The sequence below is a fragment of the Leucopleurus acutus genome (genome assembly GCF_964270905.1).
Source record: "Leucopleurus acutus genome assembly, chromosome: 1".
Classification (NCBI taxonomy): domain Eukaryota; kingdom Metazoa; phylum Chordata; class Mammalia; order Artiodactyla; family Delphinidae; genus Leucopleurus; species Leucopleurus acutus.
This window is the reverse complement of record NC_139142.1, coordinates 43,190,884-43,262,972: the sequence shown is the minus strand read 5'-3', so window position 1 is coordinate 43,262,972 and position 72,089 is coordinate 43,190,884. Positions and strand designations below refer to the sequence as shown.

The 72,089-nt window shown below is 37.1% G+C and overlaps 2 protein-coding genes across 2 annotated transcripts; one reads left to right on the top strand and one right to left on the bottom strand.

Moving 5' to 3' along the window:
* The first annotated feature begins 44,606 nt into the window (after window positions 1–44,606).
* Window positions 44,607–66,260, top strand: NAA30 (N-alpha-acetyltransferase 30, NatC catalytic subunit). The gene is made up of 5 exons (XM_082838995.1): window positions 44,607–44,713; window positions 44,979–45,753; window positions 50,535–50,658; window positions 52,429–52,484; window positions 62,486–66,260. Exons 2-5 carry the CDS (start codon window positions 44,980–44,982, stop codon window positions 62,621–62,623), a joined length of 1,092 nt encoding a protein of 363 aa, XP_082695121.1. The 5' UTR covers window positions 44,607–44,713; window position 44,979; the 3' UTR covers window positions 62,624–66,260.
* On the bottom strand, window positions 56,756–58,104 carry LOC309971508 (phosphoglycerate mutase 1-like; the record flags this gene model as incomplete). The annotated part of the gene is made up of 1 exon (XM_082854573.1): window positions 56,756–58,104. One exon carries the CDS (start codon window positions 58,102–58,104, stop codon window positions 57,340–57,342), a length of 765 nt encoding a protein of 254 aa, XP_082710699.1. The 3' UTR covers window positions 56,756–57,339.
* Window positions 66,261–72,089: the final 5,829 nt, after the last annotated feature.

The following is a 72,089-nucleotide window of genomic DNA, read 5'->3' as shown; positions in this document are numbered from 1 at the left end:
CCCAGAGGATAAAACAAGGGAAAGCAGAGACAGTGAGACAGGAGTTAATCAAAGGAGCAACATTTGAAAAACAACTTAGGTTAAAAAAAACTGGTAGAAGAGGTTTTGGATATTTGGTTAGTTTTTCTTCAGTGGAAAGAAATTTTTAATTATGTGCAAATGCGTGAGGTTTAAAAAAATTCATTATTTAAAAATTGAGAATAAAATAATATAGCAAATGTGAAAACACTTTGATAAACAAAAAGAACTAGACAACTGCAAAGTGTTATTTTGCATTCTGTGACATTTTCCATGATATTTTGTATTCATGAAAATGCTTGTCTTGCTATGACTAATAATTGTCAATAACAATGTGATGCTGTAGGTAATTGACAATAATGTTTGAACATATGTTTGTCATTGATGTTAAAGTCAATATAAATTTAATTGTTCTATTACAATTATTGAATAAGATGTTTTTCTTTGTATATGCTTAATTATGCACTTATTTTCAGTTTTCCCTCATAAGGAGTATTAATTTCAGTCTTTTTTTTTTTTTTTTTTTTTTTTGCGGTACACAGGCCTCTCACTGCTGTGGCCTCTCCCGCTGCGGAGCACAGGCTCCAGACACACAGGCCCAGCGGCCATGGCTCACGGGCCCAGCCGCTCCACGGCATGTGGGATCTTCCCGGACCGGGGCACGAACCCGTGTTCCCTGCATCGGCAGGCGGACTCTCAACCACTGCGCCACCAGGGAAGCCCTCAATCAGTCATTTTTAAAAATTGCTTTTACTTGCTCCATAAGAATGAAACTCAATGACCATAATTTTGGTAATTTTTATAGTATTATAGGGATGTTATCTAGCCTAATTATATCCCTTCCTTATCTTAGGAAAGTGAATATGGGGTAATTGTTCACTATAAATAATCTATGCCTATGAACGGTACTCTAGCTGAAGCAAAGGAACTAGTTGGTGGAGGTGGTCATCTGGAAATTCAGAATTTAAAAAATTCAGCCAACCAATTAAATAAACCCCACCTCTTAGGTTTACTTAATAGAGACACAGGTATTGTTCTGCTTTCAAAGTTAGCCTCAATATCATAATATATTTTTACCTCTATGGGACTCTATGATTTCTTCACCTTAACATTGTATCAAGAAATTAAAAGTATAAGAAGGATCTTATGTATTAATATATCTTTTCTTACTTTGACTCCCAACTAAGCTCCCATCTTATAATTTTTTTTTAATTTATGAAAATGTAGAGACTGTACTACCAAAATATACAATTTCAACACATTTACACATGTTTTTACTTCCAGGTGAGAAATGAAACTGTATTGCTGAGAAAATTATTAGAAATTTGAACTATATCTCAGTTGTGATTGCCTTAAAATCAATACCGTTTTATTTGAACAAACAGCAGCAAAATTCATTAAGATAGTACCCTAGCAATTCAGGATGCATTATAGCTCAATTGTGAATTTGTTAGATCATTTGGACAAATTGTTTCAACAATTTCCACTTCTGCCTCGTGTAAGTATAATAAGCATAATCATCCTTGTTGGATGCTATGACTTTGAAGAAAATGTTTTTAGAAAAATTTTGAGATCCTTAAGTATCTAATACAAGAGAGGAAAGATATGATTTACAAAAGTAGTATTTGTCAACAGGCAAGCTTTTATCTCATGTATTTGAAACCACACCCTTATCCCTATAAGGGTAGCATTCACATACAACTTCAGAGGAACACAGTACTTTATGAAATAAAATCCAGAATAGGCTTTTAAAAATAATAAAGAGATTGGGGAATAAAGCAGATGAACCAATTTAATTGCCTGAATCCTGAGAACTCTTTTATTCATTCCACCTAGTGTCTAAAACATGCCAATGCCATGGATTTCTTTGTTGACCTCGTTTTGAATTTCCCAAGTGAAAAACATACCCGAGAAGCAAAATTCAATTTAGAACTAACTACTGCGAGAGCCATGGATATGACTGGTCATGTTAAAACAACGGCAGGCTTCTGCCCATGTGTGTGGGCCACCCTGCCACCCCTCACTGCACCCAGTTGTCCCAGGGATGATGTTTCCATGGCTATCATCTACCACCTCTCTGCACCTGCAGCCTTATTAGACAAAAACTGCTGTTTCTGAGTAAAAGAGTGCTTGCAAAGCCACATAATTATCTTCCGTGGCTTCAATTTCTAAGAATTTGATCCCTAGGTAAAAACAGCCATTTACCTGTCTTCATAGGTCTTTTTTTTTTTCAGTTTTATTTCTAATGATTGTTTACATTATTGGATATGCTACCCTCTCCTCCACAATGTACACCCTCTTTCCAATAGCTTTTGTCTAATTCTGCCATAAACCTCTGCTAACACGATCACCTGTTTGTAACTAGCCATTCCTTTTTTCTGAATGTTCTTTAAGACAGACAACCCCCCAAGAATACACACAGCTGGCTAAAAGTACACCATCAGGTGATCATACCACAGGCAGAAACTGCTAAGAAATACCAGAGGTTAAAAGGAAATTCTGCTTTTCAGACCCAGTGAGGTAAGAACTGTCTTAGAGTAGCACAGAATTAGCAGATGTTAAGCCTCAGGTCATTGCTAGAAGATGTATTCCAAATCATTGACCTTGGGGAGCTCATCAAATTTACCAGAATAACTTGGTCTTTCAGTTCTGCCTGGTGTGTCCCAAAGAAAAGAAATTAACTACAGATTAGGTTTGGAACTAAAAGAGATTTGTAGATTCACAATGCTTGCCTGTGTCTAGTAGCTTTAAGAGGTAAGTTTCCTTTTGTTTCAAAGATTATTATTCAGCAATTTTAAATACTTCTTTTATCAAAATCAGATCTTCTTTTAAAAAGTGCAACATGAAGTTTGTTGATTAACAGAGTACTTTTTAAAAATTAAAGTATTTCTTTTTTATATTTTAAGTATAAAAAACTAATGATTTTTAATTTGTGCCTTCAGCTATTCGTGTTGTGTTAATTTAAACTGTACAGACTTAAACTGTATAACTGCCATGCTCCTAACAGGCAATTTTATATCACAGAGAATGACATTTCCAGTTTGCAATAAGTAGATTCCCTTCTCAGGTCCAGAGTCACATACTGCTTATAAAGATGTGTAAAAAGGATTTTTTAGTTGTGTTGGGCTGTGTGCATTGACATTAATAAAATGAGAAGGTGGGAAATAAATTTTCCTGATTTATGCAATATCCTCTTAATATTTCTGGAGGATAAAACTAGTTATATGGGGGCTGGGGGATAATAAGACAGATTCCCGAAATTGCAATTATCAATCAAAATATCAATTATAAAATATCAGTTATGACACTACCCCTGCAACCACTTCCAGAAAACAAACAATATCTCTGTCTTCAAGCCACCTCAGTGTCTTAAGAGGCCTCGCATGCTAGCTGTTCCACTTTCCATTTAAGGCGCCGTGATGATGGGCACTTCCTCACTGAGTGTCAAATTCACTGACACTCAGAACATCAAGTCAGGAAATTTGTTGACAAGTGACTCAATGTCACAAAGTTAGGAATACTGTAGCCTATGGGGACCTTTTTAACTTTCCAAACCCAAACATTCTCCAACATATTCATTTTTCATTGAAGATAGGTGGAGTTCCACATTCACATCCTTTAAACCTCTCGGCTCCATGAATCTCATAGTATTTAAGTGGCAAGCAACTCAACTCATATTGTACCACAATCTAGATAGTTCAAGGGGCTCTTCTAGTGTGGTTATTCTTTCCTCCTTCAAGTTTCTTGAAGAGGAAGGGGAGGAGCTCATATTTACTGATGTGCTTGTGGGACTCTACTAGGTACTTGCAAATTCGTTCTGTTTTTGAGTGCTTATTATATACGATACACTGTATGAAGCTCTAGGGATACAGTGGTGAACTAAATGAAATAAGCCAGACACCAAAGGCCACATATTGATTCCATTTATATTCCATTTAGTTCTTACAACAGCCCCGTAAGGTAGATATTGTTAGTTCACATATTACAAATAAAATTGAACTATCTAAATATTTAAACTCATACAAATATTAAAAATTAAGTCATTTTACTGTGTGTTTAAAAGGAAATCCAGTAAGTATATCTTTTTCTATGTTGAAAGAAAAGGAAATCTGGATTTTTTCCCCCCTATTGAAATCTAACAGTTTCTTTTATTCTTAAATATTGATGATGTGTGGGTCTGGCTCTTGACAAGCTCACAAAATGAAATCATAACAATAAAAAGACAAGTAACCCAAGTAAAAAGTGGGCAAAGGATCTGGATAGACATCTCTGCAAAGAAGATATACAAAGGGCCAAGAAGCACATGAAAAGATTCTCAACATCATTAGTCATCAGGAATATGAAAATCAGCACCACAAAGAGATATTACTTTGCACCAACTAGGAGAGCTTTAATCAAAAAGACAGACAATTAACAAGTGTTGGCAAGAAAGCGGAGAACTTGGAATCCCCATACATTGCTAGTATGAATGTAAAATGGTGCAGCTGCTGTGGAAAACAGTTTAGCAGTTTCTCAAAAAGTTAAACATAAAATTACCATACCACTTCTAGGTATAGTCTCAAAAGAACTGAAAACAGATACTCAAAAAATGCTCGTATTTTATTCATAGCAGCGCTATTCACATAGCCAAGAGGTGGAAACAATCCAAATGTCCATCAGTTGATGAATAGATAAACAAAATATGGTATATCCACCCATACAATGAAATTTAGCTACAAAAGTGATGCAGTGCTGATATTCCTACAACATGGATAAACCTTGAAAACATTAAGCTAAGTAAAATAAGCCAAATACCAAAGGCCATATATTATATGATTCCATTTATATGAAATGTCCAAAATAGGCAAATCTATAGAGACAGAAAGCAGATTAGTGGTTGCCAGGGGCTGGGGGAGAGGGAGAGCGACTGCCAATGGTATGGGATTTCTTTTGAGGGGGATGAAAATGTTTTAGAATTAGATAGTGGTAATGGTTGAATGGTATATGAATTATATGTTATTATATTTTTTAAATTAAAGTGAGCTGGACCATTGTCTAATATAAATCTTAAGAATACAGTTCCTGTTCCTCTTTACCCCAGAACATATCTAACACAACTGGCCTCAGTGCATTAAGTGTGACAGCACACATAGCCTCACATTTCCTCAGCTTGTTTTAGAAATTATTTCAGTGAAGTTTTGAGTTTGGAGTTTTGAAGAAAGGCAGCAAAATGCAGGAATTTGACTGTGTATCAACCTTGTGGTTTGAGCTTTAGATTCTTTGGAAACAGCAACTCATGATTTACATCTCAGGTCTAGGTACGTTATATTTTGTACTCCAATTCCTACAGAAATAAATGGGATTAGCTTTTTGAAAAAGGATTTCCTTTGGAGATGTGTAAAAATATTAAGGATAATTTTATTCAAGTCAGATGAGAAATGCCTTGCAATTTCAGTTTTAGTTAAAAAAAAAATTGTGTGTATGTATTTGTGTGTGTGTGCAATAGAGAGAATTCAAATATCTTCAAGTTCCATTGGGCTTACAGTGAGATTTAAGCAAAAATTAGATGAATGTCCCCAATTCTTAGCATATTTGGCATTTTACAGAATCTGGTCCTGTGTGAAAAGAATTTTAAAGGGGGTGATATTTTCACATTTCTTCATTACTAGACATCAAGTAATCTTTGACTTCGGACTTCCCTGGCGGTCCAGTGGTTGAGACTACAAGTTCCCAATACAGGGGAAATTAAGATCCTGCATACTGCCTGGAGCAGCCATAAATAAATAAGTAAATAAAATCTTTGATTTATAAAAGGATTTCTGGTCCCTGGGAGTGAGGAATTGGGTTGGAATGGGTTAATTAATTAGACATTAAAGGCTAGGAATTGCTTGGTTACGATCTGATAAACTTACCAGTTCTTTAAACTAGCAACACTTTGGTTTTTTTGTTTTGTTCTGTTTTGTTTTATTGTTAGATGTGGTTTATTTGTGACTTTTTTCTATTTTTTTAAATATCTTTAACGGAGTATAATTGCTTTAAAATGGTGTGTTAGTTTCTGCTTTAAAACAAAGTGAATCAGCTATACATATACATATATCCCCATATCTCCTCCCTCTTGCGTCTTCCTCCCACCCTCCCTATCCCACCCCTCTAGGTGGTCACAAAGCACCAAGTTGATTTCCCTGTGCTATGTGGCTGCTTCCCACTAGCTATCTATTTTACCTTTGGTAGTGTATATATGTCCATGCCACTCTCTTATTTTGTCCCAGCTTACCCTTGCCCCTCCCCGTGTCCTCAAGTCCATTCTCTACATCTGCATCTTTATTCCTCTCCAGCCCCTAGGTTCTTCATAACCATTTTTTTTAATTTAGAGTCCATATATCTGTGTTAGCATACAGTATTTGTTTTTCTCTTTCTGACTTACTTCACTCTGTATGAGACTCTAGGTCCATCCACCTCACTACAAATAACTCAGTTTCGTTTCTTTTTATGGCTGAGTAATATTCCATTGTATATATGTGCCACATCTTCTTTATCCACTCATCTGTTGATGGACACTTAGGTTGCTCCCATGTCCTGGCTATTGTAAATAGAGCTGCAATGAACATTGTGGTACATGACTCTTTTTGAATTATGGCTTTCTCAGGGTATATGCCCAGTAGCGGGATTGCTGGGTCATATGGTAGTTCTATTTTTAGTTTCTTAAGGAACCTCCATACTGTTCTCCATAGTGGCTGTATCAATTTATGTTCCCACAAAGAGTGCAAGAGGGTTCCCTTTACTCAACACCCTCTCCAGCATTTATTGTTTGTAGATTTTTTGATGATGGCCATTCTGACTGGTGTGAGGTGATACCTCATTGTAGTTTTGATTTGCATTTCTCCAATGATTAGTGATGTTGAGCATCCTTTCATGTGTTGGTTGGCATCTGTATATCTTCTTTGGAGAAATGTCTATTTAGGTCTTCTGCCCATTTTTGGATTGGGTTGTTTGTTTTTTGGATATTGAGCTGCATGAGCTGCTTATAAATTTTGGAGATGAATCCTTTGTCAGTTGCTTCATTTGCAAATATTTTCTCCCATTCTGAGGGTTGTCCTTTTGTCTTGTTTATAGTTTCCTTTGCTGTGCAAAAGCTTTGAAGTTTCATTAGGTCCCATTTGTTTATTTTTGTTTTTATTTCCATTTCTCTAGGAAGTGGGTCAAAAAGGATCTTGCTGGGCTTCCCTGGTGGCGCAGTGGTTGAGAGTCTGCCTGCTGATGCAGGGGACATGGGTTCATGCCCCAGTACGGGAAGATCCCACATGCCATGGAGCAGCTTAGGAAGTGTTCTAATTTCATACTTTTACATGTAGCTGTCCGGTTTTCCCTGCACCACTTATTGAAGAGGCTGTCTTTTCTCCCCTGTATATTCTTGCCTCCTTTATCAAGGTGACCATATGTGTGTGGGTTTATCTCTGGGCTTTCTATCCTGTTCCATTGATATATATTTCTGTTTTACTGCCAGTACCATACTGTCTTTATTACTGTAGCTTTGTAGTATAGTCTGAAGTCTGGGCACCTGATTACTCCAGCTCCATTTTTCTTTCTCAATATTGCTTTGAAAAACAAACAAACAAACAAAAATTTAAAAAACGATTGCTTTGGCTATTCGGGGTCTTTTGTGTTTCCATACAAATTGTGAAATTTTTTGTTCTAGGTCCGTGAAAAATGCCATTGGTAGTTTGATAGAGATTGCATTGAATCTGTAGATTGCTTTGGGTAGTATAGTCATTTTCACATTGTTGATTCTTCCAATCCAAGAACATGGTATATCTCTCCAGTTGTTGGTATCATCTTTAATTTCTTTCATCAGTGTCTTAGAGTTTTCACATACAGGTCTTTTGTCTCCCTAGGTAGGTTTATTCCTAGGTATTTTATTCTTTTTGTTGCAATGGTAAATGGGAGTGTTTCCTTAATTTCTCTTTCAGATTTTTCATCATTAGTGTATAGGAATGCCAGAGATTTCTGTGCATTAATTTTGTATCCTGCAACTTTACCAAATTCATTGATTAGCTCTAGCAATTTTCTGGTAGCATCTTTAGGATTCTCTATGTATAGTATCATGTCATCTGCAAACAGTGACAGCTTTACTTCTTCTCTTCCAGTTTGGATTCCTTTTATTCCTTTTTCTTCTCTGATTGCTGTGGCTAAAACTTCCATAATTATGTTGACTAATAGTGGTGAGAGTGGACAACCTTGTCTTGTTCCTGATCTTAGAGGAAATGGTTTCAGTTTTTCACCATTGAGAACAACGTTGGCTGTGGGTTTGTCATATATGGACTTTATTATGTTGAGGTAAGTTCCCTCTATGCCTACTTTCTGGAGGGTTTTTATCATAAATGGGTGTTGAATTTTGTCAAAAGCTTTTCTGCATCTACTGAGATGATCATATGGTTTTCCTCCTTCAGTTTGTTAATATGGTATATCACATTGATTGGTTTGCATATATTGAAGAATCCTTGCACTCCTGGGATAAACCCCACTTGATCATGGTGTATGATACTTTTAATGTGCCGTTGGATTTTGTTTGCCAGTATTTCGTTGAGGATTTTTGCATCTATGTTCATCAGTGATATTGGCCTGTAGTTTTCTTTCTTTACGACATCTTGTCTGGTTTTGATATCAGGGTGGTTGTGGCCTCGTAGAATGAGTTTGGGAGTGTTCCTCCCTCTGCTATATTTTAAAGAATTTGAGAAGGATAGGTGTTAGCTCTTCTCTAAATGTTTGGTAGAATTCACCTGTGAAGCCATCTGGTCCTGGGCTTTTGTTTGTTGGAAGATTTTTAATCACAGTCTCAAGTTCAGTGCTTGTGATTGGTCTCTTTATATCTTCTATTTCTTCCTGGTTCTGTCTCAGAAGGTTGTGCTTTTCTAAGAATTTGTCCATTTCTTCCAGGTTGTCCAATATATTGGCATATAGTTGCTTGTAGTAATCTCTCATGATTCTTTGTATTTCTGCAGTGTCAGTTGTTACTTCTTTTTCATTTCTAATTCTATTGATTTGAGTCTTCTCCCTTTTTTTCGTGATGAGTCTGACTAATGGCTTATCAATTTTGTTTATCTTCTCGAGGAACCAGCTTTTAGTTTTACTGATCTTTGCTATTGTTTCCTTCATTTCTATTGTTTCTTTTTCATTTACTTCTGATCTCATCTTTATGATATCTTTCCTTCAGCTAACTTTGGGATTTTTTTTCTTCTTTCTCTAATTGCTTTAGGTGTAAGGTTAGGTTGTTTATTTGAGATGTTTCTTGTTTCTTGAGGTAGGATTGTATTGCTATACACTTCCCTCTTAGCACTGCTTTTGCTGCATCCCATAGGTTTTGGGTCATCATGTTTTCATTGTCATATGTTTCTAGGTATTTTTTGATTTCATTTTTGATTTCTTCAGTGATCTCTTGGTTATTTAGTAGTGTATTGTTTAGCCTCCATGTGTTTGTATTTTTTACAGATTTTTTCCTGTAATTGATATCTTCTCTCACAGCATTATGGTCAGAAAGGATACTTGAGGGCTTCCCTGGTGGCACAGTGGTTGAGAGTCTGCCTGCCGATGCAGGGGACATGGGTTCGTGCCCCAGTCTGGGAAGATCCCACGTGCTGTGGAGCAGCTGGGTCTGTGAGCCGCTGAGCCTGCGCGTCCGGAGCCTGTGCTCCGCAGTGGGAGAGGCCACAACAGTGAGAGGCCTGTGTACCGCAAAAAAAAAAAAAGAAAGGATACTTGATATGATTTCAATTTTCTTAAATTTACCAAGGCTTGATTTGTGACCCAAAATATGATCTATCCTGGAGAATGTTCCATGACCACTTGAGAAGAAAGTGCATTCTGTTGTTTTTGGATGGAATGTCCTATAAATATCAATTAAGTCCATCTTGTTTAATGTATGATTTAAAACTTGTGTTTCCTTATTTATTTTCATTTTGGATGATCTGTCCATTGGTGAAAGTGGGGTCTTAAAATCCCCTACTATGATTGTGTTACTGTAGATTTCCCCTTTTATTGCTGTTAGCATTTGCCTTATGTATTGAGGTGCCCCTATATTGGGTGCATAAATATTTACAATTGTTATATCTTTTTCTTGGATTGATCCCTTGATCATAATGTAGTGTCCTTCTTTGTCTCTTGTAATAGTCTTTATTTTAAAGTCTATTTTGTCTGATATGAGAATTGCTACTCCAGCTTTCTTTTGATTTCCATTTGCGTGGAATGTCTTTTTCCATTTCCTCACTTTCAGTCTGTATGTGTCCCTAGGTCTGAAGTGGGTCTCTTGTAGACAGCATATATATGGGTCTTGTTTCTGTATCCATTCAGCCAGTGTATGTCTTTTGGTTGGAGCATTTAAACCATTTACATTTAAGGTAGTTATTGGTATGTATGCTCCTATTACCATTTTCTTAATTGTTTTGGTTTTGTAGGTATTTTCCTTCTCTTGTGTTTTCTGCCTAGAGAAGTTCCTTTTGCATTTGTTGTAAAGCTGGTTTGGTGGTGCTGAATTCTCTTAGCTTTTGCTTGTCTGTAAAGCTTTTACTTCCTCTGTCAAATCTGAATGAGATCCTTGCTGGGTAGAGTAATCTTGGTTGTAGGTTTTTCCTGTTCATCACTTTACATATGTCCTGCCACTCCCTTCTGGCTTCAGAGTTTCTGCTGAAAGATCAGCTGTTAACCTTATCAGGATTCCCTTGCATGTCATTTGTTGTTTTTCCCTTGCTGCTTTTAACATTTTTTCTTTGTATTTAATTTTTGATAGTTTGATTAATATGTGTCTTGGCGTGTTTCTCCTTGGATTTATCCTGTATGGGACTCTCTGCGCTCCCTGGACTTGATTGACTATTTACTTTCCCATATTAGGGAAGTTTTCAACTATAATCTCTTCAAATATTTTCTGAGGCCCTTTCTTTTTCTCTTCTTCTTCTAGGACCCCTATAATTTGAATGGTGGTGCATTTAATGTTGTCCCAGAGGTCTCTGATACTGTCCTCAACTCTTTTCATTCCTCTTTCTTTTTTTTTTTTTTAATTTTATTTATTTATTTATTTATGGCTGTGTTGGGTCTTTGTTTCTGTGCGAGGGCTTTCTCTAGTTGCGGCAAGTGGGGGCCACTCTTCATCACGGTGCACGGGCCTCTCACTATCACGGCCTCTCTTGCTGCGGAACACAGGCTCCAGACGCGCAGGCTCAGTAACTGTGGCTCACGGGCCTAGTTGCTCCGCGGCATGTGGGATCTTCCCAGAGCAGGGCTCAATCCCATGTCCCCTGCATTGGCAGGCAGATTCTCAACCACTGCGCCACCAGGAAAGCCCTCATTCCTCTTTCTTTATTCTGCTCTGCAGTAGTTATTTCCACTATTTTACCTTCCAGGTCACTTATTCGTTCTTCTGCCTCAGTTATTCTGCCATTAATTCCTTCTAGAGAATTTTTAATTTCATTTACTGTGTGGTTCATCATTGTTTGTTTGCTCTTTAGTTCTTCTAGGTCCTTGTTAAGCGTTTCTTGTGCTTTCTTCATTCTATTTCCAAGATTTTGGATCATCTTTACTATCATTACTCTGAATTCTTTTTCAGGTAGACTGCCTGTCTCTTCTTCATTTGTTTGGTCTGGTGGGTTTTTGCCTTGCTCCTTCATCTGCTGTGTGTTTCTCTGCCTTCTTATTTTGCTTAACTTACTGTGTTTGGGGTCTCCTTTTCGCAGGCTGCATGTTCATAGTTCCTGTTGTTTTTGGTGTCTGCCCCCGGTGGCTAAGGTTGGTCAGTGGCTTATGTAGGCTTCCTGGTGGAGGGGACTGGTGCTTGTGTTCTGTTGGATGAGGGTGGATCTTGTCTTTCTGGTGGGCAGGACCACGTCAGGTGGTGTGTTTTGGGGTGTCTGTGACCTTATGATTTTAGGCAGCCTCTGTGCTAATGGGTGGGGTTGTGTTCCTGTCTTGCTAGTTGTTTGGCATGGGGTGTCCAGCACTGTAGATTGCTGGTCGTTGAGTGGAGCTGGGTCTTAGCATTGTGATGGAGATCTCTGGGAGAGCTTTTGCAGTGTGATATTACATGGGGCTGGGAGTTCTCTGGTGGACCAATGTCCTTAACCCGGCTCTCCCACCTCTGAGTCACAGGCCTGACACCCAGGCAGAGCACCAAGACCCTGTGAGCCACACGGCTCAGAAGAAAAGGGAGAAAATAAATAAATAAAATAAAATAGAGTTATTAAAATAAAAAATTATTAACATTTTAAAAATTATAAAGTAATAAAAAAAAGAAAAGGAAAGAAGAAAGAAGAGAGCACCCAAACCAAAAAACAAATCCACCAATGATAACAAGAGCTGAAAACTATACAAAACAAATAAACAAAAAAACGGACAGACAGAACCCTAGGACAAATGGTAAAAGCAAAGCTATACAGACAAAATCACGCAAAGAAGCATACATATAGACACTCACAAAAAGAGAAAAAGATATATCTATATATTAAAAAAATAAAGGAAGACAGCAACCAAATTAATAAACAAATCTACCTATGATAATAAACTCTAAATACTAAACTAAGATAAACATAAAACCAGAAACAGATTAAATGCAGAAAGCAAACCCGAAGTCTGCAGTTGCTCCCAAAGTCCACCTCTTCAATTTGGGATCATTCGTTTTCTTATTCAGGTATTCCACAGATGCAGGGTACATCAAGTTGATTGTGGAGATTTAACCCCCTGCTCCTGAGGCTGCTGGGAGAGATTTCCCTTTCTCTTCTTTGTTCGCACAGCTCCTGGGGTTCAGCTTTGGATTTGGCCCCGCCTCTGCGCGTAGGTCCCCTGAGTGCGTCTGTTCTTTGCTCAGACAGGACGGGGTTAAAGAAGCAGGGGGCTCTGGCTCACTCAGGCCGGGGGGAGGGAGGAGTACGGAATGCGGGGCGAGCCTGCGGCGGCAGAGGCTGCCGTGACGTTTGCACCAGGCTGAGGCGCACCGTGTGTTCTCCCGGGGAAGTTGTCCCTGGATCACGGGACCCTGGCAGCGGCGGGCTGCACAGGCTCCCGGGAGGGGAGGTGTGGATAGTGACCTGTACTCGCACACAGGCTTCTTGGTGGCGGCAGTAGCAGCCTTAGCGTTTCATGCCCGTCTCTGTGGTCCGTGCTGATAGCCTTCGCTCGCTCCCATCTCTGAAGCTTGTTTAGGCGGTGCTCTGAATCCCCTCTCCTCGCGCACCACAAAACTATGGTCTCTTGCCTCTTAGGCAGTTCCAGACTTTTTCCCAGACTCCCTCCCGACTAGCCGTTGCACAGTAGCCCCCTTCAGGCTGCATTCATGCAGCCAACCCCAGTCCTCTCCCTGGGATCTGACCTCCGTAGCCGGAGCCTCAGCTCCCAGCCCCCACCCGCCCCAGTGGGTGAGCAGACAAGCCTCTCAGGCTGGTGAGTGCTGGTCAGCACCCATCCTCTGTGCAGGAACCTCTCCACTTTGCCCTCTGCACCCCTATTGCTGCGCTCTCCTCTGTGACGCACTTCCAGCTTTCTACTCTGGCTTGGACCAGTTGAAGTGAACTCCAGAAATTTTATGGGCAACTTTTGTCTTTTATTAATCTAGCTCAACCTAAAACAGGCCATGTAGGAATCAGACTTGAAAGAAGAGACTTGTAAGAATCTCCTATTAAGAAATTTGAAGCCAAGTATAGGTCTCCCAGGAGATATTTATGCTTTGGAAAATAAACTATCAAAATAATTATTTGTCATTCTGAACTCAAAGTGAGATGCTCCATTCTTAGCTTCCCATACACCCAAAACAAAGGGCAAGAAAGAAAAAGAATGCTTGAATTGTTACTAAATTATAGTCTTTTCTTTGTAAACTTGTGGTCCTCTTGAAGCTCAATGGCTATACACTTAGAAAAATGTTCAATACAGAAAGAACCCCAGACTCAGCAGTCAGCTGTATAACCCCTGGTCCCTTCCCACCTATACTTAAAAAAAAAAAAAAAATTATTTTAGTGCATCTATTCACAATTTTCAAAGACATTTCCATTGGCTATGAACTTGGGTAAATAAGATTCACATTTTTAGGAATCTTTAAAAGGACAATATTTATCACTAGTTTGGTTCAATGCAACATTGATTGTTAACATTTTTGGATATTTACTCAACTGAGAAGATAAAATATACAAGAGTTGAATTTGGAATAGTATAACTTTAATAGGATGTGTGATAGACTTTAAAATAAGGTAATATGGAGTAATTTAGTAGATCTATATATGAATGAAGAAAGTTTAGGATGCTGAATTCTAAAACTATAGAGCCTCCTGGAGATAAAAGTATAAGAACAGGGCCAGTTTGAGTATAGTTATGCTCAGCGGCAAAAGAATGAAATAGATCTATGATTCTATTACTCCAAGACACTGTGATAATACAGGAAATAGATTATAAGAATTCTTAATACTCAAGGAAAAATGAACCATTCAAAGGGAGTAGGACAATTTTGGGCAATTGATAATCCTCCTATATTTTTCAAAGCCACTGGGGAGACCAAATAGAATAGTGATGCAAACGACTACTCCAAACACAATGCCTTAATGTATTGGGGATTTGCTTTTTGTTTTGCCAGGTTTCAAACTTATTCATGTCCTGAATCCTTAACCCTAGGGAAAAGCTGAGAATATCCTGGTAGCTCTGGGGATGATACTCATCATGATACTCATGGTCTGAGTTAGCAAATCCAAGACGCATGTGTGGTAACACCCTCCCTCGTGACCAGCATCTCTACCTGATCATGACCCTATGTCACACATTTGTCCTCAGAACCCTTTTCAGCACAGTACTATAGGCAGCCACTAATTTTCAATTGGATCTGCCTCAAGAGAACAAACTCATTCACCATAGTACAGTCGTCAAGGGTGCCCAGTGGGAGCTGGGGTGGGGCTGGTGACTCATTAAGAAGGAGGTCAGCAGGGGCAAGGGAAGGAGGAGCCCTAGAGGGCTAAAGAATGGTAAATTTAATAAGAACAAAAAGTTTACCAAATCTAATTGCTTTCTCTCATTCATAGATAGACACATTGATGCCATATGTGGCTTCTGCAAGACTATAAATGAGGTTATAAAAAATGCACTCTGGACTTGAAGTCAGGAGCAGGGATGTTATTCCTGCTTTATCTCAACTAACCACTCTGCTTTGAGTTTTTAGATGTATTTATTATATATTTAAATCTGTGTGTATTCCTGCTAACAAAAGCAATTTATTCTTATTTTGAACATTCCACTATTAATAAAATATATAATGAAGAAAATAAGTAAAGATCCATCCTAATACCTCTGCTAGGGAAATAACCACTGTTAGTGATTTTGTATCCATTCCTCCATTGTCTTCATGCCTATTTAGTTCATCTTTTCAACAACTGTATAGTATTCTATGTCTGAATGCATCATGTTATATTTAACCAACCCCCTTACTGATGGACTTTGAGTTGGGGACACTGTTATTGCACTGTAAACAGTGTTTGCAGTGTCCTAGTACATATGTTTCTGTGTACTTATGCAAATATTTCTGTAAGGAAAACCCCTAGAAGTAAAATGGCAAGAATAGAGAGTATGAACATTTAAAATTTTAATAAAAATTGTTAAATTGATCTCCAAATATGTTGTAGCAATTTATACTCTTACCAACAATGTATTAGACTGCATGTTTCTCACTTGTTTTTAAAGGAACACAAAAATGATGAGAGAAAATTATTTAAAACTAGACACATAATTTCTTAAGCCATAGTACTTAATAGAAAAAAAATGTGTGTCCAAAGGGAGCAATATCACAGCTGTCGGTTGTCAGGGCAAGCGGATATCACAAATGTGCCTTATTGGACATTTAATTGACTTCTGAGATTCCTCGCCATTATGAGAATGGAAAAATAGGACAATACTTATCTAGTTTCACATTAAAGGAGTGAGATAAAAGGAAAAAGTGAAAACATTTTTAGTGGAGATTTTTGGGTTCATCTTCAGTTCCAATATTTTGTCTCAAGAGCAAGATAGCACATTATTGAGAATAATGTAATATAAAAAATTAGGTTCCTAAAAGTGACATCCTATTTTCTTAATCAAATACCTGTGTTTAGAAAAACCCAAAATAAATTTGGGTGTGAAAAAAATACATGCTTTTTAAAAATCACTTCTTGTTTAGTTTAAACACTTAACAACACACTGCCTACCTTTATATGATATTTGTATTACTTAATACAAAAGGAACTGTGAGGGAGTGTAGCTTAATGGATAATACATTAGTTAATACATTAATTAATAGTGAATACTAGTAACTACTAGCATCTTTGAGTACTAACCAGGCACTACGTTAAGTGCTTTACAAGCATTATCTCATTTAATCCTTATTACCCTATGAGTTAAGTACTGTTATTATCCCCCAGATCCAATTCATAATTCTTTTTCCCCGATAAAACACTTTAAGCATAGTCACAAATATAGATGATTTAGATCGTGATTTGTAATGTTGGAAAGTGCCTTAAATCTCAACTTCCTCCTATGGCTCACTTTACCCTCGGAAGGGAATACTGATTGATTATACCTTCAGTTTTCCTACCTTGGGTATTGTGAGGATTAAACATTAGCACACAAATAGGACATGTAATCTGTTCTGGATTTACTTGACAATGAAAGGGATAATTTTAAGCATAGTGATGGATCATCTCAGCTGGGGTGAGCTGAGTAGGCTGGAACCATGTCCGTACAGTGGCCCTGCTTCACTTCTTTGTTAAGGCCCAGGTGGGCAAAACATGGCTCTGCTCTTTTGAAGTTTTCTCAGCACAGAAGGTCTCAACAAGCTCTAAACAAGCAACAAGAACGGATCCTTGGCACTCATGTATAAGCCATGAGGACAATTTACGTCATTGATGAATTATTGTTGGACAATTGAGGGTTGCATTATAATATAAGAGCAAAAAAGAAGAAAGCCCCAATGTACAGTAAAACCAAACTACATTTGGCAGGGAAGGGATCCAAATAGAAAAAGAAGCTTGCAAATCTTAGTAGGTACATGCTGGGCAGAGCATGGGCAATAACTTTTGACGTTTGCAGAAGAAAAATGGCATCATTGAGACAAGGAAAAAGAAGAGAGAAATTGATTGAATGTACAAAGGGGGATTAACATTCATTCCACTTCAGTACAAAAGTATATTGTGTTTGTACTGAAATATTAATTCTGAACAATACTTTATCTGAACCCTAGTCTATTTGCAACAAATGTGGTGACCTTGGGGCATATTGAAGAAGTCTCAGAAAATGAGCAGTTAGAAGGAAGATGATAATGAAGAAGCCTTGATGCCATTTGATCAAAAGTAATGAAAGCGATGGAGAGATGGTGAGTCATCTATGCAACAAATCTGAAAGGAAAGAACATCAGGTATTACTGGCATAATCTTTGGTATTTAATGCATTCTCAAATTGGACTTCATCTACATCTGCCCTTCTTCCTTCATTTGAACATTAGTAGTTAATTAAACTCAGTTCCTGAACAAAATGTTAGGAGTGTCCAGTCATGCTTTTATCTGAGAAGATTCCCCAAGAAAGGAATATCTTAAAATGAATTTCTGGGCTTTAGGTTTCAAACTACCCTCCCTTTCTGGGCCCTTAATTGCTTTCTGTCAAACTGGGAAGTTAATCTGGAATGTTTTCAGTGTGTTCAAGTTCTTGCAAGTTTTATACCTAAAGCAGATTCACAGCTGTACAGAGAACAACAACCTTTGAAGTTACCATGTTTTGCTAGTATCTCAAATGTTTTGCTTTGATCTGTAGGCACCATTTTTCCTAGGAAAATTTCTTGTGATTGTTATATTTCCTGTCACCAAGTATTTTTATTCTATAATGTCCATATTTCTTATGAACCAAGGGTGACAAATATGGGCAAATATTTTGCCAGTTGTGTTGCCTTTGGTAATATAAATGTAAGAGAACAATATCACTGAAGCTATGTGATTTAAGTTCTCATTATAATGGATTTTGATTAAATAGTAATTTTATATTTCCCTTTTATTTCTACCTTCTGTTATTTGAATAAGAAAGGTGGAGTCATTTGCAAACATTGTGTAAAATGAGAAAGAGGCAGAAAAAAATCAACTTCTTCATAAGTTTTATTCTTTTATTTGTTACAGGACTGGATTTTGGGAAGTTTTTTATTAAAATATTTAATAACTAATATAAGTTTAAAATTTAATGAAATAGCTAATAATATTGCATATGAAACTATATTTACAAAATGTGATGGGGAAAGAGAAGAAAAGTCAAAGGGAAAAAAGAAAAAAGAAGAAAATTTAACAAGGAAGATGAAAGTAAAAGTGAAAAGGACCAAAATCAAGGAAGAACATGAAAGAAAAAGAGGGAAGTAGATAAAGAAATAGAGGGAGGCAAAAAGGAAACAGGGGGTAAACATGAAGAGATTATTCTCTGCAAATCTTCCTATAGTAGTTGCTATTACTTTAAAATATCTATACTTCACTAAATAAATGTCTTTATTTCCTGAGTACACACAATACTAAAAAAGAGTGGTTCTGAATGCTTTTCTTTCCTGTTATTGTATTTTTTTTTTTTTTTTTTTTTTTTTTGCGGTACGCAGGCCTCTTACTATTGCGGCCTCTCCCGTTGCGGAGCACAGGCTCCGGACGCGCAGGCTCAGGGGCCATGCCTCACGGGCCCAGCCGCTCCGTGACATGTGGGATCTTCCTGTACCGGGGCACGAGCCTGTGTCCCCTGCATCGGCAGGCGGACTCTCAACCACTGCGCCACCAGGGAAGCTCCCTGTTATTGTATTTTAAGGGAAAGAGGCTTTTTTAAGTGATCTTTATTTCTCCATATTCTTGAATACAAGAATAATGCAGTGTGATGATTATTTCGGGTTTAAAAAAAGTACTGCTTGGGTAGATTTTCCTACACTGATATTTGCTGTTAAGGTGTTCATATATTTGTTTATTCTAAAAGACAATTGAATAGCTTAGGGGATACTTCAGCTCCCACCACTGAAAGGTGCTAAAAGTGTTGAATAAGTGAATAGACCGTCTACAAAAGCCTTTCTGTATTAAAGTCAAATTACTCTGAAAAACGGGTATCTAACTCTTCCAGAGGGCAATGAATACATTTGAGGTTAGAATTTATAACACTGTGTTAAGAGAATGTATAATAATCGAGTCACTAATCTTGATACAAACATTTTTAGCGTAGTTTTTGTGTTTTGAATTCAGCTTTACTACCAGGATCACCTGGTAATAGCAATTATAAATGCTATGCTATCAGTTAGAACTCAGCCTAATGCATTTGCTTCGTCTATCTGGGCAATAGCTTTTTGGTCTACTGCACACCTTGAGCATACACATCAGCTACAATGTGTACAGATAGATGCACAGTGTCTGACACAGAATGTAGAATATCTTTAAAACAAGTATTAGCACTGGGATTTGGATCTGAATTTAAGTTTCCTTTTCAAGGTTTCCTCCTTGTAAGATGGTGGCCTTCTGAATACTGGCCAGCTACTTGCAACACTGGGCACTCAGGCTAACCTGTGTCAGGCTTATAAAGTTTTGTTCTTCTTGTTTGCTACCTGTGTGTTGGCACATCGTGTTATGTTGGAACAACAGAAGTAACTAGTGATCAAGCCAACTGGCTACATGACTTTGAAAGTCAATTGCTGAGAAAGGTGAAACCAAGTATAGCCTTCTCTGTAGAGAAGAGCCAAGACGATTCTAAATGTATTTGAGGATCTCAAGAGAAACAACTGCAGATAGGAGCCCTACTTAGTCTTAGAAAATGGCTGATACTTTATACATACTCAGTGCCTTTTCTCCATGGAGCAGAAAACAGGACATTTTGAAATGTGCAATGGCCCTGCTTCTGAATACAAAGGCACGTTTCATCTGTTTCTGGTGACTTTTATTTTCTTTTGTTGTTGGATCCCCTACATAATTGCAAGCATATCGCAGGCAAGCACAATGGTAAACAGTGGGTGGACGCTTCCTCCTCAGATGCAGACAATATCTGCCTGGCTGGCACAGCTTAATTCAGCCATTAACCCACTTTTATATGCTCTTTTGAGCTAATGGTGCAGAAAAACTCTTAAGAACTTAAAGGAGAAGACGTTTTTCAAATTTCATTTTCTAGTCCAAGATGTTGATGAGTCAGTCTGAAAATACTAAGAAAAAAGCAGAAAGAAAAGCCTTCTAGAGAGTCATAAACAACTCTGGGGCCTCTTTCAGAGTAAGCAACATGTGTAATCTTTGTCAAAGTGAAATACTGTCACTCTTAAAGCAACCCAGTCAGATGAAGAAATATATTTCAAGCAATTTTTCTGATGGGGCTAGGGGATCCCTCTGGATTGCGGGTATTTTCAAACCACAAGCAAGCAGCCCTTCTGTAGGGTCTGAGGGTGAGTGCAGATGCCCTAACCTACTGTCTTTACAGGTTCATTGTTTGCTGTCTGACCTCTCTGGGGCAGCTGCAATCATTTCCTCTCCGGTCTTCCTGCCTTCACTAGTTCCCCCATCCCATTCATTCTTTGAACAGATACAGCACAGTCTCCTTAAGGCACCCATGGTTGAACTGGGCACTCTCTGATTGCAAACTTCAGTGGTTGTCCATTCCCTGGAGAACGAATGCACACAAGATCCTCTCCCACTGTTTTCTTTCTTTCTTTTTTTTTTTTTTTTTTGCAATACGCGGGCCTCTCACTGCTGTGATCTCTCCCGCTGCGGAGCACAGGCTCCAGACACACAGGCTCAGCGGCCATGGCTCACGAGCCCAGCCACTCCATGGCACGTGGGATCTTCCCGGACCGGGGCACGAACCCGTGTCCCCTGCATTGGCAGGCGGACTCTCAACCACTGAGCCACCAGGGAAGCCCTCCCACTGTTTTCTTACTTGCAACATGCTCTCAAAAAACTGGACAAAGTACTTGATGTTTTCTGGACATGCCCTGCATTTCCTACTGACAAGTCTTTACCCATTTTATTCTCTTCTCCTAGGATATCCACTCTCTACCAACAGCCCCTTATTTTCCCCTGTTGAGGAGAATGCCTGTGAATGTGACTTCATTTGGAAGTAGGGTCTTTGCAGATGATCAAGTTAAATTAAGATGAGGTCATTAGGGAGGTCCTAGTCCAAAATGACTGCTGTCGTTGTAAAAAGGAAATATGGACACAGACACAGAAAGGTACAGGGGGAAGACAATGTGAAGATGGCAAGGTGACAACAGAGGCAGAGATTGGATTGTTGGAGCCATGAGCCAAGGGATGCCAAGGATTGCTGGCCACCACCAGAAGCTAGGAAGAGGCAAGGAAGGATTCTACCACAGGTTTCAGAGGCAGCATGGGCCTGCCAAGACCTTAATTTTGGGTGTCTAGCCTCCAGAACGGTGAGACAATACACTTCCGCTGTTTTATTTTTTAATTTTTTGGCCATGCGGCTTTTGCAGGATCTTAGTTCCCTGACCAGGGATTGAACCCACGCCCTTGACAGTGTCCTAACCACTGGACAGCCAGGGAAGTCCCAAATTATTGCTGTTTTAAAGCACCCAATTTGCGGTACATTATTACAGCAGCTGTAGGAAACCAATACATTTGTCCTTCAAAGCACAGTTCATATGACACCTACTCCATTAAACCTTCCTTGAATTCAATCTGTCAAAGTAATTTCTTGTGCTCTCTTACAGCCTCATAATATTATTTTTAGAGCATATCTTTTTGTTTACATTTTCTGTATTAAATTGTGAGTTCCCTGAGATAACCCTTTATCCATTTATCCACTTAACCTTTTTGTCTCCCCCAGGGTCTACACCTCTGCATTTAGAAAGTTTCCCTTAGATGTTTATTGAACTAAGTGGAACGGAATCTATGTTTTTAAAGATACAAATGACAAACAACTTATAAGAAACTAATTTTAGATAATGTTTTATTATCATCTGTTAACTCATTAACTATTTCTGGAAGAAAAAGCTTAGAAAAAATACAATGGAAAAATGAGGAATGGACAGCAACAGGCAATTCTCAGAATAAAATATAAAAAATTTGGAAAGATATCACAGTACTCATAATTCAAGCAATACCAATTAAAACAAGTTATCATTTCCCACCAATCAGATAAATAAAAGATCCAAGTTCGATAATATATCATGTTGGCATGGATTTAACAAAACTAGCATTCTCATACATGATTAGTGAGGATGTAAATTAGTACAACTTTTTTGAGAGTAATTTGAACAAATTATGGTTCATCCATAAAACAGAATATTATGCAGTCCAGAGTAAGAATGGAGTAGAACTACATGTGCTAATAGGAAATGATCTCTAATACATATTATCATGAGAAAGTAAATAAAAATATACCATGCTATACATAGGATGCTTCTATTTCTCTATAAGAATGTATAAATACATACATATACTTATATATCATCTGAAGATTTTTGTAATGGTATATAAGAAACCACTAATTGTATTTGTCTTTGGGAAAAAGACTGGAAGTCTCAGATAAGAGGAAGATTACTTTTTACTCTATACTCTTTTTGTACTATTGTACTATTGTAAATTTTACTGGAAGCATGTATAATTATTTTCAATTTTAAACATTTTCTTAGACTCTAGTATTAAATATGTACATAAAATACTATTTGGTGATATCAGACTCATTTTGCCTATTATAGTAAATAAATGATTCATCTAACATGATTAACTCTAATTTTATACCTGTTAAAATATGTAATTTGGAAATTCACTTAAGTACCTGTTTTAGAATAAGACATTAAACATGTGTCACCATTTTATTACAAAAGCAAAACATGATTATGAAAGAAAAATAGAAAATAAAGACAAAAGTAAACATTATTATTTCTACCAACCAGAGATTATCAGGTAACAATTCAATGAGTATCTTTCCAGAATTTATTCTATGCTAAAATATGTATACACAGAAGGGACTTATACATAATTATAATTTTTCATTGATAATATATCATTAACATAATTTCTACATTTATAAATAGAATTAGACTACTAGAGCTGAAGAAACCTTAAAACTAATTTAGAACAGTATAAACAAAAATGGAACCTACATACAGCACTGCACACATTTCACCCTCCTTCTTTGCATGCCCATGACAGATTGTTGAGTCATCATGGCATGTTCCTATAGAGTTGAGACAGCCTCAAAGTCATCCTCACAAAGTGCTACACAAAACCACAACCAAAAGATTAAAGTTGTGCAAGGTGGATCTGTTTATTTTTGACTAATCTAAACCAATAATGAGGAGTCAAGAGATTTCTTGACCGAAGCTACATAATTAGCAGTAGATCCAAGGTTAGGAACTTGCTAAAATATTATATTATTGCAAGTTTTTAAATACTAGTTTATGGAATATACTTCAAAATATTAAGTGTTTTTTTTTTCTGAGTTCTTGTGGGATTTTTTTTTTATTTAGACAGAAAGTCACAAAAATTATTATCATCCCCATCAATTCACTCAGTCCCATGTAATTAATTTTTTTTCATCCTGATCTTTTTTAAGTGCTTTTATGAATTCATCAGTTTTCCATTAGAGTTCTGAAAATGCTTATTCATTCAGTTCAGCAGTATAGTCAGTTACCAGAAACCTGTACTTGTCAGAGTCTTTTCCAAGAATTCCTTGAAGATGAAACCCTTTTATAGGAACATTTTTGCAAAAGCAGCAGAGTACACTCAGAACTGTCTGTAAATGACAAAAGACTTAAAAATGACCATGGTTAAAGATTTGACGAAAGTTCATAATAATGCAATTGACAAGGAAATTTAGTTATTTCTGAGATACACATTTTAAAGTAATAACTAGATTTATGACTTATAACATTATACCAGAACATATAAGATTTTTAGAAATTTCATGTAATGTCTGAAACATTTATATTAACATATTTCCATACAAATAACCCAAAGAAAGTTTAGTATTAGTTCTTCTTTTTTGTTTGTTTGTTTGTTTTTATACTGCAGGTCCTTATTAGTCATCAATTTTATACACATCAGTCAGTCCCAATCGCCCAATTCAGCACACCACCATCCCCACCCCACCGCGGTTTTCCCCCCTTGGTGTCCATACATTTGTTCTCTACATCTGTGTCTCCACTTCTGCCCTGCAAACTGGTGCATCTGTACCATTTTTCTACGTTCCACATACATGCGTTAATATATGATATTTGTTTTTCTCTTTCTGACTTACCTCACTCTGTATGACAGCCTCTAGATCCATCCATGTCTCAACAAATGACTCAACTTCGTTCCTTTTTATGGCTGAGTAATATTCCATTGTATATATGTACCACAACTTATTTATCCATTCATCTGTCGATGGACATTTAGGTTGCTTCCATGACCTGGCTATTGTAAATAGTGCTGCAATGAACATTGGGGTGCATGTGTCTTTTTGAATTGTGGTTTTCTCTGGGTATATGCCCAGTAGTGGGATTGCTGGATCATATGGTAATTCTATTTTTAGTTTTCTAAGGAACTTCCATATTATTCTCCTTAGTGGCTGTATCAATTCACATTCCCAACAACAGTGAAAGAGGATTTCCTTTTCTCCACACCCTCTCCAGCATTTGTTGTTTGTAGATTTTCTGATGATGCCCATTCTAACTGGTGTGAGGTGATACCTCATTGTAGTTTTGATTTGTATTTCTCTAATAATTAGTGAAGTTGAGCAGCTTTTCATGTGCTTCTTGGCCATCTGTATGTCTTCTTTGGAGAAATGTCTATTTAGGTCTTCTGCCCATTTTTGAATTGGGTTGTTTGTTTCTTTAGTGTTGAGCTGCATGAGCTGTTTATATATTTTGGAGATTAATCCTTTGTCCATTGATTAGTTTGCAAATATTTTCGCCCATTCTGAGAGTTGCCTTTTCATCTTGTTTATGGTCTCCTTTGCTGTGCAAAAGTTTTGAAGTTTCATTAGGCCCCATTTGTTTATTTTTGTTTTTATTTCCATTACTCTAGCAGGTGGATCAAAAAAGATCTTGCTGTGATTTATGTCAAAGAGTGTTCTTCCTATGTTTTCCTCTAAGAGTTTTATAGTGTCCGGTCTTACATTTAGGTCTCGAATCCATTTTGAGTTTATTTTTGTGTATGGTGTTAGGGAGTGTTCTAATTTCATTCTTTTACATGTAGCTGTCCAGTTTTCCCAGCACCACTTATTGAAGAGGCTGTCCTTTCTCCACTGTACATTCCTGCCTCCTTTATCAAAGATAAGGTGACCATATGTGCGTGGGTTTATCTCTGGGCTTTCTATCTTGTTCCATTGATCTACGTTTCTGTTTTTGTGCAAGTACCATATTGTCTTGATTACTGTAGCTTTGTAGTATAGTCTGAAGTCAGGGAGTCTGATTCCTCCAGCTCCGTTTTGTTCCCTCAAGACTGCTTTGGCTATTCGAGTTCTTTTGTGTTTCCATACAAATTTTAAGATGATTTGTTCTAGCTCTGTAAAAAATGCCATTGGTAATTTGATAGGGATTGCATTGAATCTGTAGATTACTTTGGGTAGTATAGTCATTTTCACAATATTGATTCTTCCAATCCAAGAACATGGTATATCTCTCCAGCTGTTGGTATCATCTTTAATTTCTTTCATCAGTGTCTTAGAGTTTTCTGCATACAGGTCTTTTGTCTCCCTAGGTAGGTTTATTCCTAGGTATTTTATTCTTTTTGTTGCAATGGTAAATGGGAGTGTTTCCTTAAATTCTCTTTCAGATTTTTCATTAGTGTATAGGAATGCAAGAGATTTCAGTGCTTTCATTTTGTATCCTGCAACTTTAGCAAATTCATTGATTAGCTCTAATAGTTTTCTGGTGGCATTTTTAGGATTCTCTATGTATAGCAAACAGTGACAGTTTTACTTCTTCTTTTCCAATTTGTATTCCTTTTATTTCTTTTTCTTCTCTCATTACTGTGGCTAGGACTTCCAAAACTATGTTGAATAATAATGGTGAGAGTGGACATCCTTGTCTCATTCCTGATCTTAGAGGAAATGCTTTCAGTTTTTCACCATTGAGAATGATGTTTGCTGTGGGTTTGTCATATATGGCCTTTATTATATTGAGTTAGGTTCCCTCTATGCCCACCTTCTGGAGAGTTTTTTAAAATCATAAATGGGTGTTGAATATTGTCAAAAGCTTTTTCTGCATCTATTGAGATGATCATATGGTTTTTTTTTTTTTTCCCCTGCGGTACACAGGCCTCTCACTGTTGTGGCCTCTTCCATTGCGGAGCACAGTCTCCAGACGCGCAGGCTCAGTGGCCATGGCTCACAGGCCCAGCCGCTCCGCGGCATGTGGGATCTTCCCAGACTGGGGCACGAACCTGTGTCCCCTGCATCAGCAGGCAGACTCTCAACCACTGTGCCACCAGGGGAGCCCAATCATATGGTTTTTATTTTTCAATTTCTTAATATGGTGTATCACATTGATTGATTTGCATATATTGAAGAATCCTTGCATCTCTGGGATAAATCCCACTTGATCATGGTGTATGATCCTTTTAATGTGTTGTTGGATTCTGTTTGCTAGTATTTTGTTGAGGATTTTTGCTTCTATATTCATCAGTGATATTGGTCTGTAATTTTCTTTTTTTATACTATCTTTGTCTGGTTTTGGTATCAGGGTGATGGTGGCCTCATAGAATGAGTTTGGGAGTGTTCCTTCCTCCGCAATTTTTTGGAAGGGTTTGAGAAGGATGAGTGTTAACTCTCCTCTAAATGTTTGATAGAATTCACCTGTGAAGCCATCTGGTCCTGGAATTTTGTTTGTTGGAAGATTTTTAATCACAGTTTCAATTTCATTACTTGTGATTGGTCTGTTCTTCTTTTCTGTTTCTTCCTGGTTCAGTCTTGGAAGGTTATACCTTTCTAAGAATTTGTCCATTTCTTCCAGGTTGTCCTTTTTATTGGCATAGAGTTGCTTGTAGTAGTCTCTTAGGATCCTCTGTATTTCTGTGTCTGTTGTGACTTCTCCTTTTTCATTTCTAAATTTATTGATTTGAGTCCTCTCCCTCTTTTTCTTGATGAGTTTGGCTAATAGTTTATCAATTTTGTTTACCTTCTCAAAGAACCAGCTTTCAGTTTTATTGATCTTTGCTATTGTTTTCTTTGTTTCTATTTCATTTATTTCTGCTCTGATCTTTATGATTTCTTTCCTTCTGCTAACTTTGGGTTTTGTTTGTTCTTTCTCCAGTTCCTTTAGGTGTAAGGTTAGATTTTTTTACTTGAGATTTTTCTTTTTTCTTGAGGTAGGCTTGTATAACTATAAACTTCCCTCTTAGAACTGCTTTTGCTGCATCTCATAGGTTTTGGATTGTCATGTTTTCATTGTCATTTGTCTCTAGGTATTTTTTGATTTCCTCTTTGATTTCTTCAGTGATCTCTTGCTTATTTAGTAACGTATTATTTAGCTTCCATGTGTTTGTGTTTTTTACGTTTTTTCCCCTGTAATTCATTTCTAATCTCATGGCATTGTGGTCAGAAAAGATACTTGATATGATTTCAATTTTCATAAATTTACTGAGGCTTGATTTGTGACCCATGATGTGATCTATCCTGGAGAATGTTCCATGCGCACTTGAGAAGAAAGTGTAATCTGCTGTTTTTGAATGGAATGTCCTATAAATATCAGTTAAATCTATCTGGTCCATTGTGTCATTTAAAGATTCTGTTTCCTTATTTATTTACATTTTGGATGATCTGTCCATTGGTGAAATTGAGGTGTTAAAGTCCCCTACTATGATTGTGTTACTGTTGCTTTCCCGTTTTATGGCTGTTAGTATTTGCTTTATGTATTGAGGTGCTCCTATGTGGGGTGCATGTGTATTTATAATTGTTATATCTTCTTCTTGGATTGATCCCTCGATCATTATGTAGTGTCCTTCCTTGTCTCTTGTAACAGTCTTTATTTTAAAGTCTATTTTATCTGATATGAGTATAGCTACTCCAGCTTTCTTTTGATTTCCATTTGCATGGAATATCTTTTTCCAACCCCTCACTTTCAGTCTGTATGTGTCCCTAGGTCTGAAGTCGGTCTCTTGTAGACAGCATATATATGGGTCTTGTTTTTGTATCCATTCTGCAAGCCTGTGTCATTTGGTTGGAGCACTTAATCCATTCACGTTTAAGGTAATTATCGATATGCATGTTCCTATGACCATTTTCTTAATTGTTTTGGGTTTGTTTTTGTAGGTCCTTTTCTTCTCTTGTGTTTCCCACTTAGCATTTGTTGTAGAGCTTGTCTGGTGGTGCTGAGTTGTCTTAGTTTTTGCTTGTCTGTAAAGCTTTTGATTTCTCCATCGAATCTTAATGAGATCCTTGTGGGGTAGAATAATCTTGGTTATTGGTTCTTCCCTTTCATCACTTTAAATATATCATGTCACTCCCTTCTGGCTTGTAGAGTTTCCGCTGAGAAATTGGCTCTTAACCTTATGGGAGTTCCCTTGTATGTTATTTGTTGTTTTTCCCTTGCTGCTTTCAATAATTTTTCTTTGTCTTTAATTTTTGCCAATTTGATTACTATGTGTCTCGACATGTTTCTCCTTGAGTTTATCCTGTATGGTACTCGCTACGCTTCCTGGACTTGGGTGGCTATTTCCTTTCCCATGTGAGGGAAGTTTTCGACTATAATCTCTTCAAATATTTTCTCTGGTCCTTTCTCTCTCTCTTCTCCTTCTGGGACCCCTATAATGCAAATGTTGTTGCGTTTAATGTTGTCCCAGAGGTCTCTTAGGCTGTCTTCATTTCTTTTCATTCTTTTTCTTTATTCTGTTCTGCAGCAGTGAATTCCACCATTCTGTCTTCCAGGTCACTTATCCGTTTTTCTGCCTCAGTTATTCTGCTATTGATTCTTTCTAGTGTAGTTTTTATTTTAGTTATTGTATTGTTCATTTGTTCATCTCTGTTTGTTTGTTCTTTAATTCTTCTTGGTCTTTTTTAAACATTTCTTGCATCTTCTTGATCTTTGCATCCATTCTTTTTCCGAGGTCCTGGATCATCTTCACTATCATTATTCTGAATTCTTTTTCTGGAAGGTTGCCTATCTCCACTTCATTTAGTTGTTTTTCTGGGGTTTTATCTTGTTCCTTCATCTGGTATATAGCCCTCTGCCTTTTCATCTTGTCTATCTTTCTGTGAATGTGGGTTTTTTTCCATAGGTGCAGGATTGTAGTTCTTCTTGCTTCTGCTCTCTGCCCTCTGGTGGATGAGGCTATCTAAGAGGCTTGATGGGAGGGACTGGTGGTGGGTAGAGCTCAAAATATTAAGTTTTAAACACTGAAATTTGAAGGATAAATGAAGTTTGGGGCAAAAGTATGAAATAATTAAGTACAGCTTAATTTCTATTTATTCTTTGTGTTTAACCTGCATTGACACATGTGGCAATTTTGCCTCTGTTGTAGCACACTGTCCTAGGAATACAATTGCTCCTCTACTCAATATTTTGAAAGACTGCTATAGATAATTCTAAAAGGTCCTTCAAAACTCTTGTTTATTAAAATCATCTAGGGTACTGAGATCCCTTGAAGCCTATGGTGTGCATTTTAGAATGTGATGCATAGGAATGTCACCTCTACCCTGAATTTGGGACCCTGGGAGAAGAAAACTATCTGTGCATGATTTATACTTTGGATTCCCGAATTTTTAAGGCACATAGTTGTCTGTGGCCTTAACCAAGTGGTGTGTAGTAGTGTCTTAGGCCAGGTTCACATATTGTATCAACAGTGTATTATAGCCTATAATGCACATCCTGGGACCATATTACACCAATTAATGATGACAAATACTCCCCAGTTGAATCAACAATACTCAACAAGCATTTATTGAGCACTTATTTTGTGCCAAGCACTGTGTTAGGTTCTGAGGCTACAAAGATTAGGCAGACACAGTTCCTGGCCTGAAATACCTTGCAGCAAAACAGGAGAGACAGACGTAAACAATATCGTTTTTTCTACTTTGGACTTTCCCATGGTTTGTACTTATCTCATGGATGAAAAAAAGAAGAGGCAATATTTACAAATCAGATCTAAGTTATAATCTATTTTTCCTTAATATTTTAAGAAATAAATGAGTAAATGGGACCTAATGAAACTTAAAATTAAATGTTAACTTAAGTAAAATTGAACAAACTAAACAGCAAAGGAAACCATTAACAAAACGAAAAGACAACCTACTGAATGGGAGAAAATATTTGCAAATGATATGATTGATAAGGGGTTCATAACCAACATATATAAACAGCTCATACAACTCAACATCAAAAAAAGAAACAACCCGATTAAAACATGGGCAGAAGAACTGAATAGACATTTTTCCAAAGAGGATATGCAGATGGCCAACAGGCATGTGAAAAGATGTTCAACATTGCTAATCATCAGGGAAATGCAAATCAAAATCACAATGAGATATCATCTCACACCTGTCAGAATTGCTGTCATTGAAAAGAACACAAATAACAAATGTTGACCAGGATGTGGAGAAAAGGGAACCCTTGTTCACTGTTTGTGGGTATGTAAATTGGTACAGCCACTGTGGAGAACAGTATGGAGGCTTCTCAAAAAACTAAAAATAGAAATACCATATGACCCAGCAGTTCCACTCCTGGGTATATATCCAAAAAGACCAAAAACACTAATTCCTACAGATACATGCACCTCAATGTTCATACCTGCATTATTTACAATTGCCAAGATATGAAAGCAATCTAAATGTCCATCAACAGATGAATGGATAAAGAAGATGTGGCATATATACAGAATGGAATACTACTCAGCCATAAAAAAGAATAAAATTTTGCTATTTGCAGCAACATGGATGGACTTGGAGGGCATTACGCTAAGTGAAATGTCAGACAGAGAAAGGCAAGTGCTGTATGAAATCACTTATATGTGGAATCTAAAAAATACAACAAACTAGTGACTATAACAAAAAAGAAGCCGACTCACAGATATAGAGAACAAACTAGTGGTTACCAGTGGGGAGAGAGAAGCGGGGAGGGCAACATAGGTGTAGGGGATTAAGAGGTACAAACTGTTAGGTATAAAATAAGCTACAAGGATATATTGCACAACACGGGGAATACAGCCAATATTTTATAATAACTATAAGTGCAATATAAACTTTAAAAATTGTGAATCACTATATTGTACACCTGTAACTTATATAATATTGTACAGCAACTATACTTCAATAAGAAAACATAAATAAAAGCTCCTGTTAAAGTAAGAAAAAAAATTATGAAACACCAAGTTGTAGAATAATGTCTTTTTATTTTATATTCATAGCATATATAATTTTATTTATTATGTTGTTTATTTATTTCATGTATATGTATTAGATATACCTGTAACACTGGTTATATCAGAGGAGATGTATTGTCTGCAATGGGGCAGAGTGGGAAACTTCCCTATTTATTTTACATTTGCTTTTCTTGTTTTACATTTGCTTTTCTTATTTTACATTTGCTTTTCTTGCAAACTTTCCTATTTGTCTTACATTTGCTTTTCTTGAAAATATATTATTTTATACTTTTAAATAATAAAAGATATCTGTAAATAATTTCCATTATTTCAAGAATAGTGGTATATTTTCTTATGATCCTTTTAAATCATAAAAGTAAGTTCTTTAAGAGATTTAACTAATTTTGAAATTCATGAAATCAATAAATCAAAACAGGTCTGCCCTGTTCCCAATGTGTAGCATAGTAAGCATGTTTTATGGTGATTAAAATATTTCTACAAGACCAAGTAGGTGTTAGAAGAAGAAAAAGGCTTGGCATATGTTCCCAATAATTTTGTAAAAAGTGTTTTCTCGAACTGAAACGACCATCTTCAGTCCTGCAGTTTCTTTGTGGACTTTATCCTATTCCAGGCTTTCTCTTGATGTCAACCGGAGCCCATGTCATTTCTAAGGAGCACAAACTAGATGCAAAGCTGCAATTCTGGGCTTCCCTGGCGGCGCAGTGGTTGAGAGTCCGCCTGCCGATGCAGGGGACACGGGTTCGTGCCCCGGTCTGGGAAGATCCCACATGCCGCGGAGCGGCTGGACCCGTGAGCCATGGCCGCTGAGCCTGCGCGTCCGGAGCCTGTGCTCCGCAACGGGAGAGGCCACAACAGTGAGAGGCCCGCGTACCGCAAAAAAAAAAAAAAAAAAGCTTCAATTCTATCTGATAGTGTTGACATACTAAGAAAGAAGGCTCAATAGAATCACACAAAATTACTATACTGTCATCAGCACTATCCTATCATACTCTCCTTGTAATCCATGTTTTTACAGGTTAATGGTGAGTACATCAAGCCCTCAATATAAATGGGACACCAGAACAATGAATGCAATCCAAGAATTAATAATAATGATGATAATGTTAACAACAGTATTGCTTACATGCAGAAAATACTTTGAGTGACAGAATAAAACAACTATAAGGTAGCTAATAGGCGTGAGACGATTGAGTGCTGAAAGAGAAAATTAAGAAAGGATTTTTAAAAATGTTTTAGCATTATAACAGAAAGCAGTACTGATATACAAGACATTAGGCATCCCATGGTGACAGCATCTGGACAGGTGACTATATTTTCCCTCCACCTTTCACACAGTCTCTGGTTTTGCTTTTTGTTTTCGTATTCTTTTTTCTTATGATAAGATACACATTACATAAAAATTACCATTAAGTGTACAAGTGGCATTAACTACATTCACAATGTTGTGCAATTATCAACTTTATCCATTTCCAGAACTTTTTCATCATCCCAAACAGAAACTCTGTACTCATTAAACACTATCCATTCTCTTCTCCCCTCAGCACCTGGTAACCTCTAGTCTGCTTTCTCTCTCTATGAATTTGGCTATTCTAGGTACCTCATATGATTAGAATTATACAATATTTATCCTTTTGTGTCTGGCTTATTTCACTTGGCATAATGTCTTTGAGATTCATTCATGTTGTACCATGTGTCAGAACTTTTTTCCTTTTTGAGACTGAATAATATTTCTTTGTATGTATATATACCATACTTTGTTTATCCATTCATCTGTTGATAGACATTTGGGTTGTTCCTACCTTGGGGCTTTTGTGAATTCTGCTGCTATGAATTTTTATACCACAGCTGGGTGGCTATCTCCTGCTACTTGAAAGGCACAGGATTTTGATAAGAGCATATATTAACTTTGGAATGGTTTATTTTGTTTTTGCCTTGAGTGTTTGTACTGTGGCACTAAGGAAGCCACAAATTCAGAGACTCGGACCAATAACATTAGTACAGAGTGAAAGACAAGCCTCTGAGCCCGAAAGAACTCCTTACTTTTACCTAACTTGATCTGTGGTATTGCCATATTTAAAGAATGCGTCAACAATTGGAAACGGCTTGTATGAAAGTATAGGAAAAGCAGAAGCTGAAGATGCAATTTGAAGTTGGAGAACCTTGATAAGCAAACTGTAAATTACAAGTCTATGGAACAGATACATCCATTGTGGAGACAGACACAGCAAATTATTACAGTATGATAACACATATTTAACTAAATAAACAAAAGGCCAAATTGTAAACCTTAAAGTAAAAGGTCTTTCTTCATGAGCTGCTGGATGAGCATGCTCTGTCATGTGCTTTATAACTCTGAGGACTTTTTTACTCTGAGTTTTAAATTTAATAATTAGTTGTATGTCTCTTTGTTTACTCTTTCTCTCCCTTAAGTTCAGTGAGGATGGGGATTGTGTTTATCTTTTGCACAGTGTTTGCTACATTTATACATCAGTCTCTTATAAATTTGGTTGGTCTGATCCACTCAGACCAGAACGTAGAAATGAAATGCTAGAACTTGGAAAGTTAAAGCTGTAGATTTTAGGCAATTCACCAATTTACCTTATAATAAAGTCAATCAGGCAGCCTTCCCTGCAAAATCTTTCCAGCACACCGGGAGCCTCTCAAACTCCAATAGTACTCAGAATTGTTCAAGCACCACAAGGATATGATAGAAATTTTCATTGATGTTCCAAAATGATCTCTGTAGAAATGTGCACAAGCTCTTAAATTACTATAATTGTTTCTTCCTACCAAGATATTGTAAGATTTTAACCACTCTATCTAAAGTGGAAACTAAAATATACATGGAATAATGCAAAGCACAAGTATAATATTGTTAATAATTTTCTTAATGACTCATTTACCTTTCTACTCAGATTTTTCAAACAATTTAGATACCATGATAATGGGGATGAGAAATTCACCTAAAGAACAAACAGAATCATGGAGAATCCCTTGCCTGTTCTCAGAACAGAGCAATGGCAGTGGTAAGAATAGAACCGGCATGTCTTGGGTTTCCAATTTCAGGGTTTTTCTTTTTTTTTTTCCCCAAAGAAAGACTATTTTCTGAATATGAAAGTGACCTGAGTGAACTATCTTCCACTGCAAGTCATGTTGCATATGGCAGAAATAAGCTTTGTTAAAGCAACTCCTATAAGCTGCTGTGTATCTCATTTGCCCTCTTGGAAAACCCATATCCTAACTCTATCGTTCAAATAATACTCATCAGTTCAGATCCTATCAATAACAGTACTAGACCCTGAGGACTCTTTAATAGAGAGGTTTATGAGCATTAAAGAAAAGTACTTTAGAATGACTCACCATTCCTCATAGTGAGAGAAGAAGCAGGTATGGTTTTCTACATGGTTAACATGAGCAAAACTCTTGTACCATTCCGTAAGTTGCTGCTGCTAATTTTGGATTCCTTCTCCCTAGGAACTGTAGAAAACCTTTAGCCAGGGGTAGCTTGAGAAATGGTTATCGTATGAATTTTTCTTCTTATTGGTCTTGAGGACCCTCTTTTGTATGTCCAACTAGGTTACTGCCTACATTTCATATTCTAATATCTGGGTTCTTACTTCCGTTAGAGATTTTCCTAGGCTCCCTTGCATAACAGCAAATACTTAAATAAAGTTTACTTTGTACCAGATACTGCTCTAAATATTTACATATTAAGTCTCACAACAAACCTCATGAGATGTGTACCATTATAACTGCATTATACAGATAGGGAAAATAAGGCACAGAGAGGTTAAGAACTTGCCCAAAGTCACACAGCTAATATGTGGCAGAAACTGAGGATTCAAATTTCATGTGATTAACTATTGTTATATTGCTTTTCTAAGTACCAGGTACTTGATCGCAGAACTTTTAAGGCTTGCTCCCACCAGTATGTTCAGAAAAATACCTATTTCTATTCCTTTTTTATCCAGTTTGGCATTCTAAACTCTAAATTAGTTTGAGTGGAGAAGGACCACAGGGGTATGGGAAGTAAGACCACACAGATACTATCTGTGTTTCCTTCGTAGATGAAATTAAGATCTTTCAGAATTTGCACTTGCAAAAGTACATGCAATTGTCTTAAACCTCTCATTTTCTCATGCCCTTAATTTTTAGGGCCTAGTGAGTTAACCGAAATTACAGTCCTATTTAAGTGTCAGAAAATTAAAGTACGTAAAAGATCATACGTGAATTTTGGGATCGAATCATTAGACCAGGCCCTGCCTTTAGCAATTCATTAATTTTTATTTTTTAAAAAATAGCCTTTTTTTTTGAGATTTAATGGATCACATATTCCTAATCAGAAAAAATAAAACAATTTCCATTTTGAGATATATATCTATGGTGAATCCAGGAGAAAAAAAAATACTTTTGGTGTCTCTTCTACAGCAGATCTACTTCCTTGCTTTCTTATCAACTGAAACCAGGCCATATGGTTCCAATAATGGAAAATAGATTCACTTCTTTCCAGGATTAAAAAATATAATTGAAATACATGCAAAATTTATTATATGTTTGTTGACACTAAATTTCTTTGCAAAGCCACACTTCTATTACTTAATAAAAAGATAATACGTACTGATAAGACTTTAAATGTCTATTGAAAAAAATCACAGTTGATTAAAAATGTTGAATTATTTTTTATCTTATGCAAAGATATTTTACTGTTGTGCAAGATTGCCCTCTTGTGTTTTCTCTAGCTAAATCATTATTATTATCAATTTAATATTCAGCTTGTAACTTTTCAATCTAAAATTAACTCAGTAGTAAATGAACTTCAAAGCCTTATGTTCAAAACCATATAAATCAGAAACTAATGTTAGTGCTATGGCTTGTGATACATTCTACTCCTTTAAATCTCTGAATTAATCTATAAAATACTATGAGCTAAAGTTAACAAAAAGCAGAGTTAAGCAGAAGTAATTACATAAAGAAAAATTTAGAAGTATGTCAAGGAATACTAAAACCCTGATATTAACTACGCACTTTACCAAGTTATGGAAAATGCAGCCAATTAGCCTATTAATATAGGTCTGGCTTAATACCCTTGCAGTCAGTTTCTCCCTTTAGCTCACTTAGTTATTATGGGTACATAAAAGCACTGTTAACATTTTTAATTATTTTCTACGATTTTTTCCTTGTATATTAAATTAGTTTTCTTTTAAAAGTTGCCTAATTAAAACAGGTACTCTCATATGTTGAAATGTAAATTTGGTACACTCCTTATTTGGTAAGTCAAATTGACAGTATATGCTAAAAGCCTTACAAAAGGATTATCAGGTTTGCTTCTAGGAATTTATCTCAAAAGCACAAACTTAAGTACCCCCAAAACTTAATGCTCATACTACTAATCATAGTATTATTTGAAGTGCAAACATTCGTAACAACCTAAATATGACTGTGTGTTGAATTAGATTGGAATAGAATGATACAATGGAATGTTTTGCAACAATTAAAATTTTAATTTAATATTTAAAATAATACAATTTTTGTTATGATGTTAAGTTTAAAAAATTCAGGATATAAACACGTGTGTGTGTATCACAATGATTTTCTAAAAGCAGTTCTCCCAAGACTAAAGAAAGTCTAAAAAAAAAATGCCTTAAAATATTAATAGTGGTTGTCATTTGGGGGTAGCACTATGGTAGCTTTTTCTGTATTTCACTTGTTGGTACTTTACCATGTTTTATTGTTGAATAATGTATTATTGTTATAATGGGGGAAGTCCCCATTTTCCTAATATCAGCAGAATTGAGGTACTGCCTTCAGATCTGGAATTTTTCGGGCTTTCTGTACAAGCTCAGAAAGCTTTTGTAAAGGAAACTAAGACCTCAGAAACTAGCTCAGATGTAGCCAGTTGAGCCACTGAAGAAAAGTAGAGGGGTCCCTGGATCAGTGAAAAAGTGGGGAAAGTTCTTAGGATGGATACTTTCTCTCCTAACACTTCATCCTTTAGAAGAGAAAAAGAGTCAGATGATGGATGATTCCTTCTCCAAACACGTAAAAGAGCAAACAAAGCAACAACCATTTATTAAATGCTAAATATGTGCTAGGCTGGTTGAAAAGGGTCAGAAGCTAAATGTGATGGATGGCTGAGAGAAATGAAGGATGGCTACAGCATTTCACCTCCAGCCCTCATGTAGGAACTTATCAGCTAGATTGGAGCTAAAGAGCTGGTCTTTCTACATGCAGTCCTGCAACAATTTTCCAGACTGCAGCAAGAGTGATCTTTTCAAAGAGCGAACCTTCAACAGATTCCCAGTGCCCCTGGGGATAAACTCTAAACTCCTTATGGTGGCTGACAAGGCCCTTTATCATCTGGCTTCAGCTTACATCTCTAGCCTCCTCTTCAGCTTCCACTGCACATTCCAGGCATTCTGACATTCACCAGGCTTTTCCTCAGGTGTTCTCTCAGGTTGGACTCATCTTGTCTCCTTTATCTAGCTAACTCCTGCTTACTTTTCAAGTCTCTGGTTAAATGTCACCTTCATCGGGAAAACTTAGCTGTACCCGCTGTGTGCTCCTATTATAATCACTGCTTCGCTTGTCAAAGCCCTTTCTGTATATAATTAAATTCTCTGGTTTAATTGTCCTTCTCATCTGGACTGCAGGCTCAGTGAGGGCCAGGGCTGAGTCTCCCCCATTCACGTTGATACTACAATGTATGACCAGGGAGCAATAAATATTTACTGAATGAATGAATAAGTGCATGAATAAGAGAAATAGCCTAATTATATTCAACTTCTCCAAACTTTCTTTAAAGAGGTACTCTAATTGATGCAAGTGCATATCAAAATAAAGAGGACACATGTTGTGATGGTGGTGGTCCTGGGGATGCTGGGAGTTCTCCACTCAGCACTTTAGTCCTGCATCTTGTACTCACTTAACAGATATATGTGTACATGCACAAATGCTTCAAGAAATTTTTCAAATTAATTTTTCAAGCCTGTAGTGGAAAAAAAAAACCACTCTGATACACTGGCCAGTTTTTTTTGTTTTTGTTTTTTCGGTACGCGGGCCCCTCACTGCTGCGGCCTCTCCCGTTGCGGAGCACAGGCTCCAGACGCGCAGGCTCAGCGGCCATGGCTCACGGGCCCAGCCGCTCCATGGCATGTGGGATCTTCCCGGACCGGGGCACGAACCCGTGTGCCCTGCATCGGCAGGCGGACTCTCAACCACTGCGCCACCAGGGAAGCCCTGGCCAGTTGTTTTTAATTCTTAAAAAAAAAAAGGATACCTTCATTCAACAATAGGGGACTAAATAAATTACGATTCATAAAATAGTTATCTTTAAATGCATGGGAAAATAACAATATTATTAATAATATAATATTGTTTCTTTACAAAGTACACAAATTACATACATAGAATAAGCTAATCTCTCCCATATAAAAAGAAATTTCATAATATATACTGTATTTACATAATACAAAATTAAAAGGAAATGCATTGAAGAGTAAATTGTGATTATTTCTGAGGATCATCACATGTAAACTGCTTTTCTTCCTTACATTTTTCAGGATTTCTCTCAGAATGAGTGTGTATTACTTTCATTAAAACACCAAGGGTTATCAAAAAATTTCTGTAATAAAATGAATTCCTTTATGTGTAGGCAGTTGTTTCAAAATTTGTTTTAAGACCCAAGGATAGGCATGAATATTTTTCATGCAGCACAGATATACTTAAAAATATTTTATACTGAATAGATTTAATAATGCAATGACCTTTAATGCAGATGCTACGAGGAGACACTACAAAACTATAATCATCTTAAATTTAACTTAAATATCCTTATGTTCAAAGTTTTTCGTATTTCTCAAGGGGAAACAATTTTATTAAAGAATATTTTGTGGACTTCCCTGGTGGTCCAGTGGTTAAGACTCCGGGCTTCCACTTCAGGGGGCATAGGTTTGATCCCTGGTTGGGGAACTAAGATCCCACACGCTGCACAGCGTGGCAAAAAAAAAAAAAAAAAAAAAAAAAGAATAGTCTGCGAAATGGCTTAGAAAGTAAATTAACGCACATATTATTATGCCAAGCACAAATAAAATGACATTTTAAAACAAGACTAAAGGAGAGGTTAGAGGCAATTAACTAACTGTATAGTTACTCAAAGTGGATTAGGGGAGAGGCTAACTTGGGCAGAATTACCTCTTGAAATAGTCAGGCCATAAGCAGCAGTTCAGACAGCTAGTCTGGGAAAGTCCCTCACCTGCACCACCTATCTCAATAGATCTAGGAAGTTGCTTTTTCTTTTGCTTGAACAATAGGCCCAGTGATAAGCAAAACTGTCCTCCTCCAAAGCTCCCTGAAGTGCAAAAAGACTAAGGAGATCAAAGGGACCATTAGCCACTCCCTGAACTTCAAAGGTTTGTCCTATGGGAACTCTGAGAAGCAGCTGTTGAGATTACTTGGAGACTTCCATTACAGTGTATAAATATAACATTACAAATATCTTGGTCACCATATTCTTTTTATTTCCTCACTGTGGTTGCATTTTAGGTTTTACAGTTTGTACACATATTAAAAGGAGTAACAAATCAAAATATATTAGGACTAGAGACTTACCCACCCCAGTGAGTCCTGAGGCACTATTCTTAGCATTACATTCATATCGTGCTAAGTCTAGATTTTCAATGTCTTGATCGTTTCTATACTTCCTCATTCAGAAAAAAAGTAATAAAACAAGCATTTAATTTCACATAGTTTGCGTTTTAATGCAATATTCAAACAAAACAATTTAACTTTCCTGGACTAGTTTCACAGACTCAGTCCCTGTAATGATCAACGTGTCTGTTCTAAACCAGCTTTAGGATGGAGCTGACTCTATGAATGGCAGAAGAGAGGAAAAAACCTGGATTCTCAATAATATCATTGAACCAACTAACCCTGAACTTCACCCTGCTTCTGATCTCTTTTACATGATCTAATTCACTCACTTATTTAAAAACTAGATTGAGTTGTTTTTTCTGTTATCTGTGGCCAAAGTACCCCAACCAAAGTTTAGATTTGATTATTTGGCAATGGGGAGTCACTGAAGAGATTTAAACAAGAGACTGACATAATCAGTTTGCATTTTATGAGGACAGGAGTGGCAGAAGTGCTGAGGATGGAGGGTGGGATGGGAGACAGGCTAAAAGTTACTGAGGCCTTACTATGTGCTTTGTGCTAGTCTAAAACACTTTACATATATTAATTCATTTAACACTTCCAAAATTCTATGAGGCATGTAATATATTACCCACGTTCAATAAGAGGAATCTGAAGTGCAGAAACATTAAGCTGTCCAAGACCACATAGCTAGTAAGTGGCAGAGCCAGGATTTGAAGCCACTTTTATTATAGACATTTCTTTATGCCTCCCCCCTACCCTCCAAGCCATAATCAGAAGAAGCTCATCTTACTCTCAACCTCAAATAGACCTAATTGATATAAAAGTAAGCCCAGCCCCTTTCCAGTAATTGACACAGAAATAGGCTGGCAACTCAATTCTGGTTTGGCTTCTAACCACCAATTCATAATGCATACTTCATAGGGTTATTGTGAGAACTGAATGGGCTACTGCTTATAACATACTTGGTATGGGGTAGGCCCACATAAACGCTAGCTACTACTATTATGATTGTAGACCACTATTATCAAGAAAAACAGAGAAGGAATGTTCAGAGAAGGAGGGCAAAGGATAGTGGTATGACAGAAGCCAAGCAAAGAGTTTTCAGTAGAGCACAGCAGGATCAAATGCCATGGAAGAATAAAGTGACACGAGAGTGGAAAAGAGTTTATTGGGTCTAGCCTTTATAACGGGTGACTTTTTTTTTTCTTTTTTTTTTTGGCCAACCTCTGCGGCTTGCAGGATCTAAGTTCCCCGACAAGGGATGGAACCCATGCCCCCTGCAGTGGAAGGGCGGAGTCCTAACCACTGGACCGCCTGGGAATTCCCATAAAGCATGACTTTTGCCAGAAAGGTGTTAGTGGAAGGGCTGAGGTGGAAGCCAACCAATTGGCTGAGGAGCAAACTTGCACCTGAGTGGAGACAGTGAGTGGCTACATATTTATTGCAGCCTAGCAGTTTCACTGTGATGGAAAGAAGAGGAAGAAACCATGGTAGCAGGTCTCCAGATGGAGCACATTTATAAACTTTGAGGCAGTAGCTAGCAAAGGTACCATTGACAATTCAGGAGAGAGAACCAATGATGGGACAAGTCCCAAAGAAGTCTGAAAGAGATGGCATCAAGCTCACAGGTGGAGGGAGGCATTAGTCTTGAAGAACTGGCCGTCTCCCTCCCACTAAGACTAGGGGGAAGGAGGTTAAGAGTAAGTTCAGATATAGATGCATTTATAGGAGGGGAGAACATTGAGGGAGTGCACCTATGGAATACTTCATTTTTCTTAGTGAAACGGTGGCAGAATCATCTGCTGAGAAGGAGTGTGAAGCAAGCACTGTAGTGGTCAAGGATAGCTGCTGCTGGATGAAGCAAGCCTGGAAGACAGGTAAGATAATTCTAGAGTGCTGTGCTGGGAGCATAGCTAAATTGAAAACCGAGAGTTTTCGATAGCTTTAATATGTAGGTAGGAATACATAATTCTCCCCAGTCCAGTTGGAGATTTGTGAATCAGCCTGTCCATGTCTTTGGGCAGGTTATGAAAGTTAGAATGAGGTTGAAAGTACTAGAAATGGGAACCATTTGACCATAGCACTCTCTGGTTCCTCATACTCTCCTGGGTCCTCAGTTCTACAAGCAAAATCTGTGCCTACAATGGGGATTGCCAACCACTGTTCTCAAAGGGAAAGAGGGTCAAAGAGCAGACTGTCAGCACTCACCCCTCCCCACCACAAGTTCAAGGGGAAGAATCAAATTGTTAACTAAAACACTTTCCCTGGGAATCTCATAGTGTTCCAGGATTACAGGCGGTAAAACAATATACTAATATTCATACTTTGATTAAATTCTATAGCCCTCAAATTTGATATATGCCTTTTCTTTCATTTAGGATAAAACAAAGCTAAGGACACTCATATTCATGGCTTTATGTATAACAGATAGGATTAGTAGGATTAAGAACCACATGGCATGTAAAATAAAACTACACAAATATTTAATTGTGGTTTGAAACAGACATATCTTTAAACATTGTATGTACACTTGGAAATATAGCTTTGTTTTGTACTTTTTAAAAACCATAAATGGGATCACATTGTACTTATTATACATCTCATTTATTTACTCTTAAGGTATTTAGGAGGTCTTTCCATGTAAGCACCTGTGGCAACTTGTAATTTCCAAAGACGCCACAGCCAATACTTCTGGTCCCACGTGCTCTTTAAGAACTTTGCGTCTCCCCAATCAAGAGATAGGGTCTATTTTCCCTCCTCTGGAACCTGGACAAATAGAGTGCAGCAGAAATGACACTGCATAATTTCTAAGGCTCAGTGATAAAAGGCAATATGCTTTTACCTGGCTCTCTCTCTCTGTTAGCACACCTGCCCTTGGAACCCAGCCACTAAGCTGTGACGAAGCCCAAACTAGCCCATACTAAAAGACAACATGGTCTACATGAGATCAAACTGCGGTCTCCCAAACTGCGGTCTCCAGCCAGCAACAACCACCAACAGGAGAGTGAAAAGTTTTTAGATGATTCCAGTCCTCAGCCTCCAGTCTTCCACCTGAAGCCGTATGCACAATGGAACAGAGAAAGTCATCCCTGTTGTGCTCTGTATGAATTCTTGACCCACAAGAATCTGTGAGCATAAGTAGTTGTTTTATACCACATGCTGTGGGGTAATCTGCAATGCAGCTATAGTAGCGGGAGGAGTGCCAATATATGTCTGTTTCAATCTTTTAAACAATTACATAATTAACAGTAATATTCTATAGTATTTATGTATCATAAGATCATTCCTGTATTGATAGATACTTAGGTGGTCTGGAATTATTTATTCCTACTATAGAAAAGGCTGAAATAAATAAGCTTCTACATGTCTATTTGTGCACAAATGTATTTCTATAAAAACCTATAAATGAGTTAATAAATACATGTAAGATATTTAGGACAGTGCCTGGCACATAGTAACACATTATATTATTTTTATCACTATAGGTTGACCTTCTAGATAGAAGGTGATAGTACTTGCTTAACATCTTTGGTGACAAGGACCTTAACGGCTATCCAACAACTACGCTACAATGTATTCTTCTTTTTACTTTAGATTACGGCAAAAATTGCAAACAGAGAATTATATCCCTGAAAACATTCATCTGCTGCAGACCTGCCCAGTTCTACGTTCAGTTTAAAAAACTTAACTTCCTCAGTGTGCTGGTGAGTTAACACTACCTGTGTTTCTCTTATGAAAATCGTGGCTGTGGACCAGAGCGGAAAGAGCGGAACCTCCCGCTCAGGCGCGTGCGGCAGTTCTCTTCCCTCTGCATCCGCGCAGGGGGACCACTTGTTAAGAGAAGGCGGGGAGCAGGTTCAGGACACCTCTTGACTGGTGCTTCTCACCCTATCACAATTCGGGTCACAGGTTTAGGAATGTGCTTCTTAGCCATTGTCACTCTCTTTCAACATCTCTAACTCTTCCCCAGGCGTGCTTACAGCTGCCCCCGCACCTGTTAATCCCATTTACTTCTAGTTTTCCTGGGCGGGGTGAAGGGGATAAGGAGAGAGGAAGAGGACTACCTGTCCACTTTCTCTTGCTTCGAAGCGGCAAAGACTAAACCTAATTCACATTGCAAACGACCAGGTTTCATCAGTCATTCCCATATTTTTCGCAGTTCAAAGTTTTTAACTTCCTCTCCTTTTCAGGGATTTTTCTCTCCAGATTTGCTCCATTTTTAAGGGACGCGGGTAGCCCTCCCCCCGCCCCCGGTCAGAGCTAAGGTTAAACGTTGTACAGCTGAGGAAAAGCATTTTTAGGAGACTTGTCCAAGGCCGGGGCAGCAGGCCCGGAGCAGGCGGGCTTCGCGACAGCTCCGTGGGAGCGCCTGTCCCGCCCATCCTTCCCGGGCCTCGCGTTGCAAGATCCGCGGTTGAGTCCCAAGGCTCAGTGGGTTGGGAGCTGGTGACTCCAAAGCCCTCTGCAACTTCCCCGCCCTACAGCCCCACCCATTAGCACGCGGTCTCCCCCGGGGCCCGTAGGAGACACCTTCGTCCCCGCCCCTCCACAGGTCACCTCCCTCCACGCTCCTTTCCCTCGGCCCCGGCAGCCGGCAGGCAGGGAAGTGTCGTAAAGCCAGGCCCAGGAAACTTTACCCGGGGTAACAGCCGAGGCGCTTTACGGCGACGGCGGCTGAGTGTGAGGCTTGGCGGCGGGGGAGGCAGCCGCGGCGGTGCGGGAGGCGGCGGCGGCCGAGGAGGAAGAGGAGTGGCGGCAGTGGCGGCGGGGACCTGTGCGGGGTGAGCCTGCGGTGGGGACGGGGAGGGGCCGCGGGTGACAGGGCTGGCGGATGGGCGCGGGCGGACGGGGACGGTGGCCGGCTGAGCAGCTGGGCGGCGCTGAAGAGTTGGGGGGGGCCGCGGAATTGGGGCGCCAGCTCTGTGAGGGACGGTTTCTGCCTTTGTTTCCCCCCCAACCCTGGCCGCCCCCCGCCCCCCGCCCCCTCTACTCCGCGCTTGTCCGCCGGGTCTCATGGCTTCCCCTCTCGGTCTGTGTCTCCTCTAGGATGGCGGAGGTACCGCCTGGGCCTAGCAGCCTCCTCCCACCACCAGCACCTCCGGCCTCGGCGGCGGCCGAGCCCCGCTGTCCCTTCCCGGCGGGGGCCGCCCTCGCCTGCTGCAGCGAGGACGAGGAGGACGACGAGGAGCACGAAGCCGGCGGCGGCGGCGGCGGCGGGAGCCTGGCGGGCGGCGAGGCGACGGCGGCGGCCAAGGGGCATCCGTGCCTCCGCTGCCCCCAGCCGCCGCAGGAGCAGCTGCAGCTCAACGGATTGATCAACCCCGAACTGCGGCACCTCCGGACGGCCGCCTCCCTCAAGAGCAAGGTTTTGAGCGCGGCCGAGGCGGCCACGGTCACGGCCACCCCCGCCGGGGCCCCCAGAGCGACTGCAACAAAAGGAGCTGGGGTACACTCGGGCGAGAGCCCCCCTCCCTGCCTCCCCAGTAATGCAAGAACTGCGCTCCCCAGCCTCGCAGAGGCAGCGGCGGCGAGCGATCCCGCGGCGGCCCGCAATGGACTGGCGGAGGGCCCGGAGCAGGAGGAGGAGGAAGACGAGCAGGTGCGGCTGCTGTCTTCATCCCTGACCGCCGGCTGCAGTTTGAGAAGCCCTTCAGGCCGGGAGGTTGAGCCTGGGGAGGATCGGACTATACGTTATGTCCGATATGAATCCGAGCTGCAAATGCCCGATATCATGAGACTGATCACCAAAGATCTGTCTGAACCCTACTCCATTTATACCTATAGATATTTTATCCACAACTGGCCACAGCTGTGCTTCTTGGTAAGTGGGTGGAACGAAAATAGGGTGAACCCAGCAGAGAGATCCAGGCCGTGCGGGGCAGGGAGTGTGAGGGCAGGAGTGGCAGTGGATGTATCCTGCATTTCATAGTATGTTACGTGATGTAAAGTGCGTGTATGCACTCCTAATTATTTAATGAAACTGCTTTGGAGGTAAGGGTTCATGATCCGGGTTAACTTGATACTGATGTAAATGCAATAAGCCTGTGTGATGCATGTTGGGGGTCTTGTATCCTGTTTACATTAGCTTATAATCATGTTTAACCGTCTTTAATTATCCTCCCTCATCGTCAAAGCACTTTGCAGTCATTTAATTTGAACGTGGTTCTGTTCGGATACAGGCCTTATTAATCTCTCAATTACAGCCATAATCAGGGAAGAGTGTATGCATAAACATGTTTTGGTGAACATGATTGTCAGTAAACTTGCTGTGGCCACACTGGAGAATTAAATCTTAGAAGCGTATTCCATAATTATGGAGATTGTTTCCTTTTACTTCAGCAGGGCAGTTAGCAGTTGTAGCCAGCCTGCTTTCTGGTGCACGGTTGCAGAAGGTGCTACTAACACTTCTGGTGGCTGAAAGACTCCAGAAACTTGAACAAAATACCCTTTTTGGAAGTGTAGGAAACTAAGTGTGAAATTGTTATCTAATCTAATTTTTTTTTCTTTTTTTAAAAGAAGCTGGTCATAGATATGCTTAAGTTCTAGTACTATTGCTGGCTTGTGTGTAATGTAGTTGACAGAAATTTTTTGCTTGATATATGAGTAAAAAAGACTTGGCTTAACCAAACAAGCTGAATTTTTTTTTTTTTTTGACTTACGTAGTACTGGTAGTACCAATAGTTTCCCAGTAATATTGACCAATTTCAGTCTGTATGAAACCTTTCACCTAAATATTGATGGCAGGTATGTGCTTTATATCATGTACTCACAAGCATGTTGTTTCCATTGAATTTTATTGAAGAAAGACAACATGCTTTTAAGGAGTGCTTTATGACATGTGAAGGGAAAAGCCACTACCATTATTTGCTGTTTTAGAATTGACTTAATTGCATTTACTAATTCCCTGTAAGATGCTTTGACAATACTTTAGAAATCTGTCTTTTTGATTCTATAGCTTGGTGGTGATCTGAAAATATAACCTCCTCAGTATTGTTGATAATGGTAGCTGTGCTATTTTCTGCGTTCACTTTGCTAAACTTCAGTTTAGTATGTTTGTTTAAACTGGGACCTATTTTATATTCTACAAAACTGCTCTTACAGGATTCTAACCATTGCATCAAAATAGAAGTTCTAAGACACTTCTGTGTCAAATGAATATGGGAAGATGGTTTTCATAGCATTATTATAAATGTCATATCAAATGCTATTATAAATGCTGAAGATTGTAGATTGATTTAATTGTAAGTTAATTCACAAAAGCATACAATTTAGTTACAGTTTAAATTGAAATAGTGTATGTATTTCTGTTAATTCCAGAAAATAATTGTGTATGTGTGATGATTAGTCAGCTTTTGAGTTCTGGTATTACCTAGACCTCTCAACTTGTCTGCCATTTTAAACTCTGATAAACTGAATATTAGTAAACTTTACTTTGATTTTACATAGACTCCTCCCAATTCAACAGCTAATTTGAACTTTAACCCTAATAGCCAGTTTGTTTAACATTAAACTCTCAATATCTAGAAATTGTGGTAATATGCAAGTGGTTGACCTGTAAGGTTTACTAATGCAAGTATGGATCTAGACGTATTGAACATAAAACAATAGTTAAACAGTCAGAGGCCATTTGGAACTGGGGCCTTTATATTGGCGTTTAAAAAATTTGAATTTCTCATGAGAACTAACTTAAAACAAATATAAGTGTATGTTTATTTCAATTCATATTATTTTAGAACTATAAAGGATCCTAGAGATAATCTAGTTCAGCTTAATTTTTTTTTTAATGAAAAAAAATTAAAGACCAGAATGACTTAAAATGTTCGCATCTCCAGATATTTAGGGTCCAGAGATGTAAAGCTAGAACCCAGGTCTCCTGGCCTGTCATTATGGAAACAACTAAGAAGCTGAAAAATGACATACCCTTGAGTCATTCAGCCAAGATCCTTGTGTCACCAAGTTATGCTTCACCAAGTAATAGTTGTCCTTGCAGACAACGATATTAAGAGACTAGAAATGTTCAGAATGTTCCTGGTTTCCATGAGTAACCTGCAGTGGATCAAATGGAATATATGTGGTTGGACCTTAGAAAATCTCCAATACTTGACCATATTTGACTAACAAAAGTGACAGTTTCTAATGATTCTTCCTAATAATTGTAACAGATGTGAAAGTATGGTACTGTACAAATGGGAGGCACTGTCATTTACTCTGTACTTAAATAATTTGTCTCTTTTGAGTTCATGGTATTTTCAGTTGTTGGTGCCTTTTTGAACTTCTTAAACTTATTACCAGTGATATACTATAGTACTTCTGTTATTTGTTCTAAATTTAAATTTCCAGATTCCTCTGTTTTCCTATTTGTGATATTCTGGAATTTGGGAATCCGTATTTCACACAGCTTGTATTTTTCAAGTTTTATAGATTGACAAGCATTTGGCCTTGTAGAGTTAAATTTTAATCTTGCCTGGAATTTTTCAGTTCCCATCCTTGAAAAAAAGAACACATTTTAATAGCATGAGTTCCAAATTTATGTGCAGAAGCTTTTATTTGTAAAAACTTAACATGCAGTTCAGTGATTCTTGTAAGTGTATATTCATCAGCAATTTACAGAAAAAATACAGAATTGGCCTTCCTCACTAAACATCTAACTAATAACAATGAATCATATATTGGGCTTTTATTTTTAAATGATGTGTACAACTTGATTTTTGTTCCTATAGATTCTTGATTAGTAAGAACTCAATCTAGTCTAAGTGAACTAATATAATACTTTGTTTGCTTATTACTTTCTTGTCCGAGGACAAAGAAGATTTGTTTGAAATGCCTATCCAGTTTGAAAGTATTGTCCAGTTATATTGTGTCTAGTGGTTTTAATTTTTTCCCCTTTTGGATGGTTTATTAACTGTGAAATGTAGCTGTCCTATAATTTTGTATCATAGATTGGTATAGATTTCCATTTCTCCTAGCTTATGAGGTCAGGTCAAAAATTTTTTAATGTACCTCTCATCTCTGATATATGCACACACACACACAACCACACACATCTATTTGAAATAAGTTATGTTCAAATCAGAAAATGCTGTTCAACCTGGCAACTTTTGTATATGTTTCAGGACTTAATAGAGAAAGAAATTTTACTTTTCAAAAGAATTTTGAAAGAACCAGATTGATTTATCATGAATGAAAATGGAAATAACAATTTTAGAGGTTTATTGACCCCAAATAATTTTGGAATGTGTTGATAAAACAGAAATGAATTAGTGTGGATTGTTGAATTTAATATCCCTTCAAAGTAAATCAACTATACTTCAATTAAAATAAGTAAATAAAATTAATATCGCTCCTGACCTAGTTTAGGCTTGCGTGAAATGGATTAGAATTATCTTGCCTGAAGATTTCTCCACAGTTGAAAAAAGCTTTTTAATCAATTTACAGAATGATGAACTAAAAAAAGTCATAACAGATTCAAGATAAGAGAGGTATTAAGTGTAAATTGGGCTTTGCTTATTGATTTTTTTTAACCCATTCCTGGTTTTTGTTGTTGAAATAGTTTCTGAAAAGTTAATTTTATTAAGAGATGATTTGAAGCTTTCATATTTTTTTTATGAGGGCTCTTTACAGCAAACAAGTATTTCTGTCTGACACATTATTAAACAATTGGCTATTGGAACAATTGGAACTATTGCCCTATTTATATTTACCAGAGTACAATATTTACTAGAACTTTTTGTTGGTGATGGAATTTTTGAAAAACATATTTTCAATGGTGATACTGGAAATTTTAATGAAAATGGAGGCTGATTAGCTTTTATTTAATAAGTAATCTTTGTGTGGAAGGCTGTACATTTTTATTAAAATAGAAAGCTCTGTAAAAATTACAGCTTTTGCTTTAATATGAAGCTTTGATTTTGAGATCTAGATATTCTGTGAGCTTTATGGCAATGACTCACACTGTCAGTAGAGCCCTAAAAATGAGACCATCGTATATCTAGTTTTTGTAGTCCTTCAATAACAAAAACCCCTTGGGTAGGATCTAAGGAATACCTTAAAAATAATCCTTTTTCTTTTAGATTTTTTTTCCCTGATCAAAATCTAACTATTATTCAGGTGTAAATATTATGTCTTATATCTGTCTTTCACTAAAACTTTATTATAATTAAATATAAATTTATAGTACTCTGTTGATAAGTTTCACAATATTTTTTGATATCTAATGAAAAGACTTTCTTAAAAATTATTTTCACATGTTTCCCCTTTCCCAGATCTTAAACATGTAGCTCTTTATTGCAACTAATTATAAGCACCTCATAAAGTACTTGAATGTTTACCATGTGGAAATATGCTTTTTTTTTCCCCCTAGGCTTTAATAATGAGCCTAAGAAATTCATGTCCTAAAGAATGTTGAAAGATTTTAAAACTAGAACATTTGAAGGAGTTCTGGGATTTAGATTTCTGACACTTCTGTGACTGCTCTCTTGCTAGAATTCTCATTATTTCTTCCTCCCTCAGAAACACTGACCAATGGTTGGCTGCTGTTTCTGTGGGTAATTATGCAATACCTGATGGCAATGTATTCTTTGTAACTGTTTGTTTATTTTTAAGGCCATGGTAGGGGAGGAGTGTGTAGGTGCCATCGTTTGCAAGTTGGATATGCACAAAAAGATGTTCCGCAGAGGTTATATAGCCATGTTAGCCGTGGATTCCAAATACAGGAGAAATGGCATTGGTAAGAAAAATATTATGTCACAAAAAAATGCCTAAGTTATTTTCATTTTTTTTTTTGAAGCAGAAGACTTAAATGTAAATAGTATGTAGAAATGAGCATGAAGCTGAGGGAAGAAAATTGATTGCTTTTATTTCAAAATATTTTCAAAATGTTTTAAAAATGAATTGTTTCCTTTATTACTGTTTAATTATTTGAGATTATCTTTCTAACAATTAGAAGGTGATCAGTTTTCATCTCCAGACATTTTTTTGATCATATCCAAACTGCTTTGCATTATACTAAGTTCTGCAGTTTTTAATAGCATTATTAGGGTGCTTGATCACAGCACTCAAGCAGCTGTGTGTACTTGGGTTAAATGGTCCTCAATCAAGGCAAAATTATGGAGAAATTGTTACCATTATTTAGTACTAGTCATCAAACATTATATTAGCAATTCGGGAAGGACCAGGAAAAAGGAGAATTGTTTCTTACTACTATTCCCAAACTCATCTCTTTCCTGGGCTACCTTTCCTGGCCTTTGCAGTTAATCTTATACTCATGGTTTATAATGGTCATTAGAATCATCTGGGTGGTTTAAAAACAAATGCTTAAGCCCCTCCCCTTGAGAATCTTATTTGTCCTGTTAGAAGTAGGGCTGAAATTTCCCCAGGTGGCTGTGATGTAAGCCTGTTAAGAACAGCTGTCATAGTGTCTAAGACCTACTGGCTCTTTGTTCAAGATGGAGGATCAGGTAGATAAGCACTTGTCTGAGCATGGCACATTCTGAGAGGTACTGAAGCTAAGTAAGTATTCATGAAAAAAGAGTTTGATGCCTGTACCAGTATTTAATTACTAGCAGTTTTGTCACATGTAGTTTTTTCTTTTTAAACTATGAGTGTCCAGTTTAAGACTGCTTCACACAATCTGAGACATCATGAGAAGTCATTATGAATAGGTTTACTTAGTACATTAGGTTCAGCCAACTTTTCTTATAGTGTTACAGTTTGCCACTAAGATGTTCAATGAATTGGGCTTGTTATACAAGCCAACTTTGAGTCTTTGATGCATTAAAAAGAGCTGGTAAGGACTCATGGAAAATGATAGGCAGATTGCCTGGCTACTTCAGAGGGCAGAAACCAGTGCCTTGAAGATTGCATCCTGGCCCTCAGACATATTTTGTATGGCCCATGTAACGTGTGCTTGCTTGTATTCATGGTTTGAAAATTGAGAGAGAAAATTTGGATTTCTTCTCTTAAGATCAGATTTAACATTTGTTTTCCCTTTAATGTGCTAAGTATATCTGACCCTAAACTAGGATACAGACACACCACTGACGTCATTTGGTGTGCCCAGGCTTACTATAAGATTTGTGGAAACTAACACAGTGTCTTGGGCCCACTTTGGGTCACAGCAATTCTGGTGTGATCTTTGGCAAGATTGGCTCAAAGGTCATGGAGTGAGTTCTTACCAGCTGAAGAAGTTCCTGGGTTGCTCTGGCCATATCTTACCTTTTTTCTTGGAATTAAACAGCATTTACACCTGAGAAAAGGATATATATCAGGAGATAGGTCTTTCAAGAGGAAACTTGTATTGCTATGCACAGGTCCTATTGGGCTCTCAGTTTTAAGTCTAAATTTTTTTCCCCACTTAATTTGAGATAATCTGTGTATCTCATTCAGGGTAGAACCCAGCATTTGACATTTCTTTGCTTCTTATGAATATTATAATTTAGGTATCTTTAAGAAACTAATTACATTTTTTACTTCATTAATACTCAGCTCTGTATTCTAGGTACTAACTTGGTTAAGAAAGCTATATATGCTATGGTTGAAGGAGACTGTGATGAGGTAAGTCTTCCTAAATGTTTAAGACCTTTTATCCTGGGCTGTATTCTACTGGGTATTTTTATAAATAGCCCATAATAAATTGTACTGCAGATTTCATTGCAAGCTATTATTATACAAATGTAACTTGTGCTGAAAATTACATTCGGTGGAAAAACACATGAACTTTGACCTAGAACAAATTTTAAGATGATAATGGGAGCTAAAATTTGTGTCAAAATGTAAAGGTAAAATTTTAGATATTTTTAGTAAATAACTGGTATTCAGAACTCTGATTTGTTATCAGTTAAATCATTTAAGGTAGCTCTTATTATAAACCTTATTGTAATTTACTTGTGTATTGGCCTTGGTTTCTCTCTAAATAATACTTTTTTTTTTTTTCCTGTGGGCCAACTGTCAGCCCATATGAAGAACATTTCACATTTGAAAAAAATTTCAGCATTAAATAATAAGGCTGGAGGGAGGGAAAGACAACCACTTTTTAAATGTAGATCTATCTATAAATTAGCATTAAAGCGTCTTCTCTCTTCAGATTGTTTGTAAGGCCTGAAGGCAGGTAGTATCTTTGTATCCTGCAGCACTGTGCTTTTCATACGGTAGGTGCTCAATAAATAATAGTGATGGTTGGGAATGTTAAGATTTACTATTATGTAATGTGGAAGGGGATAAGTATAAACTAGGGAAGTACAGATATCTTTAATATAACAGTGGTGACTAAGAAGGACCAGAGTTGTGCTAGTAATTTTATGAGCATTACTGCTAACACTTGTCTTTATTATTGGAGGGCAAATGTGCCTTAGAGAGTTCTCAAAATACTTGAAATTAGGTAATTTTTTTCTCAGACTGCAATAAGTAACTTGTTTTGGTTACTTTTTTTTTTTTTTTAAGTGGGGTTTTTTTGGTACAGAATTTATTCACAGTCACTAACCATCATTATTTGTGTGTATTTGGGGTGCAAAGTCCTTTCTTTTACCATCTTCACGCTCATCTTTCTTTCCACTAATAGCTGCTATTAATCTTGCAGTTTGCATCCTCCCATTTTCTAAGCATATGTGAATGCAGATGTTTACACATTTTTTTTTACAAATGAAATCACAGTTATTTTGCTATAACTGCTTTTTCCACTTAACAGTAACTCATGAACAGGATTCCATGTCAGTACAGATGTACAGCAGAGTATTCTCACGCTCCTTGTCCACATTCATAGTTCGTAGTTTGACAGACCACACTAAATCGTGGTTGTATGAGAAGGCCTACAGACACATTGGGCAGCACAGGGAAGACATCCTGGGATTTACGGATATTTAATTTTTTTACCCCGAATAAGAAAATTCACACATGGCAAAGGATCTCATATTCACAGCTTTTAATTTCAAAATGTAAAAGGTACAGTGATGATCTGTAAAAAAAAAAAAAGTAAAAGATACCCTGATTATCTACATCATTGGTAACTAAAATTTTGAGTATAAAATTGAATATAAATTTTTTCATCAGTGTAAGTCCAATATGGACCATGGCTATATTGGCTTAGACAGCTCATCAAGAATAGAAGTCAGGCTTCACAAAAGCTGCTTAACAGTTCGGAGAAATCTTTGGGATGATAAGACCATGTTTTGATCCTCTGCTGAGTAGTGTGGTTCCCAGTGAACAGGGATGTTATAAGGAGGGAGTATTATGTCCCTTATGAAAGCCTTTTCTGAGTTATCCTAGTTACTGCCTATGAGACAGGTAGTATGCTTTACCTTAACTGATCAAATGTTTAAATAGCGTTGGTTTTTCTTTGAAAGGTCTGAGGAATGATGAGATTTTGGTTATATTGTTATAGTCTTAAGGTTAAGGCCTAAATTAGTGATACATTTTATGGTAGAACTATTCATTGTGGGCTTAAAATTCTGATTCATTTTTCTTACTTTTCAAGCAATGAGTTTTACTCAATCTTAGACTGAAATGGGTATAGTTCCATGAACTTATTTCTGTTGTATGGTTTTAAGTGGATGGTTTGTGCAGTTTGAATAGCTCTGCCTCTGGATTAGGGAAGTCTTCCATGGTTTAAAAAAATTGGTTATCTGTGCCCCATATTGTTCAGATAAAGGATTTGCTGTAGAAAGGGACAGAACTCTTGCTTACTCTTTATTAGGCTTTCCCTTGCCCTTTCATTGAGTTTTAAACCATATAAGCAACAAACTCTTCTGTCCTCTTTACCCTTCTAATTTTTGATGGTAGTGTGTTTGTTGGTTCTACTTCCTTATATTACCATCTCATCCTGTTTGGTTTGGTTTCTTTCCCCTCCACTCCAGTGTAACTACTTTGTATTTGCTAGACCCAGTAGCTTCTTGGTCTTCCTCTGCTTATTAAAATGCTTCTCAGTCTTTAAGACCCAATTCAGATATCAACAACTCCTTTTAAGTTTTCCTTGAAAACCACCTTCTGTGGTTTTCTTTACCTCCCTTTCTGTAATACTTACTATGCTTAAATTCTTAAATTTACTTGTTCAGAGACTGTGCCTTAGCCACTGAGAGCAGAGATACCTTTTCTTGTTTACTGCTGTATTCTTAGTACTTAGTACAGCATTTGTGATAGAGTACATGGTTCATAAATATTGGTTGAATGATCAGTTTTGTGTTTACAGTATCTTATCTATGCCTCTTTTTTTTGGGGGGGTGGACTTTTGAATTTCGATTTGTCTATTTTTTCATTAAAAAATTGTTTTTTAGTTCTTTTCTTTTTTTAGTTTTATTTTTTTATACAGCAGGTTATTAGTTATCTATTTTATACATATTAGTGTATATATGTCAATCCCCATCTCCCAGTCTAATTAGTTTTTAACTTGTCTTTCTCTCTAAGCTTCTAAGAACAGCAATCGTCTTTTTTTTGTGTGTGTGTACATAAAAAAAAATCTGAAAAAAATATATATCTGCAGGGTTAACCAAGTTATTAAAGTACCCTTTGATAAAGCAATTATATATAAAAATAGTTTTGTATATAATTCATGGTTCTGAGGAAAACTTTGAAATTATAATTCTCCAAGAATACAATGACCAAATTATAAAATAACTGACATGTGATGTTACTTTCATTAAGTTAGGTCAATCTTCCTTTCTTTTAAAGTGTTAAGAAATTTTGACAAATTATCAGAAAGACATTTGTGAAGGGTTTTAAATTACATCTTCTACTGCTTAGGTCGTGCTGCTGTTTTTTCAATCTTAGAGAGATTTTTGAATTTATGAGACTATTAAGAGAGATACATTTGGAAATCTCTATGAAGCTTTACTGTACACATCCAGTCAATTTTTACTTTCTGTTCTGTTTGCAGAATTTATTTATGACCTTGAGTCATGTTTATATTGCTTTTGGTTGCCACTTGTCATTTTAAGATAAATTCAGAGTGAATTAAACTGAGGTTAGTTGAAATGTAGATCTGTACATTTCACAGAGTTGAAATGTAGATCTTGCTTTTGCCCAAGTAACAATGGTATTATTCTTCTGGTCTAATAGATCTTTTCATTTTGCCTTACTATGACTTTCTTAACTTTTTATATCAGAATTAGACATGTTTAAACAGCGTAGCTAAAGATCTTTTCCATTTTCTGTATATTTGGATCTGACTAAAAAGTTATAGCATCAGAAAAAGAAACAGGTGGATTCATTACTTCATGAGTAAGAAATGCATTACCTATATTGCTAATCTAGCTTGAATTTGGTTACTCCTCTATGTGGTCTGGCTGCCAAACATTTAGTGGCTACTAGGAGAAGCTTCTTGAGCTTGGGTTTTACATTAGGGGAGACAGTAAGAAAAATATATACAAATAACATGAATGAGTTTTCTTGTGTACCTAAAATAATGAACCCACATGGTGGCCATTTACTTTTATGTACTTTTTTTGGAAATAAATTAGAATGAATGGAGCAGCATGATGAACAGTACTTTTTAAGCTGTAGATGTCCCTGAAATGTTCACCTCTGGAAATTTAAATTTCAAAATTTTTTTTAGATTTATGGTATGGTTACTACGATATTAATACTCAGAACTAACTCATAAATGATGAAAATATACTGGAATCAGAATTTCTTAATGGAGGTTAAGTGTGCAGTATGTGACCTTAAAACATTTTTAGTTGACCAGCATCTTCCTATTTTCGTCTATCCCCAGCCCCTTGGAGCCACCATTCTACACTGGGCTTCTATTAAGTTTGACTGTTTTAGTTTCTGTATATAAGTGAGATCACGCAGTATTTGTTTTTCTTTTTTTTTTTTTTTTGGTTTTTTTTTTAATTTATTTATATATACATATAAATTTTTCTTTTGTAAAAGTAAATGCAACACATAAACATTCAGGATTGATCCCAATCTTTTGGAGTCAGGGAGGAAGTGTTTGATTGAATCACCATGCAGGTTACATTCATCTTCCACTGGAATGACTAGAGCCCCCAGTCACCTGAACAGAACAGTGCCCAGCTAGCCTCTGGGAACACAAATAGGCACTCTTGCTTCTCCTCATTGGTCACACCTTGGCATGGTTCCTCCCTATCCCCTACTCAAGCAGGTCCTTAGTAATAAACAAGCCACTAGCAACGCCCCGCCCCAGTTACTACCTCTCAACGCTCTTGGATAAGTCTTCCCTTGGCTTGGACTGAGGTCCATGTCCCAGAGGTGCCATTCTGACTAGACTGTATGAAGGGAGTGGGTGCGAGAGAGAAGATGGCTAAAATGAAATTGGGAGCCACTGCTCCCCATCCGCAGCTACAGCTTAAGATGCCTACAGATGTCGTCAGTGTGACGTGTGCAGGGGAGAGGTGCAGAGGAATGGATGGGCTTGGGAGGAAGGGTAATCCTTGGGAAAGTAATCTGCTGCTCGACCTCACTTCTTGGCCTTGCCCTGGGCAGCCACAGCCTCCATGGCTTTACGCACGGTCTCTTCATCACCCAGGAACTGCATTGGCTTGATGGGCTTCAAGTTCTTGTCCAATTCGTAGACAATGGGAATGCCAGTCGGCAGGTTCAGCTCCATGATAGCCTCCTCGGAGAGACCCTCCAGATGCTTGACGATGCCCCGAAGGCTGTTGCCATGGGCTGCAATCAGTACTCGTTTCCCCTCCTTGATCTGGGGAACTATTTCTTCATTCCAAAAGGGCAGAGCTCTGGCAATAGTGTCCTTCAGACTCTCACAGGAGGGCAGCTGATCTTCAGTGAGGTCTGCATACCTACGATCCTTACTGATGTTGCTGTAGAAGGGATGGTCGGGCTCCATCGGAGGTGGTGGGACATCATAGGAGCGCCTCCAGATCTTTACCTGGGCCTCACCGTGCTTGGCAGCAGTTTCTGCCTTATTGAGGCCAGTCAGACCCCCATAGTGTCGCTCATTAAGGCGCCAAGTCCTCACCACTGGCAGCCACATCTGGTCAATGGAATCCAGCACTGTCCAGAGGGTCCGAATTGCTCTCTTCTGCACTGAGGTGAAGCAGATGTCAAACTCATAGCCAGCATCTCGCAGCGCCTGCCCACCGCGCTTCGCCTCCTCGTGCCCGGCCGGGCTCAGGTCGGCGTCGTACCAGCCGCTGAAGCGATTCTCCAGGTTCCACGCGCTCTCGCCGTGTCGGATCAGCACCAGCTTGTAGGCGGCCATGGCTGCGGCTCGGGGTGCGGCGCAGACTCAGTATTTGTTTTTCTATGTTTGATGCATTTCACTTAGGGTAATGCCCTCCAGGTTCACCCGTGTTGTCACACTGGCAGCGCGCACCACTTTATCCATCCATTTGTTGATGAACATTTAGGTTGTTTCCTTATCTTGGCTACTGTGATAATGCTGTAATGAACATGGGGACCTCTTTGAGGTCCTGATTTTACTTTCTTTGGTTGTATACCCAGAAGTGTGATTGCTGGATCATACGATAGTTCTATTTTTAATTTTAAGGAACCGTCACACTGTTTTCCATAATGTCTGTAGCAATTTACATTCCCACCAACAGTGGGAAATTTATTTAAATAACCAATAATAAACCTGTTACATGTTAACAAAATAACATACATTTTATAGTAATGTACAAGATGACTTTTAAGCTTTTTGTGTTTAATAATTATATGTTTATCATTTTTAGTTTCATTGGAAACATATAGTTTGGCTGTGAGACAGGGCAGCTAGGTAAGGAACAGAGTAAAATGGAATTATTTAAACTGTAAGGATTTTTGGTTGAGTAGTTTGGCCTAGTTAAAGATCTGGATATGATAAGCCTGGGTTCTAGATCCATCTTCTGTCGATATAGTTGTGTGATTATAGGAAAGTCATTTAACTTCTTAAAATCTGTCTCTTTGTGCAGTGTAATAATGGTGGTTCTGATCTTAAAGGGATGTTATGAAGAGCAGTAAAATTATTCAGTCAGATTGTCGGTGTAAGGCCTGTGAGGTGCTAGACAATAAAATAGTGCTTGCCATCCCTCCAGGAGCTCCTAGCCTGTAATATTAAAAAAGGTTTTCTAAACTGTAATGGTTTGGCTCATCCTGACAATGGTTTGTTCCTGAGAGAATCCGTAGAACTTCACTGTAACCCTTATTTTCTGTTAAGTAGAATTCAACTTAGCCAAGTTTCTTTAGGATTAAAATAACCTTATTATGCTTTGGCTTCCTATATAATATTCCCATGATGTGAACTAAAAGAATAATTTTATAGAGAGTTTCCAGTATAAACCCAGATCCTCTTTTAGTATGTTTATAAGAATTTCGTAATTAACTGTTAAAAAGTAGTTACTTCTTTTGTGGCGTTTTCTGTTGTGTCAAATAATACATGATCTCTTTGATTAGAGAATGTGAGTGTGCTGAGAGAATCTTTTCATTTTAACCAAGGTGTTAGCACTTTGTGTAATGTTTTTCTGTAAATTGGGCTTTATTTTATTAATCCGTTAGGATGCCAACAAACCTGAATTCAACTCTTAACTTACACGTCAAGTGTATATTTATGTAGCTATAGTTGTTAGCCTTAGCTGTGTTTTGAATATTTTAGATTGCTGGATATTAATGAATATGGACCTGGATCCCCTTCATTATGTTAGATCTCCCATTCACTGCTTTGTTTTACTTTGGGGTGCAATCACAGGTACAGAAGAGTGGATACTATTAAGCTCTAGTTCACATTTGGAGTCTGGTTTATTCTTGTTCTACTGGTGGCCTTGAGTTTCATTCACTTGTAAGTTAGAGATATATCTGTTTCATAGGGTTCTTGTGAAAATAACATTATGACATATGCATGTAATATGAGATAATGCATGTGAAATGCTTTACGTAGCACTTAGTAAGCCTTCAAAGAGTATTATTTTTTTTACACTGTCGCTCTCCTTTTTATTTCTGTGAAATTAGTTCTAAGTTTTGAGTTGTTGCAGCTTTATTGCTTCTCATATTGTTTTGATTTAACATTTTAGCTGTAATTAGGTGCTGGCATAAAACAGAATTCTAGGAATTACTCAAGAGAATAGTTCCAAACTGGTAAATTGCATTGACCAGACTGGGGTGTTCCAAACTGGAGGATGGCATACATTACTGAACATTAAATTCCATTTTTTAAGAGCAGAGAGAAATTGTTGACTTTTTATTTTCATCTTGAACCAGTTTGCTTGCTGTATAACTTTTATAGGAACATTTTCCCTTTATCTTGAACTATTAATGACTTGGTTTTAGATCTTTTTAAAGTTTGAATTAGTGTGTGATTTGCTCTCATGAGTTGTTTGCATAGGTAATTGCTGTAAGATGATACTTTCTGTTTGAGTACTCTGGTCATTTAAAAGCCTGGCAGTACTTTCGTTTGTTTCCTATTTATGTAATGTATGTAATATAATGAAAGGTACTAAGGGCATATATAATTAACAAATGTTTAAGAGCCTTCTATGTGTCAAGCAGTGTGTTAGGTGCAGAGGAAATGGCTGTGAACAAGGTACCCATGATCCCTGTCCTTGTTGGGCTCACCAGCTGGGAAAGATGTCATACTCATCAAACATTGAATGAAAGTGCAGTTGAACAAGGAGCAGTGCCAAGTGCTGTGGGGTAGTATGAAGGGAAAGAGATACTCTACCCAGTTTGGAAGTGACATGCTAAGGCCAAAAGCAAGAAGAGGAGGATGGGAAGAGTGTTCTTCCAGACAGAGAAAACAGCTTATGTGAAAGGTCTAAGGTAGGAAAGATAATGGTGGGTTCCAGAAACTTAAAGTTTAGTGTTGATCGTGGCGAGTAACGGGGGGAGACCTAAAACACAATTAGCAAGGTAGGTAGAGGCCATATCTTGACGGACCTTTTAGGTCTCTTTAGATTACTGTTAGATTGTGGACGTTTTCTTGAGGACAAAAGAGAGTCAATAAATTGTTGTAAGCAGGGAATTAACGAGCATCACTGTACCTAGAGTGGGAGACCTTTGGGTTAGGAGGTTCTTGTATTTATAATAAAAGTTGATGGCAGCTTAGACTAGAATGTTGTCAATGGGGATAGAAAGAAGAGGATCAGTTTAAGAGAGATTTAAGAGAGAAAATTGAAATACTCAATGCCTGGATGTATGTAGCGGGGTGGAGAGGAAGGAGGTACAGAGATGACTCTTAGGTTTTAGGTTTGAGGCATTGATGGGATGGAGATCTTGTTACTGATGTGCGGAATTGTAGAGGAGTTGATCATGAGTTTTTTGGATCCGATGAGTTGAAGTACAGTCTTTTCTCTATTATTTATATCTGTTGCTTGAATTCTTGTCAGATTTTTTTTTTTATAGCTTGCGATAGAACGGGAAGAGACTCGTAGGCTTTACTTGGGCCTCTGTTTAATTATACTTTGCCCTTTTTTCCCACTCCAAACACCTCGGGGTTATAACATCCCGACAGTAACTGTGACTCACTGTGTTGATTCTCAGTGAGGTAGGTAGAGAATCAATAGAAAGGCAAATAGAGCTATGTATGTAAAAGTTGGGAGGATGCGATAGAGGATATTTTGGTAGGGGAAGGTAGAAGTAAAGTAGAAGAACATCACATAATAGTCAAAAGTATCAGTTCTTCATTGTCAGGACCACTGGTTCAGTAATATTTTAAAAGACCCAGATAGAAGTTAATACCTCTGTTAAGTGTTGATATCCATAGTGTCTAGACATTCTCAGAATGTAGTTCTCAGAATGTCGTCCCCTTACCAGCAGCAATCCACATCACCTGGCAATTTTTAAAAAACGCAGCTTCTTGGGCACCACCCCAAACCTACTCAGAAACTCTGGAGGGGAGGTGCAGCAATCTATTTTAATAAGCCCTCCAGGTACACTAAAGTTTTGGTACCTTTGATCTAGGTTTGGTAAACTTTCTCTACAAAGAGCCTGATAGTAAATATTTTAGGCTTTGCAGCCCACAGGTCTCTGGTGCGACTGCTCAGGTCTGCTTTTGTATTGAGAAAGCAGCAATAAACATCATGCAGACCAATGGACATGGCTGTGTCTCAATAAAACTTTATTTACAAAAACAGGCAGTGGGCATATTTGGTCTAAGGACGATAGTTTTCAGACTCTGGTCTTGACTGTAGACAAATATGGTAGTTGTCGCCAGGATAAAGGATGACATATTAATGAAAATATAGGAGTTGGAGGTCAATCTGAATAGTTTCAAGTACTGGTTTATTTTCTTAAATCTTTGATTGTTGATTTTTTTCTTCATTTTTTTGTCACACTATACAGGGAACGAATTCATCTTTGTTTTAGTAGAAAACATATATTCTCATTGCCAAAAATTCCAAACATTTCACAAAAATCAATAGAAAAGAAAATGTCCCCAGTGTTCCCACCCCACCCTTGACTTTTATAATTCTGATGACTGTTTTTCTGGGTTCTTCCTGTACATCATTAATATTTACTGTTTTCACCATCAACTTTAAGACAATTAAATGTAGTATCTTTTTCTTAAATATTTGATCTTATTGTTTATAAGTGATTTGTCAAATTATGAAATTATAAATTAGTTTCAAATATTATAAAATTATAACTTAGTTTTCTCTCTTTTTTTGAAGGTTGTTTTGGAAACAGAAATAACGAATAAGTCTGCTTTGAAACTTTATGAAAATCTTGGTTTTGTTCGAGATAAGAGGCTGTTCAGATACTATTTAAATGGAGTTGATGCACTGCGACTTAAATTGTGGCTGCGTTGAGAAACTGACATCAAGGAACAACTTTCCAACGATGCAGAATCGACCTTTGCATGCAATGCAATTTGTACAGAATTGCTTTGCAGGTGGATTTAGTGATTTCCATGCAGCTCTTATCTGTCAGTGTCTCATTTGAGTGTCGCACAATATTTGTTGCACTTTGGCATGGCGCATTTGTTCTGAATTAAAAGAGATTGTTTTAAACTTAAAGAGTTCTTTTGGTACCAACAAGATGTGCCAGTTGATAGCCAAGATTTGTTTGTTCATTTGCAAAGTCTGCTGACATTGTTATTTACACAGTGATAATTTTATCACAGAACCAGGAAGTGGAACATGATTTTTGTTCCTTAAAAAAGCCAATGTAGATTGTAAAAATCTCTGAGTATACTAACATTTCACACGAAACCTGCCATAGTTTTCTGAGGGGGTGGGGGAAAAGCTTCAATTTTAGGTTTTATTTTTTCAATATTAAATTTCCATTCTTGAATATTGGTACCTCAGTGATTAGTGAATGAAAAAAAATGTTATGTAGGGTTGGGTGTGTCTTAACAATGAGTAAAGATAACAATTAAATTGCGTCTGCCAGTGCCTGTGTAGATAAGTATATTTGTCTTCATCTCTATAGTTTTTGAATGCATGCTACCTTTTCCTTTTCTTTAAGGCCTTTGCAAGCAAACTTTTGTTTTTATTTAAATTCTAAATTTGGTAATAAATTATTTCAGATTTTTATAATTTGGATACTTTTTCCAGGTGAGTGACAGAGTGGTTTACTGTAGAAGTCCCTTCTTTTCTTACAGTAAGAAGTTGAATCTACTTGGAAAATCTTTGAGAAATGACTCAAAAGGGATGAGAAAAGTTGATGAAGCCGGGAATTGCTGGGTTTTAGATGCACTTTTTTTTGAGAGTGAGGGAATTTTTGGAAAAGAGTAGAAAAATTAATGTAAATTGGTATGATTTTATTTAATCAAAATTGTTACTAAGCTGTGAGGAACAGCTTTTACAAAGTAGTTGGAACTTTTTTCCCACTTGGTTTGGATTCACATTGCTTCCATTTCTTAAAATGCTTCGCTTTTGGTTCTTGGTCTTGAAAATAAATTCCAAGGTGCACTGTATCTGTTTTAAACTGATTTTATTTTCTTTTCACTTACTTGTGCAAATTCTTGGGGGAGCTTTGCTTTATTAGTTCCCAGAAAAACAAAAGGGAGAAATGGAAAATTCTTGGAATGAGTTCTATAGGTTTTCTTAATAGCCATCACCATGTTCATTAGTTACATTGTGTTTTGGCCAATCTGTGCAATGTAATTAATTTTAAAGTTGATTGCTTTCAATGGAGTCAGGAAACCTGTGATGGATAATTTATTTGACTGGAAAACCTAGGTACCCATTAAAGAAAAGATTCATTCTCTGTGAAAAATGTTTTGTAGGAATGTATTGTTTTTTCATTAATTTGGATATGCTTTACTTCTGCTCTAGGATTTGGTTTGAATTTTATTTTATGGCTATAATTACTGTATTTTTAAAAACCCTACCTCCATTAACAGTTGGTAAAAGCCCCCTTTCAGGAAAGTTTGTTGCCTTTTTGTTATTTTTTTTTTTTTTAAGGGAAAGCTGCTCCTTGCTCAGTGTAGTGTCTTGAAAGTGAACATGGTGACAAGTATTTTTTAAATAAAGATACATAAATTTGGTGAAAATAAAATCTTCCTGTTGATGGGATCATTTATAGTTCCTTATTTTTAAAGAAAACTTTTTCTTTTCATTTTATATTGCCTTGAAAGTTTAATGGGCAGAATACTGGTTACATTTAAAATATGAAGACCACACAATACTCAGCTTTCCAGGTGACCATTTTGAGTATGTTTTTGGTCAGACTTCATCTGGACTCTAGCACTTAGAGGAATACCAATCATAATGATGATTCTGTTATTCTTAATATGGAGGGAATTGAACTAATAAAATAGTTCAGTACTTTCATTATCAAATTTTATCTCACCACTTTGTATTTGACTTGCTGGTTCATAGGTAGTGATTGTTGATGAATGTACATTTGCTTGACTCACTAATGAGGACAGTTCTAAAGTAAATACATGCTAGATTTTTAGCTCAGCCATTAATTTTTTGGCAGATTGTCAATGAAACCATCACTACTGACCTTTTCACCCAGAATTGACCAAATTTTGCTGAATTGACTGGGTGTTTTAAACACAAACTTAACTGTGTGACTGAAAAGTCAAATGGTTGTCATATTGTTTAGCTGGTGTTTGTTGAATATCTGTGTCTACCTTATGTCTTTAATTGGGTGTGCAGAAATTGTTTACTTAAGTGGACTAAAATTTTATCCTCTAGCATGGTAACCCAGCACCAAAATTAAGTCTCCATTTCAGGTGAAGTAGCATCAAACATTAACTTAATTTTTGATATTGGGCTTTCATTTTTCTTATATAATCTTAAAACAGCTCCACTTAAAATTGATAGAGTGAGTTCACTTGGCTAAAACTGAGCAAAATTGGTGCAACTTTCTTTTAATGGGGTGCTGCCTCTTTAAGACTGACTGTACTATCCACTGACACTGGTTTGGCAGTTGCTACTGCTGAACATTTTTATACATGCTACCATGAAGCTATATATGTTAGTATTGAAGAAGCTAACGGGTATACTACCATTTTAATGTGTGGGCTGACTATAATTTCCCTTACATTAGGATGAAACTAGAGAATTCCACAGATCATAAACCAGACAGTAGTTTTGAAGCTGAAGCCAGCAAAAAAAAAAAAAAATTACTATTAAAAAATTGGTTCTAATATTTTCTGCCTCTTCCCTAAAGTACCCTCCCCATTTGCTTGACAAATCTATGTAAAGAAGTTTGTTTGTCACATGTTTTAACTTTACCTTGCCCTGTGTTATGGTATTGGCTGACATGTATAAGACTGGATGTGTATATTTATTATGGTGTCTAAAAATCATAAAGTTCATCACTTTCCAGGAGCATAGATAAAAGCAAATTGGTAGTGCATCAGAGTTACTTTTCAGTGCACCATGACATCACTAAAATGAGTGCTATATTGTTATAGGGCTTTCAGGTTTGTAAAAATATAACCATAAATTATATTGACGTCAGATATGAGTTGAGTATCTATAAAATATCATGTGTATCTCAAAATATTGGACTGCTGTTTGATGACTGGATATTGCTGCATAATTTTCTTCTATTGTCCCATATCCTTTTGGAGAGAGAGTTTTAATGGGATTTGAAATGTGCAAGCTGTCTAAATAAGATGCAGTCAAATAAAGTATGGTTAAGTTGTGTTTGCATTTTTCTTTTAGATACAGCTGTGTGCATTTTATGTTCAAGTTGTTTTACTTTCACCTACTAAGAAGAAAAAAGAAAAAAATAGGCAATCTATTTTGTTCCCCACTTCCTGCCTTGCATCTAAGAGTTATTTGGAAGAAGTGATACACAATTGTTATCTCTCTCACCTTGTGTTCTGACAAATTTGAAAATAACAACATGAACTTGATTTTACTAAAAGTATTCAGTTATTAGTCAGCTCATATATCAGCTATCAATACAAATGAGAGCATTTTCTCATGCATTAAACCAAAACTTGTTTTTCTGTCCTTGTCCCATAGCAATTTATTTGTAAGACAGTTTTTATTTTAATTTACTCTTTTTTGTTTATACTTAAGTAACGTTTTGTTTGTTTTGTTTTCCCCTTGCTAAAACCAAAGGAAAATAGAGCAATATCTAAAGGGCTTTTTGTCCCATTCTTGTGAGAAGATTTAAATGGCAGTTATGTATTCTTTCATATTTCAGGATTTATGGATATTAGAGGAAGAAGAGATCTGTTTTAATTGGGACTGCTAAATTACTCTCATCATGCCTGTCAAATCTTCACTTTGTTCTTTTATAGTCAAGTAGTGAAAATATCTGAGTTCATGTTTTACTTGGGCCCTATATGGAATTCTAAATACTTCATAAATTGTCTTAATAAGGACCAGAAAGTTGATACCGTTCTTCCACACCTATGAACAGAGATCAATAATAACCTGTAGCCTAGAGATGTAGTGATACTTTTAAGCAACTTTTTAAAAATGAGTTTGAAAAATTTCATGAGCAGATAGCACAATGCACTTTCTTCAGATTCAGAGCCGTCCCATAGCACTTTTTTTTGATAGAAATGTTAATTTGTGCTCTCCAATATGATAGTCACTAGTCACGTAGCTACTGAACCCCTGAAGAAAGGCTAGTATGATTGAAGAACTGAATTTTTAATTTTAATTAATGGAAATTTACACAGCCACATGTGGTTTAGTGGCTCCTGCATTGGATAGAATAGCTTTAGATAATATTTAGACAGCAATAACTGAGGAAAACAGCTTTTGAAAAGGATTTTTTTAAAACTACTATCTAATTCATTGAAGAATGAAATAGGATCATGATTAAAAATTACCTCTGAGCAATATACTCTATACAAAAGAGTATACCTATAGTATTTATGACGAAAACCTATTTCATTAAAACAGTATTTGTCACCACCCCTCTCCCTGCTTTTGCCGTGAATTAGCCATTCTGAGAAAAGCAGCCCTTGCAGTTTTTGTTATTTGGTAGTTCTCTGGGTTGCAGAGGTTCTGAGATTCAAGTGCCAAAAATTGGTTTCTGATGAGACTCCTGTCTTTTTAGCATTAAAATATTTTACATCATTAAGCCTAATAACTTCTCATTTTAGATGAATTTGAAATAATTTTACCTGTAAATGAGATTGGTCATTTCTCGTTTTATGAGTGGTCAAACTGAAACATGGAGGTGTATCATGTTTACACTTTTTTTTGTTCCTAAATTCTAGAAGATTATGTATGTTGATACAAGGGCAAGTGTTTTTGTTTCTGAGAGAACCAGGTTTATTTTCCTGTGTTCTCTGGCCACGATGTGTCAATCTTGATTCTAACTGGACATCTCGTAAGTGTAATTCATCAAAAGAGCAGGCGTGGAGATGGGAAACACCTGGCAAAACGGAGTGCCAGACTTGGTATAGCCTGTTAACACTGCTGCGGAAAGAGCTCAAGGCACACGTTCTATTGATACGAATCAGTGTTTAGTCTTCATGTGAAAAAGACCTAGGAATAATAAAGATCACCAAAGTGCCGAAATCTACCTTCTACTACTTAGAAAAATGTAAACAATGCAGGGGTTAAAAATGTAAGGTTTTTATAATGCTAAGAAATAAGCTCATTTTTAGTTGATGATGGATTTTTATGACTACCTCTTTGCTGTATGAATATATCTCAATTTTTTAATACCTCAATTTCCTGAGAATCTGTATGTATGTTTTTGTAAATAAAATAATTTACCATATGCTAGAGAAAGGACATGGCTTTTAAAGAAATTGTATAAAGACATTTGTGACTGAATTTGTTACACAGTGAATCTATTTGAAATTTCTTAAAAACAGCCTTTTCTGGCCCCCTTGACTGAGGTTTTCTTTTTTGTTTTTTTTTGTTTTTGGTTTGTTTTTTTGTTTTTTTAGTAAACATATTCTTATTTAGCGAGATCTGTGTTCCAGGATGTGTGTACCCTCATTTGTTCATTTATAACTGCGAAGATTTGTATGTCTCCTGTGTTTTCCTTTCATGCCAAAGAAATTCACCCTTTTAAAAAAAGTCAGCAGGTTGCACGAACTGAAAAAATTTTTTTGCCCCTTAGATAGGAGTTCTTAAGAAGCTTTATTTCCTAAGATTTAAATATTTTCCAAAGGAAAATATCTTCAATTTTTTAGTTAAAACCAGTAGTAAAAATTTGTAAAAATACGTGTGTTTTTAGGAATGCACTAGTTCTGTAGGAAACAATATTGGCAATTTTAAGGAACTGTGCTGCTTTAAAATCCACAATTGTATGAAGCTGATACAAGATATAAAGTAATTGCTAAATTTTATGTATGTTTGTGAACTGCTCAGGGTTCAATGCCCTAACATAGGTGATCACTAACATCTGTAGGGCCAGATATCCTGTGATTGTACATGTTTATTGATCATTTTAAGGGAGCTGAAGTTGCTGCCTTAAAGCTAAACCTGCTGCCTTAAACTCTGCTACCTCCCTCCCTACAATCATGGCTGTAAACAGTGACTCAACAGTCAGCTAGCATTATATTTGATTTTATTGTGAATGCTAATAAAATAAAATTTGTAAGTCCACCAAGTATTGACTTAACTAGGTAAATGTAAATTGATTTCAACCTTGTCTTTGGCCAAGTCTACTTGATAGCTTATGATAATATGAAATGAAGTACACCAACATGGATGTGAGCATTGTGTTTGAGTTATTGTGAGAATAATTATTTTCTTCATATTTGGAACTGATAATGAGCATTCAAGGTGTTTATTTCCATCGGATGATACTGAGCAAGTTTCTTAACCTCTGTAAACCTTTAGTGATAAATACTTGATAAGCTTAGTGCAAAGAATAAATGAAATAATGTATGTAAATTCACCTTAACAGTACCTAGTGGCCTAGTATATAGTAAGTAATAAACGATAGCTATTATTAGTATATATACCATAGTAGTATATAGTAATTTTGTATTTCGGTACTGGATTTTATAGCACCATTTAAATGGTAAAAGTCATCTAAATATTAGATCTTATGAGAATAGCCCAGACTGTAGCAAGTGAAGAGAAAAACTGTGTGTACAAATACACACAGACACAGACACAAATCCTTAATCATATAACCAGTATTAAAACTCCAATTTCTAGGAAATTGTTTTTAGTAGCAGTATGGAGATGCATAAGAAGTAAATATATAGAATACAGAGGAGGTTACTCTTTCAAAGAGGAAAGATTTCTGTTACAAGGACATTAGACACCTTAGTAGACAAGTTTGGAGGTACAGACAAATGATTATAGGAAAGAAAATTAGTGGAAAGTAGAGGTAAGTTTGAAAGTAGGGGCTGTGTCTTGCGTATCCCAAATACCTAGTGTTTTTCTATGAGCATAATAAGACACAAATGTTTATTGGGGGGAAAAATGGGGTAGATAAATATGGTGCAATTGCCAACAGCAACAAAGGAATGACTTTTAGAAAGGGTTGGGTTTTTTAAATGTAATCAGCAAAGTATAGGAAGAAAGAAAAAATAGGTGCTAATATAGGCACAAAGTTTTAATAGAGATTGTTAAGCAAGTGAAGACAGTTTTGTTTTTCCTTTTGAAAGAAAACAAGATAGGGAAGGGTAAGGACAACCCTATATTCTAACACCCCAATGTTGTGTTCAAAAAGGAATTAATAGAGAAATAATTCAGGATAAATTTATCACAGCCGTTATCCGAATTTATAAAGAAACCTTAAACCACATGGCTTGACTAGGGTTGCCATTAATGCATAAAATCAGGAGATGGTTTGATATAGAATATGAGCTACAGAATTGTGGTTCTCATACTAGGGAGTCCAATTTTGCACCTGACTACAGATACAGAAGAACACCTGGACATCTTTGCCCAGCCTACTGAGTAGAGGATCACTGTATTCTGGCTTGATTGTGGGATGCTTGCCATTATTGGGATGTGATCCCCTCAGCTTGGGGTGGAGAGACGTATGATTAATGTTCTTTCTTCATTGCCAGGAAGGCAGTAGAGTAATGATAATAAATAGCATGCAGTGAGCTTGCCTTCTTACAGTTTTCAAAGCAGTTTCACCTACTTTTACTCAATCTTTAGAAAGATCTTTTGAGATGGAAAGATTAATACTCAAAGTGCTTAAATGACGCCTCTAAGGTCACAAAGCAGTGATAGACCTCAACCCAGGCCTGAGTCTCCTAGATCTGGTTTTCTTCCCATCACACTCCGTGCTTGATGAAACCCAAAGAGGATAGAGTCCAATATGTTTAATTCTGTTGTGTAAAATTAAAACTTTAATGACTCCTACTAAATTATTTAAATTCAGCTGTTTGATTCAGCATAAAATGTAAACGCTCTCTTAAAATGTTTAATAGGTCTAATTTGTAAAATCCATGAAAGGATTTAGGATTAAGTAGTTTTAACATCTAATTGGTTTCTAATAATTAGGTATATAATATATTTAAGGGGACTGAAATTGATTTCTTCTTTGAAAATGAACTTTTAAAATATATTGCCCTATGAATGTTGAACTGAATCCACTTATTTATATAATTCATTTATGTTTAAAATTTTCTAAATATTATGCTCCAGCATGTAACTCTTGCCATATTGCCAGTAAACTTTTACTCAGTCAAATTTCTTTTCTAAGGGAAAGGAGTTCATAGAAAAAAAAGCCTATACTGATTATTAATCAAGTTTGAAGTCTAATTAAAATATGTAAAAATACTTAAAAACACTAAAAAATCAGGTCATATTAGTATTCTCTATATAGTGCTAAGCCTACAAAAACGCAAACATTAGGAACTTATTTTTGTGTATATATGTATATATATGTGTGTGTATGTGTGTGTATATAATGTGTGTGTATATGTACAAATGTATATACATTTATACATATACATAGACCCCTTTCCTGGTGGTAAAAACTTGTTTTAATTACAATATCAGCTGCTGGTGATACAATGTTAAATAGGTTGGTCTGTATTTGCCTTCAAATAGAATAGGATGCTAATATGCAAAATCCATTCCTCTTCAAACACTGGACAGGTCAGGAAGGTCAATCATACTATCTCTACTCATAAAAATGGGTTATAAATACTTGCCTTTTAAGATAGTGATGTGGGTTCCACTGGAGTGTAATTCCGTAACAGTAGGGAATTTGCTCATGGCTGTATTTATTCACTACCTAGAATAGTACCTAGAGCATATTAAGCATAACATACGTGCTTATTACATAAATGCATTAATTGATGCGGAATGCTTTTTAAGGTGCACAACAGAAAGTTTTCAGGCTTAAAATCATCAGAGTTATCAAAGATGTTAACTGGCACACAATCTCTATGAATTTCCCTCCCTTCCTTTCTCCCTCCTTCCCTACATTTTCGTGAAAGTATACATCCTCTGCTAATGTTCTTAACCTTTACATCATAAGTGGTTATTTTTTGCCATGAGGCAATAGCTCTATTCAGTTAGCCATTAAACAATTACTGAGAACCTGCTCTGGGCCAGGCATCGTGCAAGGCACTAAAAAGACAAAGCCAGGTAAATGGCTCTCTTGGGGCTCACGGACCTACCTGAAGCTCTTTGTGATATACAGAGATGGTCGCTATATTACTTTTTATGGTGCCAGAGATGTTAACAAGGCAAAAACTCTGGAGAATCAGTGAGTTCCTAAATATTTTTCTTTCTGTATTATTTTCCTGCATTTTTCAAAAAGAAGCAAAGGCCTACTGTATTTGTTGTGAATATAAAGGAGATTTTTCTTTTTATCATGTCAAACATTTAATTGCTCAGACGCATAAATCCAAATACAATCAATCCTGAATTGTAAATTAGACCCAGGAATCTGAACAAGAAAATTTTA

Excerpts from the sequence above, each read along its gene's own strand:
- NAA30 (XM_082838995.1), top strand. The coding sequence starts at position 44,980 with ATGGCGGAGGTACCGCCTGGGCCTAGCAGCCTCCTCCCACCACCAGCA. Across the intron at positions 50,659-52,428 it reads ATACAGGAGAAATGGCATTG|GTACTAACTTGGTTAAGAAA; the intron begins GTAAGAAAAATA and ends TCTGTATTCTAG. Across the intron at positions 52,485-62,485 it reads TTGAAGGAGACTGTGATGAG|GTTGTTTTGGAAACAGAAAT; the intron begins GTAAGTCTTCCT and ends CTTTTTTTGAAG.